Source organism: Denticeps clupeoides, unplaced genomic scaffold (genome assembly GCF_900700375.1).
Source record: "Denticeps clupeoides unplaced genomic scaffold, fDenClu1.1, whole genome shotgun sequence".
Classification (NCBI taxonomy): domain Eukaryota; kingdom Metazoa; phylum Chordata; class Actinopteri; order Clupeiformes; family Denticipitidae; genus Denticeps; species Denticeps clupeoides.
The window spans coordinates 102-52,884 of NW_021629776.1; the positions used below are offsets into that span (position 1 = coordinate 102).

The 52,783-nt window shown below is 42.4% G+C and overlaps 6 protein-coding genes across 11 annotated transcripts; 4 read left to right on the forward strand and 2 right to left on the reverse strand.

The window, feature by feature from the left end:
* Positions 1-6,368: 6,368 nt before the first annotated feature.
* Positions 6,369-12,193, reverse strand: LOC114773830 (mucin-2). Of its 5 annotated transcripts, XR_003744483.1 has the most exons (22): positions 12,125-12,192; positions 11,226-11,288; positions 11,082-11,151; positions 10,938-11,000; positions 10,724-10,798; positions 10,330-10,398; positions 10,156-10,233; positions 9,988-10,047; positions 9,708-9,752; positions 9,545-9,604; positions 9,363-9,458; positions 9,035-9,130; positions 8,755-8,838; positions 8,565-8,636; positions 8,113-8,196; positions 7,913-7,975; positions 7,737-7,823; positions 7,577-7,645; positions 7,380-7,488; positions 7,125-7,227; positions 6,716-6,986; positions 6,369-6,626 (listed from the first exon to the last, which is right to left on the reverse strand). XR_003744483.1 is itself a non-coding variant. In XM_028965993.1 (21 exons), the coding sequence occupies exons 2-21, from the start codon at positions 11,251-11,253 to the stop codon at positions 6,970-6,972; spliced, it is 1,404 nt and encodes a 467-aa protein (XP_028821826.1). In that variant the 5' UTR covers positions 11,254-11,288; positions 12,125-12,193; the 3' UTR covers positions 6,672-6,969. The 5 variants fall into 5 exon arrangements, 4 of the variants coding, with proteins under 4 accessions (XP_028821826.1, XP_028821824.1, XP_028821825.1 ...); XM_028965993.1 differs by lacking the exon at positions 6,369-6,626 and having other exon boundaries at positions 6,672-6,986; positions 7,737-7,799; positions 12,125-12,193; XM_028965991.1 differs by lacking the exon at positions 6,369-6,626 and having other exon boundaries at positions 6,672-6,986.
* A 967-nt stretch (positions 12,194-13,160) lies between these two features.
* On the forward strand, positions 13,161-18,493 carry LOC114773824 (F-box/LRR-repeat protein 3-like). The gene is given in 6 exon segments (XM_028965984.1): positions 13,161-13,436; positions 14,281-14,650; positions 14,736-14,858; positions 15,283-15,454; positions 16,694-17,199; positions 17,201-18,493. Coding segments are annotated over 5 exon segments (1,305 nt in total). The 5' UTR covers positions 13,161-13,436; position 14,281; the 3' UTR covers positions 17,336-18,493.
* A 3,515-nt stretch (positions 18,494-22,008) lies between these two features.
* On the forward strand, positions 22,009-26,707 carry LOC114773827 (CD276 antigen homolog). Of its 2 annotated transcripts, none has more exons than XM_028965988.1 (4): positions 22,009-22,059; positions 22,428-22,468; positions 22,567-22,884; positions 26,656-26,707. In XM_028965988.1, the coding sequence occupies exons 1-4, from the start codon at positions 22,049-22,051 to the stop codon at positions 26,685-26,687; spliced, it is 402 nt and encodes a 133-aa protein (XP_028821821.1). In that variant the 5' UTR covers positions 22,009-22,048; the 3' UTR covers positions 26,688-26,707. The 2 variants fall into 2 exon arrangements, with proteins under 2 accessions (XP_028821821.1, XP_028821820.1); XM_028965987.1 differs by lacking the exon at positions 26,656-26,707 and adding an exon at positions 24,437-25,195.
* A 6,141-nt stretch (positions 26,708-32,848) lies between these two features.
* On the forward strand, positions 32,849-34,867 carry LOC114773825 (uncharacterized). Its single transcript, XM_028965985.1, has 6 exons — positions 32,849-32,915; positions 33,019-33,357; positions 33,568-33,639; positions 33,744-33,821; positions 33,898-33,965; positions 34,199-34,867. The coding sequence occupies exons 1-6, from the start codon at positions 32,876-32,878 to the stop codon at positions 34,283-34,285; spliced, it is 684 nt and encodes a 227-aa protein (XP_028821818.1). The 5' UTR covers positions 32,849-32,875; the 3' UTR covers positions 34,286-34,867.
* Positions 34,868-40,303: 5,436 nt separating this feature from the next.
* Positions 40,304-42,282, forward strand: LOC114773826 (uncharacterized). Its single transcript, XM_028965986.1, has 6 exons — positions 40,304-40,416; positions 40,528-40,866; positions 41,093-41,146; positions 41,251-41,328; positions 41,405-41,472; positions 41,663-42,282. The coding sequence occupies exons 1-6, from the start codon at positions 40,377-40,379 to the stop codon at positions 41,747-41,749; spliced, it is 666 nt and encodes a 221-aa protein (XP_028821819.1). The 5' UTR covers positions 40,304-40,376; the 3' UTR covers positions 41,750-42,282.
* A 2,288-nt stretch (positions 42,283-44,570) lies between these two features.
* On the reverse strand, positions 44,571-49,660 carry LOC114773829 (renin receptor-like). Its single transcript, XM_028965990.1, has 9 exons — positions 49,554-49,660; positions 48,985-49,115; positions 48,765-48,893; positions 48,532-48,627; positions 46,999-47,136; positions 46,242-46,295; positions 45,768-45,917; positions 45,506-45,625; positions 44,571-45,412 (listed from the first exon to the last, which is right to left on the reverse strand). Exons 1-9 carry the CDS (start codon positions 49,606-49,608, stop codon positions 45,218-45,220), a joined length of 1,068 nt encoding a protein of 355 aa, XP_028821823.1. The 5' UTR covers positions 49,609-49,660; the 3' UTR covers positions 44,571-45,217.
* Positions 49,661-52,783: the final 3,123 nt, after the last annotated feature.

The following is a 52,783-nucleotide window of genomic DNA, read 5'->3' on the forward strand; positions in this document are numbered from 1 at the left end:
ACAAAACAGGCAAATACGCACACACACAAAGATAAACACAAGAAAAACCATGAAAAGAAACATGAAAAATAATGCAACTTCTGTCTGTTTGCTTTTTGTATTTAAAGCCACAAGAGTCCTTTCTATATTCTTATGCCAATCAGTATTTGATATTTATGTTCAGGTCTTTTAAAATTGCAGTAACCATTCCTGCATCATTTAATATCAACTACGTTTCTCTGAAAGGCAACTGAATTCAAACAACTATCCCTCTGTTTTAAAGCTTACCCTACTGCACCACCTTGGGTGAAAAATCATCAGGTTGACCTCAGTGACACTATAGATAATATTTGGTCATTGGTGGTCCTTTAGTCAGAAACGGCAGCTGACGACCGTGTAGAAATGAGCCACACATCCTAATTAAAAGCCATTAAAGTGACTAGAAGGATCCAGTACTGTTCCAGTACTGACCTGAGCTGGGCCTGGGACCCTGGTCAGTCTTGGGTCCTTGTTGGTCAAACGTGGTGATGTTGGGTGTAGTGAGTGTGGAGTGGGACTGGAAATGGAAGGCGGAGGAGAACTGAGGAACGGATGGGGTGGAGAGGTTGGAGGTGCTTTCCTCCAGTCTCTGATGCTGGTGAAGGTGTGGGAGTGGGACAGGCCACGCTGGAAGGGTCCCTGTCCGCGTGAGACGGGGCTGGGGAGGGGGGAGCTGGCCATAATCTTCCTCATCATCTTCATCCTCTTCCTCCTCCAAATGTGAGTCTCCTTGTTGGCCGAACTGGAAGGAGAAACTGGCACTGCGGCGGTTAACAGATGCTGAGGTGGTGGCAAATTCCTGCCGAAGACCTTACAAGACAAACAACACACAGAGGGACATATGGTTCAAACAGGACAGTAACTATAATAAGGCTTGTCTCTGGGCTGGGAGTGATTTTGGAATTCTTAGTCCCCCTCTGTCCCCCTGACTTACTCTCCTCCTGCAGTCTGGCCATCACCTGGACATCAGTGAGGTCCTGCAGCTTGTATCCCATCGAGATCGAGTTGTCCTCCAGCTCAGAGGCACTGAGCTCACTGTCTAGAGACGACTGTGGACTGAAGGGGCTCCGTCGCAGACTGCAGCCTTGCACACACACACACACAAACACACACACGCGAACAGAATTTAAATTTTAACAAGAAACTATACACTACAGATCCATATCCAACCAAGAATTATTAATTCTGTATAGTAACATCATATTCAGTCTAACCATACTAAATGCATCACAAAAATATTTGTTAATTAATCCTGTAAATTTCCATGTTAAAGGGGACTTGACAAACATTCACATCATGGCATCAGTCATGAGGAATCAAGTGGATACACATGAAAGCATGGAATCATGTAGCGGAATTTTGTTCTGCATTTTTATACATGTGATGTAAATGTATATAATGAGACAATTATGATTGATAATGTTCACATTCTTCCACCTGATGGAATTTCTGAAGCTGTTTCTGCCTTGTGATTGTTCCTTATAACCCGGAACTGGATAAGTAAGATAAAAAGATGACTTGAATCATCACAGTTACACATACTCTCTAAATGTCTAAATTGAGTTGATAATCCAGCACAGTAATAATTCTGCAGAGATGCTAATGTGCCCTTACAGAGTAACTGCATACACCCAGAGATCATAACATGCAAGATATGATGAGGAGCCACACTGAACACAAGCTGGCTGATTTGGTGAGGTGGAGTGGCATTATGGGAATGGGAAAATGGCGATGGGCGCAGCGAGGCTTACTGCGATTGCCTTGGTGATAGAGAAAGGTGGGGGTTCTCTCAGCTAGAGGAGAGCAGTCCTTCCCCGGTGGGGTCAGGGCCAGAGGGTTGCAAGGGGTGGGAGGGGTGAAACAGAGGATGCTGGATTTGAGAGAGACAGAGATAGATTCAGGACTAGACTGTGGACATCCAGCAAAAAAATATCACAGTTAAAATTATCATAAGTTAAATTATCATAAAAGTCGAACAAATGTATATGAAATATGAATGACTATCAGAGTGATGAAATACATATTGTCCACAGAGGCATATGAGTGTGTGTGGGTCGTAGGTGTGTTTACCTGGCCTCTCAGAGGCATGGACACTAGGCGGGGTGAGAGCAGAGACAGGGACCTGGAGGATGGGGGGGGAGGAGCAGGAGAGGGGAGACTCCAGCTATGCGGCAGTGAGGGAAGGCTGAGGAGGTGGGTGTGGGGAACACGCCCCTCCATCTGTGGGCTGAGGAGGAGACAGAGATGTGGATGCTGGAGAAGGGAGGGCCTATGTGGATTTTCAAAAAAGCTCTGTGCATTTAGACTACTTGATCACATGATCACATGTGGTCATTGGTGGTGAGGTGCTAGTTTTGTGGTTGTGGGATATTTGTCAGAACCACCGGCTGGTGTAAATGAGTGATCCTCCACCTAAATCCATTCAGTCAGAAGCCTTAGATGGACACCGGAATGGCAGTGAGACATTAAAGAGCAGGCTGAGGGTCATGAGAAACCAAAACCCAAAATAGTACCCACACAGGAAACACCAAGGTCTTCAGGGACAAGACATAGAACATGAAGGGCATTGTGGGTAAGGGATTAGATAAGCCGTACCAGGCTTAGTTATCAGTGTCACTGCCAAACTGTAAAATCCCATGACAGTGTGGTAATACTACTCATGCCTGATCAATGTAAAAGGCCCTTTGTCACCACGAGCCAGATCTGGGTACACAGACACAGCCTGTGCATCTCGCCAAGGGCCTTTTCTTCCCAGTTAGGCAAGCAATCAAAACTTCACAGCTAGTACTTCACAGCAAGCAGCCGCGCTCACAGAGCACTGGCATTATGGGCGCACAAAACAGCCAGTGACCAGCAGCCAAGAGATACATCTGTTAGCCAAAACCAAAAAGCACAAAGGCAGATTCAGGTCTTCAAGCAGCTCAATACTGGCCTTTTATAGGAGACACAACAACACACACACACTCACACACACCACACAAATAAACAGCACATATTTTATACATTTAGATATTACCAGAAACCCTAATCCAGGGCGACTTACAACCAGTATTGACAGGGACATTCCCCCTGAAGACACTCAGGGTTAAGTGTCTTGCTCAGGGACACGATGGTAGTAAGTGACCTTGTTACTTTGTGGTCTCCCAATTCATAGGCAAGTGTGTTACCCACTAGGCTACAACCACCGAGTACTACACACCACACATGCACACCTACACATGTAGAATGTATCTTCAGATACTCATATGCCTGCACACAGATACCTACAATCCACAAACAGTCAACACATCTTTAAACACACACACACAAAAGAAAATGCAGCAGAATAGATTCTTAAAGAAAAAGGCCGCATCTGCCTCATGTGTAGGTGTGTGAACACGGCTGCAGGAACACACAGGTTTACTCAGCCTGTCAGTCAGACACTAGAACACTTGAAAATGAAGGGGACGGTTCCTTTCATGTAAACACAGTTTCCATGGTTACGGCACTGGTCTCCCAAGCTGGCGCTCCTGAATATAGCAACAAGCTGCTCCGTGTGCCTTTCAGCAGGGGGTCCCCCTCTTCACAGCAACTCGGGCCCACGGAGCCCACATAACTCAGATGGAAGAAAAAGCGTTTCTCCGGCTCGATTAAGAAGAAGCGACCTTGATGCATCACATTACATGACGTGACGCACGGCCAGCCGGAGTGCGTTGACTCCAAGTTGTAAGCTCTTGAGGTTAATCTTCGTTAACGCAGCGGAAACCTTCTTTCAGGATCCCGGCAGGCGGCCACCCCCGTGGAGTGGCCCTCCCTTCCTGAGCATCGCCAGCACACACCGGGAGAAGCATCATTAAGATCTAACTAATGTACTCATGAAGCAGCAGAAAGTGGGTTATGTGTGCGTGCATGATGCAAGACTGTGCAAGTGTGTGTGTGTGTGTGTGTGTGAGAGAACGTGTGTATTCTTCTGTTTTCAAATACCTTACCATAGAGCCTATGTTTACATTTTTGTGTTTATGAAATTCTTTATGCAGAGGCGTATGTAATGAAAAGGGGTAAACACAGTGTAAATCAGATCATTTAGCAACTATTAATGTGTATGTGTGTGTGTATTAACATGAAAGTGTGCATGTAATAGTTCACTGTACAGTAAGTGTGAGAATTTTTTTAGGTAAAACTGATCCTTAGGATGCTAATAACAATCAGACTGACTGACACAGATTGCTCGGATGCGGCCGAACCAGAGGAGACCGAAGCGCGTGTGATCTCACCCTCGTCATCAGCATCAAATAATTTACCTGGGGGACCAAGTGAGAATCACACATTCACTGATACTTAAAGAGGTGTTAAACTGTGCAAAAGGTTTTTTAATCTTTAATAAGAGATTAAAAGCAGGGAGGAAAGAAATCTGATGCTGAGGTCATGTGACAGGGCTTGCTCTACCTGTGTCTAGCCGCTGGCAGAAAGAACGCCGGGCGACCTCCACATCTGGATGGGGACTGTCCAGCACCTGCCTGCACCACTGCGTCGGTGTCAGCCCACCCTCCCTCCACAGCAATGCCTTCTGGGAGATATACAGCCTGGGGAGAAATGTATGGTAAAATATACACAGATCAGGCATAACATTACGATCCCTGACAGACGAAAAGGATCTCACTACACTGACACCTGGCAGTGGGTGGGAAATAATCGGCAGCAAGCTGGATATGTTGTTGGAAGCAGAAAAATTGGACAAATGTAAGGATTTGAGTGACACAGACAAGAACCAAAATGTCATAACATCTCAAAAAACTGCAGCTTTTGTGGGATGTTCCTGGTCTACAGCGACCAGGAGCTACCAAAATACTGCAAAATGGTACACAAATGGCCTCAAGTTTCTCCAGATCTCAATCCCGTCAAGCAATTCCTAAACACCATGTTGTCTCCTTTCACATTCTACTGTCTTCTCCACAAAAGGTTCCACATCCATACTACCCACCCTACACAGTGAACATGTCCACTTGCGCTCTATATTCATGTCTCATCCTCTTAACCAAATGTGAACAATCTACTTAATATTGCAGTTGAACAGTGAATTTAGCCTATTTTATTATTACTTAATTTATTTCTTCTCACTCCTGCTCTTACTAGGCATAGATATATTTAGTTATATGCTAGGCCACTGAACAAACCACCGTCCCCACACACTGCTCCCCGGGCGTGTATTTGTCCTAATATCTTATTGTGACATGTCCCAAGTGCTGTCTGTTAATGTGTATGGTTGAAATGACAATAAAGCTTTACTCTACTCTACTCAATTGAGGGATGTGCTGGAAAGTCCAGTCCACAGAGACACCACCTCACACCGTACAGGACTTGAACGATCTGATTACAATGTCCCTGGTGGCACAGCGTATCTTCTAGTGGAGGCCATGCATCGACAGGTCAGGGGACCTTCTCAATACCAGGCACGTGGCCTTAATGTCACCACTGATTGTGGCAACGGAGCCCCAGGGCGGAAGCCCACTGCGGTAAAAGCCGCTGTCATTTTAAGGATGCAGCTAATCTCTGACGGCTGCCCCACTTTCCGTGACACGCTGCCCACAGTGGACTTACAGCACTAAGCCCGTGTCCTGAGATGGGAGAGATCCTTATTATTTTTTCCAATGTTAGTTACACTGTCTGTTTCAGCAGCCTGAGTGCTGATGATGCCACGAACACACGATGCCCTGAACGGAGGGAGCGGATGTGGGTCAGATCTTCCGCCTGACCGGCTGCGGGTGGGAATCTGGCTCCTCCGTCCCGTATAAAGCGAGTTTAGTGAAGCATTTGTTGCGTTCTGACAAGCGGGACCCAGCCGCTCTCCCCAACGTGGCCGCCCGAAACGACCGTGACTTTACCGCGACATAAAGCGCACATTTTCCGCGACAGTCCACCTGACAGCCATCGTTTTTATTATAGGCGGGACGGTCCCTGCCCCTTACCAGGTTTCATCCGAACCCCCCGCACCAGGAAACACGGAGTCCAGGTCCAGCAGCTCCACCTCGTCCAGCACCGTGGGATCCGTGCACGCACCGTCGTCGGGGTGGTTGGGCTGGAAATACTGGAAGGGCTCGTCAGGTGCGCCGTGGTGGCCGGAGGAAGGCGGGCAGGAGACGGTCGGGGGCGGGCTGGGGAGGCAGCGGCCCCCGGTACCGCAGAGCGGGGACGCGGAGAAGAGATGCGCGGTGGCGCGCGTCCGCAGCTGCTCGTTCTGCATCTCCAGCTTCCTGACCAGCTCCTGCAGCTTCTTCACCTCCAGCTCCGCGTTGATGGCGCCGCCGCCGCCGCCGCCGCACTTCACGTCCGCGCTCATGATCTGCGGATTCAGCACCGCGGCCTCCATCGCGAAACCCGAAATGCACAAAGCGGGGGAAAAATGGAGGGTTAGCTCCGAAGTCCTCAGACACCCACCCGCTGGCCCTCAATTCCCAGACACTCCCCCTCCTGCCGCTGCTGCTGCCGCTGCTGCTGGGATGCCCATCAGACGGGCTCCACCCTCACAAGTTCACCTTCGCCGCGATCTGCATCTCGTTTCCACGTGTTGCGTGTAGATGTCGGATGTTTCGCCAGAACCGAATTTACATTTCCAGCATTTACCAGATGCCCTTATCCAGAGCGACTTACAATCAGTAGTTACAGGGACAATTCCCCCCTTTACAAATGTTTTATTGACATTCCAACATATTTTGCTCACCCCAAGGAATCAGCCACAGAGTAAAGTAACTGTAAAGTAGAATACAGTAAATTTGAACAGTTTGAAGCACTGGAACTGATGTCAGCATGATCCTCATCCGAATCATTTATGCAGATTTCCGGAATATAAACATATGTAATTATAAAGGCATAAAAAAACTCAACACCCATTTCAGAATATGTGCACTGTATGTATTACTATTGCATGTGCTAAATATGCTGAGGTGGTTTAATACTCCCAGTTTCTCCCCAGGATCAGCGGAACCAGAGTCCTGTAATTCAAAGAAACAAGATATATGAAAATCCTCCGATTTAGCAGACACAAATTTTGTTCTGATGTAAAGAACAGGTTCTAAAGAGAGACGGAATATTTAATTGGCCACATTTGATTAGCTGGCATGAGTTCGTACCCCTGGTGTTTTCGAAGCAGTCCTCACAGTTCACGGTGTCCCTGTGAACCCACAGACTCCCTCCAGCCTCCATGTTGCCAAGGATACGATGACATGTGGCACACTAAAGGAAGAGAATTGTGGGGCAAATTGGTTTAAGAAATAAAACTTTAGCCAGCATTGTCCATGAGCAGAGCGCTGCGCTTCTGTCGGAGTTTAATCCAGCGTTTAATCCAGGGTGATCTCTTTTAGTGGCTGGCGATAATGACAGGTTACCTTAAAGCAGGAAAGGTGACTGTAGATGTCCAGCTCCTTTAGGATCATCCTTGAATTTTCCACTATGGGCTTGCGGCAGAACGAGCACGGAGTTTTTCCAGGCTCTGCCCTGAAAAACAGACAGTGAAAATGATTTATACCATATTTAATTATTTTGATGTTACTACGTGAGCTACACCTTTCTGCAGGATTCTTACTTTGTTGGGGTGGTGTACACTGACTGGGTTCTCGCAGGGCTCAGAACAAGTGTGTCTTCAAAACGGTACCTAGAGATAGTAATACCAATTTAAATACCAATTTATCATTCATTTTGTGGCGTAATCTGCTATTTGTCATTTTCAGAAGAGAACATCTAACCTGTCTGCTGTGGGTGTTAGGGGTGTGGACGGCTTGGCAGTCTTGGTTGGGCTGGTGATGACGCTGTAGGAATAGCCATCCTTTAGACTAAAAAAGCAAATGAGTATCATTCAACTGAGAAATAATGAAAAAAAATACCATGAGTACAGATGCAGAGCTATCTGACTGATACCAACCTGCCGTTTGTGGTCTTCTCAGGAGAGGACTTCAGAGTTTGGGACGGAGCTGGGCTGAGTGTACTGTACAGAGTGAGAAAGAGGTTTAGAGTTTATTATTCTACATTAAAACTCTAGGCACTTGATCAGATTGATTATTCAACATCATCAGATTACTTAAATACTTTTTATTGCTAAAAAAGATTTACAGAGATTCACACCTGGCAGATTTGCTCACTGCAGGAGATGACTTCACGCTGTGGTTGTTTGTGGAAAGAAGAGTCTCAGCAAGGTCGTCCAATGTACTGAAAACAGATTCATCAGAAAATAAAGATCTTCATACAGCATGCGTCTTGGTTGTCTCACTAAAATAATCAAAATAATGACAAATTAATAAGTTTTTTGAAGAATATGTTGTGATAGCCCTGTGCTTTGCACATCTTCTTTTTTTAATGAATGCAATGAAAAAGTAGATTATTCATCTGTCTCCTTTTTTATTTCTATTTCACTGATTGTATGGATTATATTTGCTACACTCTGAGCATCTCCAAACAGAAAATGCTGGTACTGCTAGTCCTGTGATGATGTAAGGGGAATAAGGAAAACAATGGGAGCACAGTGACGTCGTGAATTTTCCCTCGGTCATGACACTGGATGTAGCTGAATGTCTTACTTGTCAGCTGGATTTTTTGAAGGGGATGAACATGCAGGCTGGGACACAGCAGGAGTCGATGTCTCTGTGAAACTGTACATAAAATAAAAAAAATAACTCATGTAACTGCACTGCAGCAGACATTAAAAACCCATCTGTTATTCTGGATAGAGGGGAGACTATTGGTCGCAAACAGGCCTGATTAGAATACCTGGGCTTATCCATCGGTGGCTGGGATTTTATCACAGTTGAGACAGGGGGTTTGTCCACACTGTTTAGAGTCGTAACACTGCTCCTAGGTTAACAATCAAAGATAATCTACATAAATCTACAGTCTTTAAATATCTATGCACTGAAATCTTAAACTGTGTGTTTTAGTTGAAGTTGAAGGTCTAGTCAAAATTTCTATAGTCTATAGAATCTATTTTATATTTCAGCACATTCAGACACTCAAATTTTAAAATCAAATCCTAAATCAACTGTGGATTTACTTGAGTGTGGGAGCTGTAGGGGAGGGCAGAAGTTGGGATTCAGACACTTTGGTGGCTGAAGTCTTTTCAGCCCTGCTGGTGGTAGTGACACCATTCCTATTGTCACCAAAAAAATAAAATAAAAAAAAACAAGCGCTTTTTGAGTACCATGTATGGACACTGTTCCATTCAGTCAAGAAAATGTACAAAATATCAAGTATTACACCATCAGGCTGGAGTTACTTACAAAAAAACATCTACATAATGTAATTAATGGACACATACGTTTTACTGTCTACACATCTACAGTACCTGTCCCAGATGAACTGCCATCTAGTGATCTAAATACCTGGAAGGGGTCACAGTTGGAGGTGGCTGCTGCTGCACCTCTGTTTTCTGGGTGGATGGAGCTTTCTCCACACTGTTCAAGCGACTGAAACCATTCCTAAGTTCACAACATAGGACCAAGCGTAATAAGAATTTTGTGGGAATTGCTTTGTGTCAAGTTGTAAGCGATGTTAATGTACTTACACAGAGGTAGAAGTGGGTACAGCAGGTGTTGATTCAGGGGCCTTAAGCTTTGTTTCCTCCCTTCATATAAATGGAAAAATAATCCATTATTTAAAAAAAAAAAGAAATGCAGTATTCCATTCCAACATCGACATGTGTAAAGATATTTGCTCCAAATACTTACTTGGAGGCTGTTGCATCAACAGACAGGACTGTTTTGTGCTCATCACTTACAAAAAGAAAAGACAAGTCATCTGCAGAGACAATGACTGATTGTAGTTTTATTTATATGTGACATTGAAGACATAAGCAAAAGATGATTGATTGATGGATGATTGATTCAAATTGTGAATATTTAAAATGTGCAATAGTTTCCATTATATTACGTCTTCAAGCAGAATTTTAGGTGCAATGAACAGAATAATTTTTTTTTATGTTTTAATGTTGATCTGTGACTGACTTACTTGCTGGTGACATCTTTCGGGAATGTTTTAGCCTGTGGTGATGTAACTCTGGGAAAACTCCTGTAAATTAAAACAAGCATCTTTTGACAATTTCATAGCGTAAAAGGATTAAAGTCTAATATTATATTTTATATATGCAGTTTGTATAATCAGAATCAGGACACTCACACTTTGTTGGTGGATTTTGCATCTGAGAAAACACGTTCAGTGAAGGTGCTCTTTGTGGGACTCAAGGCTGTGGCACTTCTAATAAAACAGTACAAGTTACTAAATTCGTAGAGTCATGGAACACAACAACACACAAACAATGAAGGCATGATATCTGTGCTCCAAGAACCTTACTTGGCAGGGACTGCAGGTTTGTATGTGCCAGATTTGACTGTTTCATCTTTTGTGGTGGCATTAGTGACACTGATGAAAGAGAAACCGTGTTAACACATTTTTTCAGACAGGCCAACATGACTGGATTGGATTACATTCATTATTATCTGGGTTTTATTGCCAGCAGCAGCTGCTTTCAAAGGTGCTCTGTAACGTCGGAAAGCAACTTAATTTAGTACCAACAATATATAAGTAAGTGTATGTATATGGCTATTTTGTTCTCGCGTCATGCCGTATGTCAGCAGAATAAGGGAGATCCTGGAAATAAAGATCTTCAGTGATATATTTGGAAGCTTTTGTTCCATATCACAGTTGATTATAGCTTACACAGATGACGCAGAGCCATGAAACTCACCCCATTGTAGACTTGCTGACTGGAGAGTTTGAGCCAGCTTTACTGGTCTGGCTGGCATCTTCTGCTTTGGTCTGGCTGTGGACGGTAATGGGAACAGGCTCAGCACAAACAACAGTGTACAAGATACACATTTTCATACCAACCGAGACAATGTCAGGGTAAATATCATTTGCGAATTCTGTAAAGTGATGGCAAAAATATTGGGTGATTTTACCTGCTGATTCCCTCCCATGGCTTAAGAGGGTTCAGGACAACTTTGCCGTAATTCGGATCTATCCTGAAATGCCAAATAAAGAATTAATAACACAGGCTTTGGTCACAATAAGTATTTATTATATCTGTTGAGTATACTACTGACTCTTCCTGGTCTGCATTTCTCTTTATCCAGCTGTCATCCTTCAGCTTGGTCCTCCTCTTCAGGACGTCTGCTACAGTCAAAGAGATTGAGGCATTACTACTGCACAGTCAAAGCATTGTCTTCATAATGTTAAATCATATTTACCTGTTTTCGTAGAGGGTGTGTAGGCCATTGTAAAGTCAGCTCAGTATAAAACAGATGAAACCTCTATAAAATGTCAATAGACAAAACATTAAACATGGCTCCCTAAATTAATGAAGCCGAATTTTTGACAGGTACTACTGCTACCATCAGACACTGACATTTATAGTACATTAGTGTCAAGACTCAGCCCCAGGGTATGTCTCAATTGGTTTTCAAATGTTTCTAAGGTGTGTGTGTGTCTGTGTTACGTGTTGTGGAAAGTTCTGCAAGTGCAGTGCCATGCATATTTTCGTGCAAATTTTTGCCTTTCTTTAAAATCTCTGGGTGTGACCTTATGCCACCTATCCTGACTAATCACAGGAAACGCCTCTTATACCGGTAAATCTGTATTGCCTCACTGATACAATTCATTGGAATTTATTTATTTATTTATTCTTACCTACATTTTTATGTCTGACTAGATTTAGTGTACATTTATTCTTAAATATCTACATTATATAAATGAAGAAAAATCCTAAAATCTCCTGATGAAGAAAAAAACTAAAAAATTCTATTGTATTCTATTCTATTATTTTAGTTTTTTTAGAGCAAAAAATTTGGACACAGTAAAATCTGTGACTACTACAGTCTGTGTAATGGACCACAACTGAAAGACAAGAAGCTGCCCAAATATTCCTAGTCTCCAACCTGTATAGACTTGTTTAGATGCAATATCCGATCCTCAGTCACTTTAATTCAGTGTTAACTTTTCATATTTAAAACAAAGATGATTATGACTCAGAAGAAAAACATTACATAAAACATTATAAATAGTAAAAAAATGTATTTAAGCTGTTGCATTAATGTTCAGTGAGATAAAACTCAAATCAGCATGTGAAAAGACCTAGAAGTGAACCTACCGTGTGATGTAAAGTGTGTCGCTCTGACAAGTGTGCACAGTTTCTTCTCCTCTTCTCTCACTCCCACCACACCCCAGAGGTGTGTCCCAAAAAACGGCATACCTGCTCACGCCTTAAACCAGAAAGGTGAGTTTCTTAGGGTCCTAATTATTATGGGGTTTAAACAATGGCGAAAACACACGATGGTGCATGAAGTTCCATGCCATCACATTGATGGAATGCCAGTATGTGTTACTGGGCCATGAAAGGAGACCTGTGTTCTGTAGTGCTGCCAGCAAGCTTAAAGCATAACACCTAAACACTTGGTTATGAATTCAGTGAAACATGAATTGTTATTTTTTAACACAAGAATCAGTCTGCAATCTTATTCACATAGCCATTATGAGCAAGACTTCAGAAATGTGTTCCTCATGGCTTACAAACCAAAGGTGAAAGTTCAAGTTCAAGTGCAAGAGAGCTTTTGTGTCATTTCAGCTGTTAATGTTAATCAGTACAGAGTGAAATGAAACAACAACACTTCTCTGGAACCTGGTCCTAACATTTGAACAAGTTACATACTGTGCATAAAGTGCAAGTGTTTGACAAAAAGGGATAAATCTATTTTTATGAGAGCATTCATCACGTCAAACAGTGGGTCTTCCCAGTCCAGTTCCTCCAGCCTTTAACGGCAGGTTGAGAGTACACACTTCACACTTCATCCAGAACTGCTGAATACAGCATAACTGTGATTTATTCTCTGTGCTTCTTTACAGTCCTCTCTTCTATGAATTATCATCACAAATTCTGTTTGTTGTTTTGTGGTATGAAATTGGACTCCCTCCAATATGAAGTTTTATAAATAATTAATTTTGGGATCACCGGCAGCGATATATTTAACCCCTGTGTAAAATGTTATAACTGTTAATAGACAGTGATGTGAATTTTTCCCCTATGATTTTTGTCATTGTCGTCATTGTTATGATGATCACAGCGACTCCGCCCCCTGGCGGCCCGGCTGGGAAGCGCGCGTCATTTTACGACTCCAGTTACCCACAATGCCTCGCCGGGGAAACACAACACATCGCCATTTTCAGCTGCTTGTGCGCACCGAGTTGGGCTGGCCTGCGCAACAACTGGGTCACGGGTCCTGCTTGAAAACACGCCGCGCCACCCGTGTCTTATCGCGCTCCTCGGATCTGTTCGACCCCCCGGCCAGCCTCGGAACGGTTGGGAGCCAATGAGTGAGATCGGCCGTCCAGATCGGAAGAACTTCTGTGGCGCGGGCCCGGGCTGACCGCCTTTTCCACTGCGCCAGCAACACAGCACCGCACAGGTATGCGGGGCAGAGAGACGCCGCACGCAGGCTGCGCCGTGCACGGCGAGGCGGGCGGAGTAACGCGCGCTTCCGGCGGCTCGTGTTTACACGGACCACGGGCCCGACCGGCGTGGAAATTCTCGGCGTGAGTCCCGCACGGATCCAGGCCGGGAGCGGCAGGCCGGGCCTTTCGGGGGGAAAATGCTGTTAAAAATCCCGGCTCAGAGTTTTATTTTCCCCTCTGCGTCACGTGCGTAATGCCCTCTTACTGCCGAGCGCAACTCATTTTAGACAGTGCATCTATTTATTTATTTAGTGTGTTTTCATATCTAGATATTTACATGTATTGATATTTCTAGATCTTTTTCGTCAGATATTCTGACCCCTGAACGTAGTCCCCGGCCACGCCCCTTTCCCCTAATCTGTAGGCCGATGGCTGAATGCTGTGCCAGACATGAACGTATAATGTCATGTGTTCAAAATTCTTTTCAAGTACACTTTTAAGAATATTTAAAGCAGCTTTGATGTCGTTTGTGCCTTCCAGATTGTGAGTTTATCAGTGAATTTTTGCATATTGGCGTTAGTATAAAATGTTTGTTTTTGGCAAGGCTGGGTGGGGCATAATATGAACATGAACACTGAGTGCAAAATTAGGTTAGTTTTTGTATGTATAGGCAAGATGGATTTTTAAATGTAAAATATTTTGTATGTCTATAACCAGTGCAAGCCTGGTCTCTCCAGGACTGATCATTGTCAAGTAAACTCCTTAATTTCTACCCTGCTTGCATCTCTCACACAGTACGACTAAGACTATTGGATGTGGAGTGAGTTGTAAATGTGTTATTTCCTCTCAACTGTTTAGAATGAAGCGAAATCAGAGAGGTGAGGAAGAGGAGGGTGGAGGAAGTAGCCCCGGGTCACGCGAGCCCCGGAAGAAGAAGCAGCTGCGCCAGCAGGACTTGGAGGACCAGGACGAGTCTTCCAGCCAGTGGGGCCGTCTGCCGCAGGAGATGCTCCTCCAGGTCTTCCAGTACCTCCCGCTGCTGGACCGGGCGTACGCCTCGCAGGTGTGCCGAGGCTGGAACCACGCCTTCCACATGCCCGAGCTGTGGAGGTGCTTCGAGTTTGAGCTCAACCAGCCGGCCAGTTCCTACCTGAAAGCCACCCACCCCGACCTCATCAAGCAGATTATAAAGAGACACTCCAACCACCTTCAGTATGTCAGTTTCAAGGTGAGTCGGGTGGGGTGTACGGGTGTGCATGATTCATGAAGACTCTAATGTCTATAACACATGATCCCGTGTTTACATGGTGCAGGTGGACAGCAGCACAGAGTCTGCTGAAGCAGCCTGCGATATCCTCTCACAGCTTGTCAACTGCTCCCTGAAAACCCTGGGGCTCATCTCAACAGCCAGGCCTAGCTTCATGGAGCTGCCCAAGGTAAGAAACATACACAAAGAAACATACACACCAAACTGTCAAATTGTGCAAGATGTGCTACAATACACAGACCTGACGTGCCGAGAGAAGGCTGAGCTCATAACTGTAGCTTGCTCAGCCGTTTTGTTCTCAAGTAGCCACTGTCCTTGTAGCTGCCTGAGAACTTTGGGTCTGTAGCCACAACCTTGGTAGAAATATCCCACCCAAAACAATAATGTTTCACTAAAAAAGTGTCACACCGCCACTGGTACTGATATATTGGGAACATTTAAATTTGATCTTGCATTTCATTTCAGATGCTAGTATGCATGCCTGAGGAACAAGAACCAGTTGCTACTAGTGCTCAGAATGACACTTTAATGTTTAATGCCCAGTTCATGTGGTCCAGACACTCAGTGCCCTCTGTATTACTCTCCCCTCTCAGTCTCACTTCATCTCCGCGCTCACTGTTGTCTTCGTGAACTCCAAGTCCCTGTCGTCCCTGAAGATCGACGACACGCCCGTGGATGACCCGTCACTCAAGGTGCTGGTGGCCAACAACAGTGACACGTTAAAGCTGCTGAAGATGAGCAGTTGTCCTCATGTCTCTCCTGCAGGTAAAGACTCAGGAATCTGTAATAGACCATAGACTGGCAATGCTGTAACGTCATTTTGATTGATAGGATTCAGCACACACAACATTGAAGAATAAGCAGCAAACCAATGGCAGCATGGTAGAGTCTAGCACTTCCTCTTATGTGTTACTGTTTAAACTGCACTTACCAGTATGAGTAAACCATATTAGCTGTTCCAAATGTGCAAGGGTTAAAACCAGTTGAGATAAAAATGAAGTGCAGTTCAAACTTAGGATGTGCCATTGTGTGGAGTGGGACGTGGCTGAGCTCGCCCTGACCGACCACGCCAAATTCATAAAAAGTCATAATCTACAATGCATGAAACATGGATGTTGCGGTGAGGGAATACAGAGTGGCCTCCATATCAAGTGTTTCAGTGGTTTTTGCCTCAGGGTTTGGAAGTTCATATACTGACATGTACCTTAATCCCATTTTCTCTGTACTGATTCAGAAAATTATTTAATGATGTTAATTAGAAACATGCTAGAAGATTAAGATAATAAAAAAACTTTATTAATCTCAAGGGAAGTTCCTTTGCCTCTTACATGATCAGTGCAACAAAGAGCAGTGGTTAAGAATTTTTTAATAATTACAAAAATTGAGGAACCAATTGCAGAAAGCATATAGTTTAACTTATAAACACTCTATGAAGGTATGTAAATTTGTGCCCTTTATCCAAAAAAATGACTGTACAAAAATGACAGTGATTTATTAATAATAAAAACAGGATGAGTAAGATCAATAAAATATGGATAAGGCTATAATAAGTAAAGTAGGGTTTTAGTTCATTTTGTACCACATGTATCACATTTATTGATACTACAGTATCCTGCAATATGGATGCTTTACATTTATCGCTCTTATCCAGAGCGTCTTACAACCAGTAGTTACATGGACAGTCCCCCTGGAGACACTCAGGGTTAAGTGTCTCACTCAGGGACATAATGGTAGTAAGTGGGGTTTAAACCTGGGACTGTCTTACCCACTAGGCTACAAGCATTACATAGCTCATTTAGTTGCCCAATATATAATAGTAACTATGTAGAAAAATTCTGAACTCTTTTCTCACACTTGCTTTAGGCTTAAAAACTGCCCCGAGCCAAACTAGTTTATTCCATTTCTGTGCAAGTTGTTGAACGATTCCCGTTTATAAATTTGACAGTGGAGTTGATTTCAGGGGAGGTTTTGCCTGATTTAAAAAAGCTTGCTCACTGTCTCCAGGCATCCTGTGTGTAGCGGACCAGTGCCACGGGCTGCGTGAACTCGCCCTGAACTACCACCTGCTGAGTGATGAGCTCCTATTGGCCCTGTCCTCTGAGAAGCACGTGCACCTGGAGCACCTGCGCATTGATGTGGTGAGCGAGAACCCCGGCCAGCACTTCCACACCATCAAGAAGAGCAGCTGGGACGCCATGATGCGGCACTCGCCCAAGTTCAACTTGGTCATGTACTTCTTCCTGTACGAGGACGAGTTCGGCCCCTTCTTCCGCGAGGAGATTCCTGTCACACACCTGTACTTTGGACGCTCCGTCAGCAAGGAGGTCTTGGGCCGGGTTGGCATGAATTGCCCCCGACTGGTCGAGCTGGTGGTTTGCGCCAACGGCCTGCGCCCTCTGGATGAAGAGCTGATCCGCATTGCAGAGCGCTGCCAGCACCTGACGGCCATCGGCCTGGGGGAGTGTGAGGTTTCCTGCAGCGCCTTCGTGGAGTTCGTCAAGATGTGCGGCCCGCCGTCTGTCCCAGCTCTCCATCATGGAAGAGGTCCTGGTTCCTGACAACAAGTATGGACTGGATGAGCTCCACTGGGAGGTGTCCAAACATCTGGGCCGCGTCTGGTTCCCCGACATGATGCCCACCTGGTAGACAAGAGATCTCAGTTCAGAGCCACCACCTTCCACCATGCCTACCCACCAGATACAGGTTTTATGGTTCTGCCCAGCGTGTTCAAGAAGAATGACACTACTGTGTATGTTGTTGTATACAATACATGTTAATGATAATTATTAGTTTGCAACTTCTGTCTGTGTGTATCTTGGCACATTTTGTGCTGTTAAGTGTGGATTTACCAGAGCCGGCTCTAACTGTATCTACACAAGAACTCGGACTGAGAACCACAGCCCCACTAAACCCACAACAGCAGCTTGTTGATTTTGATTATTGCCTTAGAATTGCAATGTATGGCAGATCAGGTTTTCTTTTGCAAAATGAACTGTGGCTTTTTAATGAACTTTGATAAAAGTGTTTTGTGTAATACTGAGATGTAAAATTTTGAAATATAATGATTGGGCAGTGTATTCCACTAAGCAGGATTTTAGTTCAGGCAATAAAAAGCCAGACATTAACAAGAGATGATGATGTTAAAAAGGATGCTTGGCTTTAAGTTCTCTGTATAATCAAGAGATTTTATGTGGCCTACCAACCTATAGACTTTTTTTTTCTCCTCTCCCTAATCTGGTTGACCTCTGACATGAGGCATTTTAATGGCCACATTATAATGTAGTATATTTTTAAAAAAACAGCAACGGAACACTATGTTCTTTGAAATGTATAATTAAGCTTGGTGACCTGTTATAGGACTAGTTGTAATGAAAACCACTGGGTCCACCAGAGCCCAGAGCGTGCACTCTTCAGAAGGAAGCACCCTGATATTTTTATACTGTATATAAATGTATATTATTTGCTTTGCAGATAAGAAAAGATGCAGATCTGTGTCTTGGTTTGGAGAATCTCCCCATGGCTTGTGTATTTTTTATACAAAGATATAGGTGGAAAGTTAATCCGGGTGGCATTTTTTTGCTGTGTCCTTTTATCATATTTGTTTTAGTCCCACATATAATTTATTTGATGTAAAACAGCTTTTGTATAAATTTGGTGGATTTCATGTATATAAAGTCAGTGAATCATTCTGTAGCCAATCACTTGATTCCACCCATCTGCTATATGGCTTGTACTGTCAACAGTAATTTTGTGACATTTGTTTTGCTGGAAAAGTTTATATTAAATTTGAGGTTTTCGTTTTGAGTTGCTTAAAAGCGTTCTCTGATTTACTGTTAGAAGAACATCTATAAATTCTCACTGCTGAATTTATATGCTGTTCATAGCAATACAGCAGCATAATAGCAAATAATTAATACAAAAATCAACCAGTAATAAATTATTGTTGCTATGCAACATATCAGTTAGATCGCTAATTTGTATATTAAGTGTTAGTTGTGGCTGTGAGAATATCAAGTATTTTGCTCAGCCAATTAAATTTTAGAAACGCAGGATTTATAATAGCTTTTAACGCTACAGTTTTTTTTCCATTTCACATTTATTTCCACAATTTTCAAGTGCAAATGTTACTTGTACAGTTGTTAAATTAATAAAAAGTAACCATTAAATGTTTTTCCAGCTAAGCTGTCGTTTCTTCATGATTGAGCCAGTTTGTTCAGTTTTTCCACTTCAGAAGTGCCATGTTGCTCTTGCTTCACGCCTTTGTGTTACAGTATTAAAATGTGATGATGTGGTGCTGCATGCTGCACCAGTTTTTAAAATACAGTAGTGATCTTCTGTTTACCCACAGGAAACAAAATAAAATCTCCATCTGCTGCTGTAAAAGTAGCTCTTGTGAAGCTGGCCACAGCAGATCTCAATCTGACGCAAATTTAAAGCAAATGTGCTCAGATATGAGACGGGTGATTTTCTCAAGTGAAATGTATTATGTCATTGAAACCAAGCAAATTCATGCAAAACAGAGACAAACAAGCAAAACAGTGGTCATGTTTGCTAGAGCCCATCCCAGGATACAAGTTTTGTCATTTAAATATCGATGCCTTGTCTGTAAGGACACTATTTTCAAGATGGGCCTAAACACAGTGCTATACAGTAAGCATAGCAGGTCAAATGTGTTCTCAGGATTTACATAATACACATTTTAACATATATGTTAAAATATACGTTAACATATATGTTAATATATGTTAACATATATGTTAAAATGACTTTTATGCTCGCTTTGAAAGAGACAACAAGCAACCTGCTGTCAAGATCCCCTCATCTACCGACCACTCGCCCATCATACTCACCTCCTCAGATGTTTGCACTGCACTGAGTCGGATAAACGCGCGCAGGGCTGCTGGACCAGACGGCATCCCGGGGCGCGTACTTAGAGCATGTGCAGAGCAGCTCGCTGGCGTATTCACGGACATTTTTAACATGTCTCTCGCCCAAGCAGCTGTTCCAACATGCCTCAAATCCACCTCCATTGTACCAGTGCCGAAACATTCTAGTCCAACATGCCTGAATGACTACCGCCCTGTAGCACTCACACCCATAATCATGAAGTGCTTCGAGCGGTTAGTCCTGGCACATCTGAGGGACTTCCTCCCACCAACTCTGGACCCACACCAGTTTGCGTACCGTAGCAATAGGAGCACAGAGGATGCAGTCTCCATAGCGCTGCACTCTGTACTCACACACCTGGACAAGCAAAACACATATGCACGGATGCTGTTTGTTGATTTCAGCTCAGCATTTAACACTGTCATCCCCTCTAAGCTAATCTCTAAACTTAGAGCCCTGGACATCAACACCTCACTTTGCAACTGGATTATGGACTTTCTGACCAGCAGACCACAGCATGTAAGGTCAGGCCACATCCGCTCCACTACTGTCACGCTCAACACTGGTGTACCACAGGGCTGTGTGCTGAGCCCCTTCCTCTACTCCCTCTTCACCCATGACTGCCGACCTATGTATGGATCAAACTCCGTTATTAAGTTTGCAGATGACACCACGGTGATAGGTCTCATCGACAACAACGATGAGACTGCCTACAGGGAGGAGGTCCAGCATCTGGCCACTTGGTGCACAGAAAATAACCTTCTTTTAAACACCACCAAGACCAAGGAGCTCATTGTGGACTTCAGGAGGGAGAGAAGAGGCTCGCATGATCCCATCCACATCAATGGGATGACTGTGCAGCCTGTTACATCCTTCAAGTTCCTGGGGACCCACATCTCAGAGGACCTGTCCTGGAGCATTAACACCTCCAGCCTGGTCAAGAAGGCTCACCAGCGCCTCTTCTTCTTGAGAACATTAAAAAAGAACCAGCTACCCACTACCATCCTGTTGAACTTTTACCGCTCTACAATAGAGAGCATCCTTACCAGCTGTCTCACAGTGTGGTATGGAAGCTGCACTGTTGCTGAGCGTAAGGCGATGCAGCGGGTGGTGAAAACTGCCCAGCGCATCACAGGGACTCCACTTCCATCCATTGAGGAAATCCAGAGGAAGCACTGTCTGCGTCGAGCTCACAGTATTCTTAAGGACTCCTCCCACCCGGCCCACGAACTGTTCTCTCTCCTGCCATCAGGCAGACGGTTCAGGCTACCACGGACAAGAACCAGCAGACTTAGGAACAGCTTTTTTCCCAGAGCTGTTTCCTTGCTGAACTCCTCTGCCCCCCCCATTCACTCTTGATAATCACTGCACTGCACATATCACTTTGTACTGCACATATCACTTTGTACTGCACATATCACCTTATGTATAGCACATATCACTTTATGTATATATATATAACTTAACTTATTTGAACTGTATCCTGCACTTGCTGCTTATTGCACTTCTGGTTAGACCTAAACTACATTTCGTTGCCCTGTACTTGTACATGTGTAATGACAATAAAGTTGAATCTAATCTAATCTAATCTAATATATTAAAACAGAAAGAACTGATAAACAAAGTTTAACCAAAGTCTGACCATCTTAGGACTTCAGTGTTAAACATGAACCTGATCCCTTGTTGTGGTTGTGTGGGTTTTGAACCTGGGTCTTCTGGTTCATAGGTGAGTGTATTACCCACTAGGCCACTACCACCCAGATTTTAAAGGCTGCTGATGTTTTAAGATTTAATTTATTACATGCAGTGCTACTCTGTCATAAAGTCATTCTGAACCTGGCTGTGTATGATGATACGTATCATCATACACAGGTCATGATACGATTATATCATGACATATACTGTACATACTGCGAAAGTTCAACGAAAATGTAAAAACAGATCTGAAATACAACATGCCGTGATTGTTTCTGTGATGTTTTGCATTTTCGGTAATTGAATGTACCAAGTTGTACAGCGCCATCTACAGGACTGGAGGTTGTAGTTACACGCCGAATCTCATATCTGCTGACTTCACAAAACAAAAAAACCACTTGACAGGACTACGCGGTGGACTAAATTTGTACAATATATAGATATTTGATATCCATGCATCCATCCATTTAATAGCGTGTATATATATGCAGCAACGTTAGCAACTACACACTTGTCATTTCTCACACTCCTGCCCCGTCATCATGACGTCTTTTTTCTGCGACTTCCGGGTCCGGTCCAAAAATATATACGCTAATGCAACAATAAAATTAAATGCAAGAAGTAACAGTAGTTAACATAAGGTGTACACCCCCAACAGACAATTAGGAGATAAAATTGTAAGTTCTGTAAGCTAAAAAATGTTAGCGCTAAAAGCTACGACATACGTATATATCACGCGACGGAAGAATTGTCTTCCACAAAACCTGGAAACCGAAAATGAAAAACAGGTTCGTTTTTAATTTTAAAAAATATGCATAGGATCTCACAAAAGTATAAATGGGTAAATTAATTGTCTCCGTAAAACATCGATGCAACTAAGTGTGCGACAAGGAAGCTTCCATCTCTCGTTTTATAAATAATGTCACCCACGGGAAGCTTGAAATCGGCCCTTTTAGTTTCACTTATTGTAACTTCAATAATAACTAAAAATAACTCCATGCAGCGACCCCCACTAATTCAAACTGTGCTAATGAGAGTTTTTTTTAGTTAAAATGGAATGAATTGTGAGTCTGTTTGGATAGTGAAGTTTTATTACGTTTTTTTAAAGTTATTATTAAGTTTTATGTTGTATATTAATTCGATACCCCCTCTCTAGGTTCCACCTGCTTTGTTTCATCATAATAGTGATAGAACCTGGTAAGTTAATTTGCTAAATTAACTGTGGTCTGTGGTTCTATGTAACCAATGGTCTATATCCATTATATTTCTGATTATTGTCTGTTTATTTATCACAGTGAATACAGTCTTGGTGGATGGTTTTGTAGGAGAGACAGCCATCTTACCATGTAATGACACGGTTAGTGACCAAACTGAAGTGTTTTGGCGCTACAAAGGAAAAACACGTGTCTTTAGAATTGCAGCAGGAGGTGGTGTTGCCAGTGGTGACTCACAAGACATGCAGTTCGCAAACAGGATAACTTATTTCCCAGAGGAATATTCTAAAGGAAATTTCTCAATCCTGTTGAGCAATCTGACGAGAAACGACAGTGGGAAGTACACATGCTTCGTTGTTCCTAGTAATGTTGTCAAGGATGTAGACCTCAATGTTACAGGTTTGTACATTTACATTTACATTTACAGCATTTATCAGACGCCCTTATCCAGAGCGACTTACAATCAGTAGTTAGAGGGACAGTCTCCCTGGAGCAACTTAGGGTTAAGTGTCTTGCTCAGGGACACAATGGTAGTAAGTGGGATTCGAACCCGGGTGTTCTGGTTCATAGGCGAGTGTGTTACCCACTAGGCTGCTACCACCCATGTAGAAATGCATGCATGAATTTGAGCTAGAATTTACACAATTCTTTATTAATGTTGACTGGTATAGTAATATTGACAATATTTATTATAAATAATCTTTTAGACTTGGTACAAACTAAAACCCAATACAGTAGAAACATGGTTTGCAATTGACATTTAATTGCTTGAGGGGAAGCCTTCTATCCCTCTATTAAATAGTATCTAAATATTATTTAAATTCCATGAACTCGTACTGTCCATTTGAAAATCCATAAACTCCTGTTAAAAATGAGTAATTTCACGTAAAACACAATTCTGTACAATTCCAGTAAAATTTCTGCAGCTCATTCAGTGTTGCGCTCAGCAACATCCCTGGCAAGTTTTTAGCTCAAGGGAGGCTGGTGGGGCAGTGGTGGCCTTGCGGTTAAGGAAGCGGCCCCATAATCAGAAGGTTGCTGGTTCGAATCCCGATCCGCCAAGGTGCCACTGAGAAAAGCACCGTCCCCACACACTTCTCCCCGTGCGCCTGTCATGGCTACCCACTGCTCACCAAGGGTGATTGGTTAAATGCAGAGGACACATTTCACTGTCTGTGCTGTGCTGCTGTTTATTACAATGACAATCACTTCACTTCATGTGAAGCTCATTTTTACAGTTTACAAAAAACTATTATTTTAAATGAAAGAGAAATCCTAATAAGTAATATAATAGAAACATTTTAATATATGTGTGAGAGAGGTGTGCAAACTGTTATTACTATGCAAAATTAACTGTAAAGTTATTTTTATTGAAACAGCAAATGTGTAGAGCACATGTGGATTTTATATATTCTATATTGTCTTCATCAATTTTGTAGGACATCCAATTCATGGCAAGGTTAATGTGCTACAATATGTGCCATATTATCTCCACTTTTTGAGGGGATTAATTAATGTCTTTGTTGAGTTCGATACAGTATCTCCCAAAAGTGAATACACTCTCACATTTGTGTAAATACATGTATTTTATTATATCTTACCTTGGGACAACACTGAAGATATGACACTTTGATACGATGTAAAGTAGTCAGTTTACAGCTTGTATAACAGTGTAAAAAGTAACTAAATTAAGAACCATTAATGTCTCCTCAAATTGAAAATGTCCAAATTTTGTCAAACGAATCATTTTGTGCTACAAGAGTTTAGGAGTGAATGTGGAGCAGTTGTGTTAAACTTGGTATAATCGTTCTTAAACTTTCTTGCTGGTCACTGGACGTTCACCATGGCACCCAGTGGCAAAGAACTCTCTGATAATCTGTAAAAAATAAAGATGCAGGATGGTGGCCAAGACAATACAAGGGTTTAACTGGACAGGTTCTTCTCCATACAGGCCTCGGTGTGGTCAATCACATGGCATGGCTGTAGTCCCAGAAGGAAGCATCTTCTAAAGATGATGCGCAAGAAAGCCCACAAACAGGTGGCTGAAGACAGACTAAGGACAGATTACTGGAACCATGTCAAAGTACCGAATCTTCATTGTTGTCTCAAGGAAAGATATAATTAAATATTTACAAAAAATGTGAGCGCTGTACTCACTTCTGTGAGATCTTGTATATCCAGGGCTGTGATTTTTTTACCGTTCTTCTGACTGAGACCTTTCAATAATGTGATCCCTTTGATACTTTGGTGGGCACACTGTTCTCTGTTTTAGAATTTTTTTAGTACAGGTGATGCATTATATTACAGGTGGGAAAAGTGATTCTTATTTTTACACCACAACCTGGCATTTTAACAGGGATGTGTACACTTTTTCTAATGTCACTGTAGAAACATGATAAGATAAAATGTCTTCACACAGATTTCAGTTTAATACATAAATTATGCATTACTGTTTTTATTATTGATTGCCATTTACCATTCTGTGGCAGCTCAGAAGTGCTATTGTGGGAATGTTTTTCTTTATTTACAGATAAAATCATTAGATCATGCAAAATTATTGTTATTATAAATGAATGGGTTTTGTCAGGCACCAGCATCCATTGAACTGGAATTTGGTTAATTTCTGTGAATGTATACATATGCTTTGAGGGTCTTCGATAACGAGAGTCCATAACTGTGTCCAAGGAACATCTTCTTTGGAAGATGTGGTCTGAGATGGGACTTTGAAGGCTGTTGTGGTGATTGATTTTAATCATATAATTATTTATTTGATTTCTTGTCAATGGTTCTTTCAGTGTCACTTGCAAACAGAGGAGACAAGGCAGGAAATGGGAACACCAAACCGAATCCCGCTACTGCTGCGCACTTACTGATATTAGTGCTTGGACCACTAGTCCTCTTCATTTGAAAGCTGCATTTTTAATTTCAATAACCATCATTAACAAAGCTGCAACCAAAGTGTATTGAAACAAACAAGGAAAAGTGTTTTTACATTTCAGTTGATTTCAGCACAATTATATTGCATTTCTCCCATTCTTTAAAAAAAATGGCAGGAAATTGTACATTTGTGCGTTCATATCTCTAAATGATTCTAAATTATATTTACATTTGTATGTTTTGCTTTGGGCCCTGTTAATTGTATAGATAATGAATCAATTCAAATTCCATTCCATTTATTTGATTTCCCTTGCTGTTTATCGTGTACAATCGTTTTTGTTCTAGGACTGTTACTTTGTGTAGTTTGTTTTTTCTTTTAGCTTCTTTGACTAAAATATTACTATTTGATGATCTAAAATATTTAAATGTGACTAACATGGAAAATGGTAAAAGAGTGGCAAACACTTTTTTCACGCCAATGTTAAAGTACAAAAATGTAAAAGTGCATCCGGAAAGTATTCACAGCGCATTACTTTCACATGTTGCTATGTTACAGGCTCATCTTCAGAATGACGATTTGAGGTTTTGGCAAATGTATTCAAAATAAAAAAAAACCCGAGAAATTACAGGGCTCAAAATTGAGCTTATGTGCCCCGTTTCCCCTGATCATTACGGAGCTAGTTTAGTTTAAAAAAAAAAGGCAGCAGCTCTCGGAAAGCTGCGACTTGTCGCGCTGCACCGCCCTAAACGTACAGATATAAAATGGTCGGGTGACGGTGCCGCTGCGTTCATGTATCCAGGGTTTGTCCGGACACCAGGCGGTCTGTGTTGACGTGAGCGGGCGGGGAAACTTTCATTTACATTCGGCAGAAGCGCAGTTACCACAACACAACACAACAGGATTTGCGCCCAAGAGACCTCGACAACGCACACAAGTAGCGCAGTGTTGTCACCATTAAATCGTACTCTCGAACATCAGTTGATGTGATTGGCTTAACACCTTGGAGGCATTTGATTGGCTACCTGGCATTTGTGAAACGAGCTCAGTCAAGTTTCAAAAACATTAAAATAAATATAAGGGTATTCACAATTATATACGGTGGTTTGCAAATGCAGAATCACATAATTTCAGTAGAGAAATGCATTTGTGAACGGTGTTACATTTATTTGTATGTCATGAAATATATTGGAGAGTGGAGTGATATTTATTCGTGAATTTTGAAACTAAACTATCTCCATAGATCATCCTTGAGATGTTTCTGCAGCTTAATTTCTACATTAATGTTTCTACAGCAAACGGTGCTGCACCAGGGCCAGGAAGATAGTGAAGGACCTCACCCACCCCAACAATGGACTCTTCTCTCTGCTGCGATCAGGGAAGCGCTTTCGCTCCCTGAAGTCCAACACAGAGAGAATGAGGAGGAGCTTCTTCCCGCAGGCTGTCCGAGCTCTCAACATCAACAGTACATAGAACTCCAGCACTTTCACCTCCAATCACTCCGGACTCTTTTGCACAAAACCACTTTGCACATAATCACTTTGCCCTTACTGCTCTTTCTTTTATGGCTTTCTTCTTTCTTAAACATTGTAAAAAAAAAAAAAAAAAAAAAAACTGTAACTCATTTGCACACCTTCACCCTACCAGTTACACATATTTTATGTTAAAGACGTAAAAGTGTAATACTTGGTTATGTTTGCAATATTTGCATATTGGTTCACTGTTTACTTGCAACATTTGCAATACTGTGGTCTGTAGCAGTTGCAGAAAGCATTTCACTGCACATCATACCGTGTATGACTGTGTATGTGACAAATAAAATTTGAATTTGAATTTAATTGGAGTAATATGTGGAAAAAACAGCTGATTGGACATGATTTGGAAAGACACACATCCTCTATATAAGGTCCCCCAGTTGACAGTTCATGTCAGAGCACAAACCAAGCATGAAGTCAAAGGAATTGTCACGAAGTTAAGATCTGAGGAAGGTTGCAGAAAAAATTCTGCTGCTTTGAAAGTCCCAATGAGCACAGTGGCCTCCATCTTGCATATGTGGAAGAAGTTCAAAACCACCAGGCTCTTTGTAGCACACTTGGCTAAATCAATAACCAGTGCGGGAGAGGGTTGGGTTCGTTTACTCCTTTATTGCACAACTGCAATCCCACACGAAACTCAAAATGAACAGCGCGAACTCGGCATGTACGCTACTCCGGCTGCCTCTGCTCTAATTCAGCGGCTGTGTAGCGCACTCGCTCTACTGTTCCTTGGGTGCCGCCCTAGTGGCGGGTGTTCGGTATGACATTTGCAGAATACAGGAAATATACATACAGTTTTGTGCCCAAACTGTGCCCAAACATGCAGGATACTAGAAAATACAAAAAAAATACAATGGAGGCCCAGATTGATCCCAAAGAGTCCAGATCCCTTCATCTTCCTAGAGCTGGTCGGCCACCTAAACCGAACGATCAGGGGAGAAGGGATTTACTCAGGCAGGTGACCAAGAACATGATGGTCACTCTGTTAGAGCTTCAGAGGTCCTCTGTGGACAGAGGAGAAAGACAACAATCTCTGCAGCAATCCACCAATTAGGCTTGTATTGTAGAGAAGCCAGACGGAAGCCTTCGTAAAAGGCACCTGAAGTACTCTCAGACTTTTGGTACAAACCAGCCACTGCTCATCACCAGGCCAATACCATCTCTACAGTGAAGCATGGTGGTGGCAGCATCATGCTGTGGGATAGTTTATCAGCTGCAGGAACTGGGACACTAGTCAGGATAGAAAGAAAAGATGACTGCAGCAATGTAATACATTTGCCATTATTTCAAGTAACCATTTTCATGTTGTCATTGTGTGTAGAATTCTGAGAAAAAAAGAATTTAATCAATTTTTAAATAAGGCTATAACATCTTAAAAAGAGGGAAAAGTGATGCACTGTGAATACTTTCCGGATGCACTGTATGTATCCAAGAGATTAAAAAATGTGGTCTCAATGTACATTTTTTTGGCCACAATGATGTGGAGAAGTATTACAGTCAGGTCCATAAATATTGGGACATCGACACAATGTTAACATTTTTGCCTCTATACACCACCACAATGGATATCAAATGAAATGAACAAGATGTGCTTTAACTGCAGACTATCAGCTTTTTTTTTTTTAGGGTATTTACATCCAAAGGTGAACGGTATAGGATTTACAACAGCTTGCATATGTGACTCCCACTTGTTAAGGGACCAAAAGTAATGGGACAGAATAAGAACCATACATCAAACCTATACATTTAAATACTTGGTTGCAAATCCTTTGCAGTCAATTACAGCCTGAAGTCTGGAACACATAGACATCACCAGACGTTGGGTTTCATCCCTGGTGATGCTCTGCCAAGTCTCTACTGCAACAGTCTTCAGTTCCTGCTTGTTCCTGGGGCATTTTCCCTTCAGTTTTGTCTTCAGCAAGTGAAATGCATGCTCAATCGGATTCAGGTCAGGTGATTGACTTGGCCATTGCAAAACAGTCCACTTCTTTCCCTTCAAAAACTCTTTGGTTGCTTTTGCAGTATGCTTTGGGTCATTGTCCATCTGCACTGTGAAGCGCCGTCCAATGAGTTCTGAGGCATTTGGCTGAATGTGAGCAGATAATATTGCCCGAAACACTTCAGAATTCATCGTGCTGCTTTTGTCAGCAGTCACATCATCAATAAATACAAGAGAACCAGTTTCACTGGCAGCCATACATGCCCACGCCATGACATTTCCAGCACCGTGCTTCACTGATGAGGTGGTATGCTTAGGAGCAGTTCCTTTCCGTCTCCATACTCTTCTCTTCCCATCACTCTGGTACAAGTTGATCTTGGTCTCATCTGTCCATAGGATGTTGTTCCAGAACTGTGAAGGCTTTTTTAGATGATGTTTGGCTCTAATCTAGCCTTCCTGTTTTGGGGGCTCACCAATGGATTGTGGTGAACCCTCTGTATTCACACTGGTGGAGTCTTCTCTTGATTGCTGACTTTGACACAGATACACCTACCTCCTGGAGAGTGTTCTTGATCCGGCCAACTGTTGTGAAGGGTGTTTTCTTCAACAGGAAAAGGATTCTTCGGTCATCCACAACAGTTGTTTTCCGTGGTCTTCCGAGTCTTTTAGTGTTGCTGAGCTCACCGGTGCGTTCCTTCTTTTTGAGAATGTTCCAAACTGTTGTTTTGGCCACGCCTAATGTTTTTACTACTATGTTTTCTTTTTTCAGCCTAATGATGGCTTGCTTCACTGATAGTGACAGCTCTTCGGATCTCATCTTGACAGTTGACAGCAGCAGATTCCAAATGCAAATAGCACACTTGAAATGAACTCTGGACCTTTTATCTTCTCATTGTAATTGGGATAATAAGGGGATAAAACACACCTGGCCATGGAACAGCTGAGAAGCCAATTGTCCCATTACTTTTCGTCCCTTAACAAGTGGGAGGCACTGTTACATCCCTGGACGTATGCTCCCACGTGTTCTGTGTGTCTGGCTGTGTTTTTGAGTCCTGTCTCTTTTAGGTTGACTTCGTGGGAGGAGTTGAGGCCTACCAGCTCCATCTGCCATTGGTCACCTCCACCTATTTAAAGAGACTTCGGATTGTGTTTGGGAGGTCCCCAGGGTCTGCTAGGCTCTTACTCTTTCGGGAGATCTGCGTGGATCTCTGTCGGGGATCTCATTCGTGTGTCTTGTTGCTTTGTGTGATAGAACCCTTTATTGTTAGCCTGTTAGCTGTAAGCCTGTTATGTGCCCTTTTTGTTAACTTGTGCGTGTTTTGAGCTATCTCTGCTGTTATACCTTCCCTTCCTTTAGGCTGTTTTAATGTTGGTTATCTGTGTTGAGTCTGCTGTTTTATTGTACCTGTTAGCTCACTGTGAATAAAAGCACTGTTAGTACGCTTTGTTTGTGTGTAATAGTGGACCTCCTCCTCTCCACACCCTTGTTGTGTTTCTAAGACCTCTAGACCTAGGAACGTGACAGGCACATATGCAAACTGTTGTAATTCCTACATCGTTCACCTGATTTGGATGTAAATACCCTCAAATAAAAGCTGATAGTCTGCAGTTAAAGCACATTTCATTTGATATCCATTCATTTCATTTGATATCCATTGTGGTGGTGTATAGAGCCAAAAATTTTAACATTGTGTCGATGTCCCAATATTTATGGACCTGACTGTATTTGACACTACACAGAGAAATACAAATGCAATCAACTAAATTTTTTGTTTATCTTTGACATGCCAAATGAATACCATGGCCTTATCCTCCTTCTACACTACTAAGTTAGGGATATGGCTATTTACATGAGTGCTTTACCTATTTTAATGAAATAAGTAAAAGTTGATATTATTAATAATGTATGAGAAGAAACATTATTTTCATTAGTTAATATTTAACTAAATATTAGCAATAACAGGGATAACCCCAAATAACATTAATTGACAATGTCAGTAGCGGGTTTTTCCACCAGTTGTTGCAATGACAGCTTGACAGCGACGTCTCATGCTCCTCACTAGCCTCATGATGTTGTTCTGAGGCAATGCGTTTCACTCTTCCATAAGTGCTACACGCGGTCCACACGGTCACGTGGGGTCACGATCATTCAGTCTCTGCTTCAACTTGTCCCAGACGTGCTCTATGGGGTTCAGGTCTGGGGACGTTGATGGCCTTACCATATGAGGCACTGTGACAATCATGAGGCACTGTGACAGTCATACCATGATGTGGTGGAGGATTATCATCCATGAACAGAAAGTTGGGGGTGTGCTGGCGGAATTGGGGAATGATGGGTTCTATGATGCCTCTGAGGAAAGAATGTGCAGTGACTGAGCCATGTCATCTCCCATCTCCTCCACACAGCTCTCACCCACCTGGACACTCGCAAGGGAAATTACGTTAAAATGCTTTTCATTGACTACAGTTCAGCATTTCCACACTCACCACCAAGCTGGAGCACCTGGGACTCAGCTCATCTCTCTGTCATTGGATCTCCAACTTCCTAACTGGCAGACCACAGGCAGTAAGGATGGGCGGACATGTTTCAGCCACCATCATTCTCAGCACTGGAGCCCCCAGGGCTGTGTTTTGAGCCCCTGCTATACTCTGTACACCCATGACAGTGCAGCCACTATAAACTCTACCACCACCATCAAGTTTGCTGAGGACACTGTCGTGGTGGGCCTGATCTCTGACAACGACGAGATGGTCTACCTGCAGGAGGTTGGAAAACTGGAGAATTGGTGCCAGAGGAACAATCTCCACCTGAACATCAGCAAGACAAAGGAGTTAATAGTGGACTTTAATACCAAGCAGGAGAGGACCTACCAGACCCTTGTCATCAACAGGAGCCCAGTGGAGAGAGTGGACAGCTTCCGATACCTGTCATGGTCCCGTCACATCACAACTGTGGTGAAAAAGGCCCAGCAGCATCTCTACCACCTCAGACACCTGAGAGACTTTAGACTGCCCTCCAAGGTACTGAGGAACTTCTACTTCTGCACCATAGAGAGCATCCTGACCAGAACAGCACCGGGAACAGCACCATGCAGGACAGGCGAGCCCTACAGAGAGGGGTTTGATCAGCTGAGCGCATTATCTGTACCAAGCTCCCTGACCTTCAATCGATCTACAGCAAGCGATGCTGGACCAGGGCCAGGAAGATAGTGAAGGACCTCAGTCACCCCAACAATGGACTGTTTTCTCTGCTGCGATCAGGGAAGCGCATACGCTCCCTGAAGTCCAACACAGAGAGAATGAGGACAGAACACTAATACACTCCAGCACTTTCAAACCACTTCTGGACTCTATCCCCCCAGACATTTGCACAACTTCACTTTACACATTTGCACATTTGCACACCTTCACCTTATGTTTAAAAACATAAATTTGTAATTTTGTTTATGTTTGCAATAATAACCAATAATTGAAATCATTAGTCAAAGTCAAAGTCAGCTTTATTGTCAATTCTGCCATATGTACAGGACATGCAGAGAATTGAAATTGCGTTACTCTCAGACCCATGGTGCTTACAAGTAACATTAAATACAAAGGTATAAAATACAAATAAGGGCACATGGTGGAGAGTGCAAACCATGTAAACAATGTGAACAATGTAGTGCAACAGAGCTGTAGTGCACTACATCATTAAAATTGCATGAAAAAAATCTGAAAGAAATATTGATGTATGAGGATTTTAATGTAGATATTGTGCTTGTACATTATTGTGCTTGTACAAAGAGTGCAAGAGGGTGCAAAATGTATACCCAGAGTATAGATGACATCTAAGAGTAAAAAACACTGGATTTAAAGAAAATGGCAAAAAATAAGATTTCCTAGAGACGTTCAATGCTCAAGCTCTAACACAGCCAAAAAAAAAGTCTTGTGCGTTTTTTTTGTCACACTTCCTTTTGACCTCCCTCACACATTTAGTGACGTTCTTGCAAGCAGTGAGTGCAAATTAGCAGAGGATTACTCATTACAACACGGGTTGCAACGATGCCACTCCAGAGAATAAGTAGAGAAATTGCTCTCTTATGTAAGAATGTATTTACATAAATTTTTACATTTATTGGAAATAATAATATTGCTTTGGTTTTTTTTAAGAATTTTGTGACATTTTCCCCCACTATGGTTCACAGGTCTGCTCATAACCTCTGCTGCATCAGAGCTTTTGAGGGAGCTGTCAGTTGATTTGGGTCAGAATGTGACTCTTGACTGCACTCTGAAAAATACAGACACTGACAAATACTGGTGTGTGCAGCTCCAGTCACAGTCTCCAGTGATAATAATGCACAGTTTTTATAGTGATTCTACAACGGTCCATTATTACAATGATTTTTTTAAGAAGAAATATTCCCTACAAATACCTCATAGATTATTCATACAGAACATCAGTAGAGATGAACTGGGAATTTATTACTGCTTAGAAATAGATTCTCATTTAAAACTCAGCGGCGGTACGAGGCTCAGCATCACAGGTAAAGGGTGTTTTGCTGTTTGCACACTTACTTTTAAAATACATACAAGCCCAAATACAAAATATATATATAAAAGTCTAAACTCTAAAAATATATTCATAATCTATGATATTTTGAAATGCACTGGGGAAATTATAGCTTTAACTTGATAGTATACAGCATGTTGGCTGGTTTCCTTCATTTAAATTCTGTTCTTACCTGCTTTTTTAGATATAATTGCTTTTACAGATAGTAACATTGTGTTCCAAGATCAAACAAAGAAACCAGACAATTCCAGACAAGGTGTGAGACAACTTTAAATGGTCCTTTTACAGTATTTATGGTTAAAGTCTATTTACCACTTTACTCATTCTGTTTAGTTGCTTAGTTATCATTTTGTTTTTCAGATGAACACCAGAATGGGATGTTGATATTTTTTATCTTTTCCTGTCTTTTGAACTGCATTTTCATTGTTTTATTTTTTGGTGAGTATTTTCTGTATTAAGTGTACATAAGCTGTGCTGGTCTGCAGTGTGCTTGAAGGCAACATTTTTACTTCAGTGTTTCTCAAGCATCTCACCTTCAAGAATCATGTGCCGGCACCTCGAGAGCGACCTGATGAAGTTCAGGTAATTATTTCTGTTATTTCAGACAAAACACCATGTCCTCTGTAACTCTGCTTCATTTAGCTGCATCTGACATATGAACCAATGATTTATAAATGGAACTCGAAACGGAACCTCAGAATAAAGCAAATTTTAATTTTAGAATTTTTTTTGCCTAAAATTCAGTATGTAAATAGTCTGGTGTGTAATATTTTTTTGGCCAGATACTAGAATTTCAGCTCTGTGTTTTTCTGCAGTACTCTGATATCAAACTGTCTGCCCAGCGCCGAGATCCCAGAAACACATGCACTGTGTATGCAGTCATTCAGAAGCATCAGAAGTAGAGCTTCCACTCGTACCCACAACCTACTACACGCTGTCCATGTTGTCCATATTCCTCATTTGTTGTGTTAGCCGTGGTTTTCACACCTTTAACAAAGCTACTTTTGTCACTCCTGCTACTGGTATCCTGAGCTGCAGTACAGTTTATATAAAGAACGGAAGTGGTTTGGGGTTAGACTGGTGTTTTCTGAAACTTTCTGTACAAAACATTTGCACATGCTGCCTGGAAATGGCACACTGTGATTTCTGGCGACTGCTTTACTTTTTAAATCCATAGTTTTAACCATGTGCTTTGATAAAGAGAACTGTGGTGGGGTTTTCTTGGGAATTGTTCATGTTTTTTATCTGCTGCCATCATGTCCGAGATTAAAAAAGGGAGAAGCAGAGAATGGTCTAGATGTGCAGGGGTCACGGCAGCCATTTTATGAGAAGAGTCTTCCATGTTGTGTAGATATTTGGGTCATATAACGCCATAATGATTTTGTTAATAGAAATATATACATCTAAAACTTCAACTGTGTTCTATTCATTTATGAGAAATGTTGTGGAAAATGAATGTATCAAAATAAAAATATGTATTTTTAGTTGGTTTTATATGTTGTGTTTAGTAATGGATCAGGAATTTGTTGTTATTCTGTATTTTGTATATAATTCTTTGACTAAAATATTGTCAACAGGAGAAAACATTCATTTGCTGTCACATCATCCAACAGTGTGCATTTGTAGGTTTAGTCTCACCACACCTTAAAGATCGACTGTGGTTGACAAGTCACTTCCACTGGCTTCATGCACTTACCTGCTTTCTCAGTGTCATTTGTGAACAGGAGGAAGTAGTGAGGATTCAGCAGCATACTACACATTTAACATTAGTTTTAATATTACTGCTTTCTGCAGGGTACAGGTACTGGTTGGTGGCTTTAGGTGACTTTAGCCAAATTTTACCTTTTGAGAGAACTGGTCACTGGATACAACCTCCTGTCACAAGTGGCATAATTTATTTTATTTTTTCAAACTATTGAAATAAAGGTTTATACATGAGTATTTTAAGCAGGTTCAGAGATAGAAAGTACTGTTGTGATTATAGTGAAAAGAATGATATGGCATTATTATAGATACATTTTATACCTTCACCTGCATGGTTTCAGTCTGCCTCTAAATCAGTTCTTTTCATGACATGCCTGCTCTTAAAATCCACGTACAATGTTTTTGTTCATATGATTACACACATTGACAACGAGAGTGTGTCTATTCCCCAGGCTAAAATATGGCCATATTAAAAATATTAATGGTCTTGTTTCACTTACCTTTGCTCAGATGTCAATTTGCGAGCTTTGCGTCTGTCTTGTATCCATCACAACTTCATTATGCAAACATGTCAGCAGTAGAACTGGTTCTACCAACTACCAACGCCTACATTCATAAAGGGCCAATAACTAACATAAACTAATCAAATTCAAATTGTATTTGTCACATACACAGTCAGGCATGGTATGATATGTAGTGAAATGCTTTAGCGACTGCTATAGACCCCTGTTTTGCAAATATTGCAAGTATACAATGAGCCAATATGCAAATATTGCAAACATAACCAAATATTACACTTTAAAGTTTTTAGCATAAAACATAAAATTATTGTACCAGGTAGGGTGAAGGTATGAAGGGGGGAGGGGGGAGGAGATCCTCCACATTCTCTCTGTGTTGGACTTCCAGAAGCGCTTCCCTGATTGCAGCAGAGAGAACAGTCCATTGTTTGGTTGGCTGAGGTCCTTCACTATCTTCCTGATTAGGTATTTTTTAAGTTGTTGAGAGGGATTCAGTTATTAAATTGGCATTAAAGTGTTAAAATTCTGAAAATGATTGATCATTTTGGAAAGGGCTCAAGTTCGCTTAAGCAATTTATGAAAAACAAATTTGCTAGAAATTAGAGATGTATGAAGATTTTATGGCAGATTTTGATGCATGTACATTTTTTTGGCCACAATGATGTTGAGAAGTATTATTTGACACTACACAGAAAAATATAAATGCAATCAACTTAATTTTTAGTTTATCTTTGTCATGTCAAATGACTACCATGGCCTTATCCTCCTTCTATACTACTCACAATTAGTTAGGGATATGGTTATTTACATGAGTGCTTTTCCTATTTGCGCTGAATTTTAATAAAATACGTTAAGGTTCCCTTTGATATTACTAATAATGTATGAGAAGAAACACCATTTGCATTAGTTTAATTCATTTATTACTCCAAAAATATCAGGGATAGCCCCAAATAACAAATAATTGACAATGTCAATAGTGGGTGTTTCCACCATTTGCCGCAGCTTGACAGCGACCTCTCATGCTCCTCACTAGCCTCATGATGATGTTCTGAGGCAATGCGTTCCACTCTGCCACAAGTGCTACACGCAGTTCTGCCAGGTCATGTGGGGGTGGGGTACGATCATTCATGAGGTACGATCATTCAGTCTCTGCTCAACAGTTTCTCCTTCAAAGGTTGGGGGACATTGATGGTCATACCAAATGAGGCACTCCAACTTCCTTAAGTCGATCTGTGACAATTCTGGCAAGATGTGGTGGAGCATTATCATCCATAAATAGAAATTTGGGTGTGTGCTGGCAAAATTGGGGGATGATGATGGGTTCTATGATGTCTCTGAGGTAAGAACGTGCAGGGAGTGAGCCATGTACAATAACCAAATCGGTTTTGCGCTGATGCCTGCCCAGACTGTCGCACCTCCTCCACCAAAGCAAACCCACTTGACCTTAGCATATCACTCAACTCACCTTCTCAAGCAACGCTGACGTGACACTTATCAGCGAACAGGATGGTAGACCACTGCTGCATTGTCCAGGTCACATGGTCTTGTGCCCACTGCAAACGTTCACTGCAGCGTCTTGGTGTCAGTGGAGTCTCCTGCAACGGTCGTCTGGCATTCAAGCCAAAGCGGTGCAGTGGGTTGCGAATGGTTTGTCTGGAAAGCCTAGTAACCCTGCATCTCATAAACGGGCCTGCAGCTGTGTGGCAGTTGCATAATGATGTCTGAGTACATAGGTCCTGAGGTACTGGTCATCATTATGGTCTGCCACTCGTGGGGCTCCACTGCTGGGTCTGTCATGAACTCTGCCAGAAGTTCTGTGTCTTGATGCACGTCTGCTGATGACACTTTGAGACACACCAAGTTCACGAGCAACATCTGACTGCCTGCCACCAACCCAAAGAACACCTTCAGCACACCTTCACCCTACTTGTTACACATATTTTATGTTTAAAAACATAATTTTGTATATTTGTTTATGTTTGCAATATTTGCTTCACTTGCAACATTTGCAATATTGAGGTCAATAGCAGCCGCACAAGCATTTCATTGCATATCATACAGTGTATGACTGTGTACGTGACAAGTAAAATTTGAAAAATTTGAATATAAGGCACACATGTACACAATGAGACCATTACACAAAATGAGGTTTGTCTATCACCCCAATACAATTGTCTTCCTATCCCAAAAATGTCTGAAGTGAAACAAGTGTATGACATCCTGTAAGTCTCTCACAATGTCCCTAACTTATTGTGAGTGGTGTATTTATTATATAGATTTATACAAAAAAATTAATAACCAATAATTGAAATCACTAAAATGGCAAGAAAAAAATCTGAAAGAAATATTGATGTATGAGGATTTTAATGCAGATATTGTGCGTGTACATTTTTGTACACAAAGAGTGCAAGAGGAGCAAAAAAAAAGAGCAAAATGCATACCCAGAGTATAGATGACATCTAAGAATGTCAGGATTGATGGCACCTGGGGACTCACCTGTGCCCAATTCAGACAGCACTTAAAAGGCCCCATGCAGCCACCCATCAGTGGCTGTGACATTCTTCGTGAACCCTTATAACTGTTCTATAGTGTGGAGTTTTGAGTTCTGGCAATCACCACACATCTGCGGGCTAGTTTGTGTTTTTCACCTTTTGTTTTCGGCCATCATGCCTATTTTTGTTTTCTGTTTAATAAATAATTTTTTACATTTTGTCCCGCCTCTGCGCTTCCTTCCCCCATCAGCTCTCTGATGTGACAATGTCCCCTACCTAAAGCGCAGAGAGAAAAGGCAGAGGAAGAAGAAAGCAGCCAGTCGTGGTGAGTGCGGGCGCCAGCGGGACGTGCCAGGACCGGGATAGGACCCCCACGTACTGGGAGAGCGATTTCTTCCCGGCAATACGGGGGTCAAACCGTGGCAACCAGTGCCAAGGTTTGACGTCGACCCCTGGATCCGCAAAACCCGGAAGTGGCAATGGAAGCGTTCCTCCTGGTGGGGAGAAGGGCCGGCTCCAGCCGGAATGGCCGGAGCACTGCCCGTGGGAGCTGATCGCGTCCTGGCCCCAGGATGTCAGCAGGGTGGATGACCCACAGGACTGCTGGTAGGAGGACGCGTGCGACTACGAGAGCGATGATGACGTGAATTGGTGGGTGGGTGGTGCCAGGATGGCTCCGCCCATCGCGCCTGTCCACGATCGTTGCAAGGTCCGTGGAGATCCACGTCACTTCCGATGGTGTGAGGACCATGAGGAGGAAGACGGCGATCCGGGGGTAAGCTGTTGGAAGAGGGCGACGGGAAGTCGCCAGCCAGCAACAGCCACCAACTCCAGCAACAGGAATCTGCCTCTCCAACTCTGGTCGCGGATGTTCCCCAGAAGAACCCATGGTGCTTGGACCCTTCTCCGGAGTAGCAGGTACATGCCAGTCCTTTCTAACATATTGTGGTGTGTACTTTGCTGCTCTTCCCTCCCTCTCAGATACGGACAAGATCACCACCATCCTCACGCTTCTGACTTGGTGAGCATGGGGCTGAGGCGCAGCCCTTTGGCAGCAGGGCGAGACAGACAAGATGGGTTATCGGGACTTCCTGGAGAGACAGAGGGTGGAGTTCGATCGGCCAGAGACTGAGCTAGTGATCGAACTCTGCCCCACCACCACACCAGGCATGTGTCGGGATCCTGTGCAAGAAGACCCAGCACTGGTGGGTGGCAAGAGGGTCGCGACTCCCGTGATCCTGGCTGTGCCCCCTGAGGAGGTCCCAGCGACGGAGCTGGGTCCTCAAGTAGCCGGTAAGGAGGGCAGGCCAGGCATAGGCATGCGTCCGCCTCCAGAGGGGCGGAGCGCCACAGAGCCCCCTGGAAGGCATGAGGATCCAGCTGGGACAGTCAGGAAGAGGGCCTGCTTGTCCCAATGGACGCTAGCCAAATGGACTGGTGAAGCCCCCACGCTGGCCCCAGTCTGGGGTGCGGTGAAAGTATGCCAGAGAGTTCGGGACCGCCTTCCTGCATGGTGCAGGGGCAGAAGCTGGTCTCACCGCCAGCAGGGACATGCAGCGAGAGGGGCTGCATGTGCTCAGAAGGCACCAGCCATAGTGTCCGGGACCGCCTCCCTGCGCAGGGCAGGGAATGATGCAGGACGTCGGAGTGTAGGTGCAGAAACAGGGCCCGTGCGTACCCGGAAGAGTCGGCCCTGATTTGTCTGTGCAGGTTGGAGGGACCGAGGCCATCATGCGGGACCATGTCTGGGAGCCAGCCAGAGGGTCCACCAGTGATAAGACACAGCAGGGCAGGAGCTCTGTGGTTGCCGCCGCCCGCCCCGTCTCCTCCTCTGATGGTACTGCTGGGGCTCTGTCAGGATTGACGGCACCTGGGGACTCACCTGTGCCCAATCAGGACAGTACTTAAAAGGCACTATGCAGCCGCCCATCAGCGGCAGTTTTCTGTTTAATAAATCATTGTTTGCATTATGTCCCACCTCTGCACTTCCTTGCCCCATCAGCTCGCCAACGTGACAAAGATTTATTCATGGATTTTTATTTGTTAGCTAAAAATAAGATTTCCTAGAGAAATTCATGCCACACATGCCAACACATTCAAATAAAAAGAATCGACAGAAATGCCTGAAGGGGGCACAGAAACAAGTCCTCAGTCTTGTACGTTTTTTTTTGTTTTTTTGTCAAACTTCCTTTTGACCTCCTTCACACATTTAGTGAAGTTCTTGCAAGCAGTGAGTGCAAATTAGCAGAGGATTACTCATTACAACACGTGCTGCAACGATGCCACTCCAGAGAATAAGTAGAGAAATTGCTCTCTTATGTAAGAATGTATTTACATTAATTTTTTACATTTACTGGAAATAATAATATTGTTTGTTTGTTTTTTTTTTATTTTGAATTTTGTGACATTTTCCCCCACTTTGGTTCACAGGTCTGCTCATAACCTCTGCTGCATCAGAGCTTTTGAGGGAGCTGTCAGTTGATTTGGGTCAGAATGTGACTCTTGACTGCACTCTGAAAAATACAGACACTGACAAATACTGGTGTGTGCAGCTCCAGTCACAGTCTCCAGTGATAATAATGCGCTCTTTTGCAAGTGAATCTACAAATGTCTATTATTACAATGATTTTTTTAAGCAGAAATATTCCCTACAAATACCTTATAGGTTATTCATACAGAACATCACTAGAGATGAACTGGGAATTTATTACTGCTTAGAAATAGATCCTCTTCTAAAACTCAGCAGCGGTACGAGGCTCAGCATCACAGGTAAAGGGTGTTTTGCTGTTTGCACACTTACTTTTAAAATACATGCAAGTACAAATAAAAATATACATATAAAAGTATAAACTCTAAAAATATATTCATAATCTATGATATTTTGAAATGCACTGGGGAAATTATAGCTTTAACTTGATAGTATACAGCATGTTGGCTGGTTTCCTTCATTTAAATTCTGTTTTTACATGCTTTTTAGATATAATTGCTTTTACAGATAGTAACATTGTGTTCCAAGATCAAACAGAGAAACCAGACAATTCCAGACAAGGTGTGAGACAACTTTAAATGGTCCTTTTACAGTATTTATGGTTAAAGTCTATTTACCACTTTACTCATTCTGTTTAGTTGCTTAGTTATCATTTTGTTTTTCAGATGAACACCAGAATGGGATGTTGATATTTTTTATCTTTTCCTGTCTTTTGAACTGCATTTTCATTGTTTTATTTTTTGGTGAGTATTTTCTGTATTAAGTTTACATAAGATGTGCTGGTCTGCAGTGTGCTTGAAGGCAACATTTTTACTTCAGTGTTTCTCAAGCATCTCACCTTCAAGAATCATGTGCCGGCACCTCGAGAGCGACCTGATGAAGTTCAGGTAATTATTTCTGTTATTTCAGACACAACACCATGTAACTCTGCTTCATTTAGCTGCATCTGACATATAAACCAATAATTTATAAATGGAACTGGAAACGGAACTAGCCTAAAATTCAGTATGTAAATAGTCTGGTGTGTAATATTTTTTTGGTCAGATGCTAGAGTTTCAGCTCTGTGTTTTTCTGCAGTATTCTGAAATCAACCTGTCTGCCCAGCGCCGAGATCCCAGAAACACATGCACTGTGTATGCAGTCATTCAGAAGCATCAGAAGTAGAGCTTCCACTCGTACCCACAACCTACTACACGCTGTCCATGTTGTCCATATTCCTCATTTGTTGTGTTAGCCGTGGTTTTCACACCTTTAACAAAGCTACTTGTGTCACTCCTGCTACTGGTATCCTGAGCTGCAGTACAGTTTATATAAAGAACGGAAGTGGTTTGGGGTTAGGCTGGTGTTTTTTGAAACTTGCCGAACAAAAAATTTGCACATGCTGCCTGGAAATGGCCCTGATCGTGCCCTCTGTGATTTCCGGCGACTGCTTTACATCTTTTTCACTTTTTAAATCTGTAGTTTTAACCAAATGCTTTGATAAAGAGAGCTTGTCTTAAAAACATGGGAATTGTTCATGTTTTTTATCTGCTGCCATCATGTCCGAAATTAGAAAAGGGAGAAGCAGAGAATGGTCTAGATGTGCAGGAGTCACGGCAGCCATTTTATGAGAAGAGTCTTCCATGTTGTGTAGATATTTGGGTCATATAACGCCATAATGATTTTGTTAATAGAAATATATATATATAAAACTTCGACTGTGTTCTATACATTTATGAGAAACGTTGTGCTAAATGAATGTATCAAAATTAAATATATGTATTTTTAGTTGGTTTTGTTTAGTAATAGATTTTGTTGTTATTTTTTGTATTTTGTATATATAAGATATTGTCAAAAGGAGGAAACGTTCATTTGCTGTCACATCATCCAACAGTGTGCATTTGTAGGTTTAGTCTCACCACACCTTAAAGATCGACTGTGGTTGACAAGTCACTTCCACTGGCTTCATGCACTTACCTGCTTTCTCAGTGTCATTTGTGAACAGGAGGAAGTAGTGAGGATTCAGCAGCATACTACACATTTAACATTAGTTTTAATATTACTGCTTTCTGCAGGGTACAGGTACTGGTTGGTGGCTTTAGGTGACTTTGGCCAAATTTTACCTTTTTAGGGAGAAATGCTGAGACAGATACAACCTCCTGTCACAAGTGGCATCATTTATTTTATTTTTATTTTTCAAACTATTCAAACAAATGTTTATACACGAGTATTTTAAGCAGGTCCGAAGATAGAAAGTACTGTTGTGATTATATTATGTGGAGCAAAAAATGCTCCACATAATATGATATTATTACAGATTAATTTTATACCTTCACCTGCATGGTTTCAGTCTGCCTCTAAATCAGTTCTTTTCATGACATGCCTGCTCTTAAAGTCCATGTTCATATGATTACACACATTGACAATGAGAGTGTGTCTATTCCCCAGGCTAAAATATGGCCATATTAAAAATATTAATGGTCTTGTTTCACTTACCTTTGATCAGATGTCCATTTGCGAGCTTTACGTCTGTCTTCTGTCCATTGCTGCTTCATTATGCAAACATGTCAGCAGTAGAACTGGTTCTACCAACTACCAACGCCTACATTCATAAAGGGCCAGAGTGATTACTTGAAATACTCCAGCTAATGGCCAGTAGAAGAGTACTGTTCTGTGCTGGATGGACTTTGCCGCAGTCAGTTCAGTTCCTGCCTGCTAATTATTTACTTGACAGCACATTAAGTTAAAAGTGGGACTGGATCTTGAGGATAAACACCATGAAATGCAGCAGGAAAGACCTGTCATCTACACCAGTGGTTACCAACCTGGGGAACGCAGGTGTGATCCCCCAGTGAACCCCAGTGATCGCAGGTGGGTATGTGTGCTATATAGACTGGAGCTGCAAACACCAACTTCTGGTCTACAGTCTCTATCCTTTTCATATGAATCGCTGCTTGTAAATGGTGGTAGTAGCCTAGTGGGTAAGACACTCGCCTGTGAACCAGAAGACCCAGGTTCAAATCCCACTTACTACCATTGTGTCCCTGAGCAAGACACTTAACCTTAAGTTGCTCCAGGGGGACTGTCCCTGTAAATACTGATTGTAAGTCGCTCTGGATAAGGGCGTCTGATAAATACTGTAAATGTAATGTAAATGTAAATATGATTCGTTGATTGGTAAAAGTGTTTTGCATGTCGTATAATTGATTCATTAAACTTGTTCTTTATTAAATGTTCATTTGATTTGCAATTCTGAAGTAGATCACGGTGATCAGGTGATGTGTTTAAATTATTGCAAGAGAGATACAAAAATGGATGCAGACGAGGTGAAATGGAGGCAAGCAGCTGCCAATTATATTTTAAACCCATTTATTTTCTTTGTAGCACACACAAAGATAGACGGCCTTTTAAAAAAACAGTACAATACAAGAACTCACGGGGTCACGGCTGTATGGAAATGGTGCAGTAAAACACTGACTGTGTGCCTCATATTTATTTAAATGCACCACATTGAATAACAGTCGGGCTGGGCTGAATTCTGTTGGGCTTGGGCTGGCTCAGGCCTAGCTTTTTAGGGACGATTATAGGTCTTATATAGACTCTACATATCATGTAGTGTAAAACAAGGAGAACAAAACTGACAACTGCTGTTGTAATTAATCATTTTATGTGTATGTAGGAAGGAATTGGGGTTGAGGGGTCCTGGCTTGTGTTGGAACAGGCAAGGTTGGCACTTCATTTCCTGTGCTCAGGTGCATGAGTTAGATCAAGTCTCGATAGCGCATCCTATGACATAAGTTTGCCTCAGAGATCAGCATACGCTTTATACTGGGTCTCATACTGAGTTGTGTGTAGGTTAGAGGGTATAGCATAGCTGCTGTGGAGTTTTTTGTTTCCACTCACTACCCTACATATTATTGACCAATGGATTTTATGTTCAGTGTGGTTAAAGAGTGAGAGTTCACAGCAATACAGGAAAAAAAAAGCAATGCACGTAAACATGAAATCGCTTCACCAGGCAAGGCCATTTATAGAACATTCCACTTTATTGTCACATGCCACTTTCACCCACATGATTATAGCCAATGACAGTGAATAAAATTGTTTTCATCTTGACATAAATATACTTCAGCGACATATTCAGTAGGATCAGTTTTACTCACTTTCAGTGCCTCAGTACAAGTTTGAGCTAAATAAATAGGATAATCAGATCCCCGCATTCTACTAAAATAAAAAAAAAACTGCACTGGAATGATCTTTAAAACACCATGGTGAAAGACAACAGAAGAATATCTATAAACATCAACACCCAGATCCTTTTTGTTTGGGGGAAATATGATAGCAATCAGTTAACACATTTTTCACACAGTTCAGTCAAATGTGACAAAATCAATAGTCTGTACACGCTTTAACCCCAGGAAATATACAGCACACATCTACCAGCACATTTCAACAATAAATTAATATCACCGTATAAACAGTAGCATCTGAGATGTAGAGAGTAGGGCTTAATGCAGTGAGCGTTTTATTCTAAAACACATAAATGAAACAACTGTTTACCGGTAATAACAAGCTCACTAACTCCCACAATGACTGAACAAACACACACAAGACAGGTCTGCAGTGGTGAGATGAGGAGGGTGGCTGGAGACTTCAGTCCAGTCGGATCTTCTGATTGGTCATCCGGTAGATGATGCTGTCGTAGCCAGGATCCATGTTCCACAGGTTGTAAGCGATGGCGATGACCGCCAAGACCAGGACAATCATGAGCCACAGAATGATGTTGAAGATGACTGCATATTGAAAGTTGTACTGATAGGCCAGGTTGTAGGGACGCTGCGAGTTACTCTGAAAAATAACATGAAAAGAAGAATAAATAAACAAATACTTCTACCCAAACATGTCAGTCAACAAGCATGATGGAACCAAGTAAGGACCCACAATCTGATTAGTTGCCAGAATGGAGCGAGATCGTCGGGTGAGTGGGGTTTCAAAGTTTTGCACCGTGACCACCTCAACCACAGCGTTGTTGCTGTAGACGCCGAAAAAATCAGCAGCAAACTGAAAAAGAAGCAGACGTTTAGCGAGCAGACTGCATCACTGCATCACAACCACAATGACCAACTGCGCTACATGTTATGTACATTTTAGGAAGGTTCAACTCATTTACACATTCAGTAAAAAGCAGACACGATGACCTTACCTTCTGTAAAATGCTGGCCAGGATGCTGGTGGCGTCCTGGAACTGAGGGGAGTCCTTGCCGTAGCGCCGGCTGATTTCCTCCAGCCCAGACAGCTCTAGGGAGTAAAGGTCAGGGGCGTGGTCCTTCGCCAGGTGCCTGTGTCTCTGAAGCTGCAACACAGAGAACAGCACTGACTTCCCCTGCACCAGGAACTTGTGAATCCTGCAAGCTCCATGCTGGAGATCTCAGTGAAGATTTGGGGAGCCGATGAATGAAAATGCAATTTCCTTAGGATTTCCCAGTATAAATTGCACCATATGTAATAATTAAGTGCATTAAACTGTGTAACATTTGACAAAATGTCTAAGAATCAATACACTTCATGAAATACAGGCAACTTCTCAAATTCAGAGTTATCTGGCAGATCAAAGCAGCAAATGTGTATCACAATAAAACCTGATAATGTAAACTAGCCAAGAAGGTGTGATTCTCACCAGTGCAGAGATGTCATGGAGCACCTGAATCTCAGACAGGAAAAGCAGGTCTGCCTACAGTGCGTAATGGACAGGGGTCAGAATAATCATTAATATTGTTATGCATGTAAAAAATAAAATAAAAATCACACTTTTAACTGCACTATAAACTCTGAACGTAACTGAACCTCTCAATATATTAAATAGCAATAATAAAAAAAAAAAAAACTCAATGCAAGGCTTCTGTACTGACCTTTTAAAACCTTAAAGAGATCAGCAACTATACATGCATATACACTAACACTTCCCATCCAAACTAATACTTGAGAGGTGCTGCAAAGACGAACAAGCAAAACTGGCCAAGGATACGTGCACAAAGTTTGTTCAAAAAGACTTGAGGCAGTAATTGCTTATAAAGGTACTCTTTCTGGATGCACTGCAGCTGCACCAGCTGTATGTACATTTTTTGCTATACCATCATTAAGAAGTCAAATGGGTTATGATAGGATGTTTTCATTCCTTCAATCATTAGAAGACGGCAAGTCTGACCATTTATGCAGTATGAGAACTCATTTTTACCTAAATGTAATTTTAAAAGGAAAAAAACATAGCATAAAAATAACCCACATTTAGTGTTACATTATAGTCCTCTGAAGTGACCTGCAAGTTGATTATCATGAATGTGGCGCCCCCAGAGGGTTGACGGGAGAAATAACAGTTGACTTCAACTGTATTTTGTTTGTCGTCTGTTAAATAAGTGAGAGGCAGTACTACAGACCTCATTATTCCTGCTGAGGGAGTTGACAGGCAGGGAGTTGAGGATAGAGCCTTCCTGGGACAGACGCCCACGGATCTGCTGCAGGGTCACAGGAAGGTCTTCAAATACCGTGTTAGCCATTCCCATCATATACAGCCTCTGCATAGGAAAACAAATACATGCACCACATGTAATAATCAAAGCCATACATTAGAAGACTAAAAAGTTTGAGGACCTGTTGATATTTGGTTTGTAGCCTCAACACTGACGGTGGTAAGGAGTACACACAATGGATTACGGACCAAAGAATATCAGCATAAACATTAACAACGCAACTGTGTACAGATATGTGTGTACACCCGCTGCTGGCCTACAAATCCAAAGAAAAGCACCTATATAAGTTGCTCTTATATGGGTTCTTTAATATAGTCTGCCAAATGCTGTAAATGTAAAATGTAAATTTACAAGAATATTTCCCATTGACAGTCAAGCACTTCCTGTTACTGTTCAGTACAGCTCATCCACCAGTTGTTAACCACATGCATCAGTATTTCCAACACATTATGATAAGAACAACAATGCAACACTAGGAAAGGACCATCTTAAAATCAGCTCAGATTACACCTTACACTAAACAACTGAGATGACAGGACAGCGTCGCAACTCCTGCAAAGCTCATTTGTAGTCTTGGATATTCAGGGAAATATGTCTATGACTTAAAATGTTTGGAAATCCTATGGTGTAAGGCCAACATTACAAAACTCTCCACTCCTGTTTTATAGCTATCAAAAATATTTAAATGATTATTATGCAGTTAACAGAATCATGAAATAAAAATTTGCCTTCTTAAAACATTGGGGTCTTGTTCTGAAAGAGCAGGATTGGGCCAATGAAATTTTTAAACAAATTAAAATCTTAACATGAACTAGGGTTAGATGGTTAACAGTTTGGAACACCACCCATAAGATTATGATCAGACAACTGTGATATGACAAATAGTATGTGTGGAAGAACAAATGCAGCAGATGAGCAGGCCAGCAAGTACGATACACTTGCAAATGAAACATTTTATCAGAGACCTGGAAGCTGTGTGCGTCTTCATTAACAGAAATAATTCACCTGATTCTTCTTTATTTACATGATCCTGTCCCTCTGCAGAATGGCTGATAACTGCTTATGCCACGATCAATCAGTACATTTGTTAAACCTTCAGGAAACCAAGAGTGTCAAATGCTGCAATCACAGTAAAGCTCCCTGTCAAACTTGTTGCCTTGTTTGTTATTTTTCAAATTAAAAATATTTGTCACGTACAGTCATACACGGTATGATATGCAGTGAAATGCTTATAGACCTCAATATTGCAAATATTTTTAACGTGTTATTCAATACTACTGTGTCTTCAATTTTATTCCATGATGTAAAAAAATAAATGAATATGTGAATCCAAACCATTGACTGCTCCTGTATTTTATTGCACTTTAATATAGGAGAAGTGTACAATCTAACATTGTCAAAGAATGTTAGATTTCTGTCAATCAGGCTTAAATGTCTCACCTCCTCACTTGGGGCCAACTGCAACACCACGGGTGTGCTGTCTGCAAACAGTGTGTGCACTGTGCTGGCAACGCTGTCGAGCGTAAAGGGCACGGGCTGAGGAGAGAAAACAGGAGAGGAAACAGAGAATGAGACATCGTCACATGACCATGAAAATGAGAAGTCCCTCTTGAGTAACAAGTGAGACATGTGATCTCCTGTTAGTAAAAAGGGGCGTCAGAAATATGTCTTACGTTGTCTAGAGGGTAAGAGGTTATGTTGTTGGGCAGACTGAGACTGTCCACTCCTCGAACCACTACCAGCACGTTAGCCCTTGGTCGCTGGAAAAGAGGACCTGCCTGAAGGCCAGGCCAATCCAGATCCTACAGAATGTAAAAGACAGACATGCTTTTACAGTTTTGTGAATGACACACTAAACTTATTTTAAATTATTACAACAAACAGGGAACGTACCTCATGTACAGAGAACCCCATGGTAAGTGCCACCAAAGATGGGACCTTCTCCCCAGAGATGGGCCACTGTCCATCTAGAAAAGTGACATACGAGGGGCTGCGCAGAACTGTCAGGCGGTCTCCCAAAACACCTAAATGAAACCGAGAACATGTGATTAGCATCATACTTACCTCACATTTACATTTCATACAATTGTAGGTTTAAGTCGTGTGCATCGGAAAAGGCTGTTTATGGTTTTATCCCAGTCATACGAATGGACGAGCCGCAGTCACATTACGTATTTACTGGGCAGTCATCATCTTATCCTGTAATTAAGCCCTTCATTCACTTCTACGGATATTATATTAGTGATCAAGAAAATTAAAATTGCTCATCGTGAATAAATAACCGAGGGTTTACTAATCGTACATCTGTGCGGGTGATGCTAGCTGCTAACGATAATGGAGTGCTACAAGCTAAGCTAGTTAGCGCGAGGCAGACGACCACCGGACATCTGCTGCGTCTGCAAACAACAAACAGGAAACAATAAAGAGGACACCAAGCAAACGACGAGGCGCCGCAAACTCACCGCAAAATATACTTGTGCACGCAACAAGCAGCGAGTAGATCGACGGCCGCTTCATCCTTGGTATATCTCTGAAGGACTGCACTTCCTTACGCCAGTCACCTGACACGCTGCAGAAAGGACATCACGTGATGCGCACGGACAAAGCCCCACTTCTGCCGAGACATCCGACTCTGCCTTCAGTGCCATAGAGATCCAATAAGTAAAGCGACAAAAACATTTTTCTACCTAAAACGAAACGAATTTGGTACTAAATTGAAGTGTTTCCTATAGTATTAATCATATAGTTCTTAATTCTTTATGCCATTGAATATTTAACTCGACGTTGTCAAACTCACGAATCGACCGTCTTGTCTTTTTGATTTCCGCCCCTAAATGCGTCATCATGCGTTGAGGCTTTGGGATTTGCTGCCCCCTGCCGTTCGGACTTTGCAAGGCCAACTTCATTTAGTGAAAAAAACTTTCACTGGCAGGCGTCCCCTGCACCCGAAGCAGTGCTTCTCAAACAGGGGTGTGCATAGCGATGCCCATGGAACAGGCAGCAGGGTTGTTTTGCACCGAAGTGCAGTGAACGAACCGGCGGAGGAGGAGACAGACGAAGGTAACGAGACAAACGCACGTAAGATGAAGGAATCTCATGGTGACTGTGGTGGGAGATGAGGAAAGAGTGCCTTAAAACCAGTAATATAGGGCGCCATACATCCAGTGGCCGCCACAAACAGTGTTTCTTAAATCTAGTTGGTATCACCGTGCCTTAATATGAAAAGAAGAAGCCCACTTTTATTTACCTGCATAGCAAAGCCTATTAAATAGTAGCAGTATTAATAATAATACGGTTTAATATCCCAATTTTGTATTGTTGACCACAGTGTACCCTTTACCTAGAAGGCTTTGTCCGCTTGTTCTTCACACAGCCAGATTCATGGTAGGTCAGGTGACTGCATACACAGGTGAGTGCTTTCACTCCAGGAATTTCATTATGGCTAATAATGTCATGCTGTTCCCTATACACAACAGTGAACCTCGAATCTTGAACTTGGTTCCAAGCATTGGCTTTATTTCAAACTCTTTTACAATTAATTTGCTCTTTTTCTTGAAGTGCAGAAGAATGTCTGAACATTGCCTAGATGGCTCTGAAGCAGATAAGATGTCTTAAAAGAGAGATGATGAGATATTTAAATTACTGACAATAGGAATAATATTTTAATCACAGTGTAAACTGTACACATGACCGGACAGAAAAAAAACACAAAATGTACGAGCCTTTAACTAATGCAGCTAATGCCTTCTGGTAAATATGCTGCATTCGTAAGAAGACTTACACTTCAAGATCCAGGAAACACACCACATCTTTAAACACTCACAACATTGGACTAAACCTGTAAATTCTACTATACTACTAACAATATCGTTTTTGCACTGTATGCATATTGATTGTCTTGTATAAGATTTGTATATCTGTAAATGTAATAAATAATGGTGCACAATGTATAAATGTGATTCTGATTTGTGTTTAAGGCTGTGTTTGGATAGTAATTGGCTGAAATGCTGTGTCTTGCTCTTACACAATGTGATTTATGACCTTTCTGACTCTGAGCCAGAGCTCTACATTGACATAAATTGATGGGCCTGAGCTTGGTTTTGTGGAAATGTAAAAGTTATCCAATAACTTAAATCCAGTATTAAATCAGTAGGGTATCTACAGGCACGTGCAGTAATCATGTGGGTTTTGCAGAGCTATTAGTTTGGATTAGCCAGGCCTTTCGATAAAAACGATTAAATGAATTGATTTCCACAGCTGCCTGGACCGCCGACTGCACCCCATCACAGCCTTTACTGCCACGCAGCCTGAACTTAGCAAGACTTTCTACTGTGATCCAGCGCTGCTTTCAGTAATAATATCCCCCTGTGGCCATGCAAACCTGGCACATGACAGATTTCTCTGTGAAAAAACAGCGCAACCTACTTCATCTGCAGTGCAACCACGTAGGTTGATTTTAATCCGTCAGTGTTGCCAGGTCTGCTGCCATTAGAGCCTAAACCAACCCGAATAAAAAAATGAAATATATGTCACTCCAGATATTAAAAGGTTCACACAACTCTCTCTCTCTGTGTAGAGGGGAGGGGGTAAATGGGTATCATGTGGCAGTCTCTCTCACAATATGTATGTGTTGTCTGTTGTTATAACCTACTATAGCAAACTCTTAATTCATCCTTTTTTGCCCTTCGTAATATATAGTTTAATCCTGACTTAATGGAATTACTACCATCTCCTTGCGTCCAATCATATATATTTATAATTATACAGCTATAACTCATGCAAATGTCGCACTTCCATCCCGCCGTTTTAAAGGAAGGAAATCCGCGGATCTGGCAACCCCCACAGTGTCGGCTGCGCTCTCCGCGGCGCCGCTTGGTGGCGCTGTGGTCACGCCGCCCGAACTTCGCGCCGCGCCGCCCGCCTCGCGGAGGCCGGAGGTCGTTAATGGCCACATTAGGAATTTACGTACCTGCCTTCAGCCCCTGATCACTTTTTTTTTTTATTATTTTGCGCTTCCAGAGTTTAATCCAATGAAATGTTTACTGTCGCGCTTTATCAGAGCCGTGCGACCAGAAGCGGAACCAGACGTCGTGCGGCCTGCGCCAAGTCCTCCCGGTTCTGCACGTTCCCACACGTGACGGTTCACGAAACCGGGAAACCGCGAAGTTCTGGAAAGAACGTGTTCAAGCCGCTCTCTTCACCGCCTTTATTTCACCGCCGCCGCGGCTGGTCGTCTCCTGCGGCCGGATTCGGTTCGAGGGAGCGGGGCGGAGCGGCCCGGTAGCGGGTGGGTGTGGGCGGACCGCGTGGAATAAACCGACGAAAGGTGGAAAGCTGAACCGACTCGTGTCGAGTAACACGTGGCCGGGTCTGAAGGTCCGATCCCGCTCCGGAACGCACGGAGAGACACCGCGCCGTCCGCGTCTTTGTTGTCGCGATGAATGGCGCTCGTCACGTCCCCGCGGGCCTCGCGCGAGCCGCTCGATCCCGTGACCCGGGGTCGCGGCGGGGGGGTCGCGGGCTGCCGCTGTCCGTCACGCAGCCGCTCTCCAGGCTCTCGGCAATCCTATTAGGGGATCGCGGCGCGTGGGTGTGTGGGCCCGGCGTTCGCGGCAACGAAATGGAAAATAATGTTCGGCCCACGCAGGATATTAAAACATATGAATCCTATAATAAAAAAAGCAAATAAACA

Coding starts and splice junctions, on each gene's coding strand:
- LOC114773829 (XM_028965990.1), bottom strand. CDS start 49,608: ATGAAGCGGCCGTCGATCTACTCGCTGCTTGTTGCGTGCACAAGTATA. Junction 48,628..48,764: donor CCTCTTACCCTCTAGACAAC/GTAAGACATATT, acceptor TTCTCTCCTCAG/CCCGTGCCCTTTACGCTCGA. Junction 45,918..46,241: donor TCCATGACATCTCTGCACTG/GTGAGAATCACA, acceptor TCTGTGTTGCAG/CTTCAGAGACACAGGCACCT.
- LOC114773830 (XM_028965991.1), bottom strand. CDS start 11,253: ATGGCCTACACACCCTCTACGAAAACAG. Junction 11,001..11,081: donor AGAAATGCAGACCAGGAAGA/GTCAGTAGTATA, acceptor TTGGCATTTCAG/GATAGATCCGAATTACGGCA. Junction 8,839..9,034: donor CCTACAGCTCCCACACTCAA/GTAAATCCACAG, acceptor TTGTTAACCTAG/GAGCAGTGTTACGACTCTAA.
- LOC114773826 (XM_028965986.1), top strand. CDS start 40,377: ATGCCACTCCAGAGAATAAGTAGAGAAATTGCTCTCTTAT. Junction 40,867..41,092: donor TACGAGGCTCAGCATCACAG/GTAAAGGGTGTT, acceptor TTGCTTTTACAG/ATAGTAACATTGTGTTCCAA. Junction 41,329..41,404: donor TTTCATTGTTTTATTTTTTG/GTGAGTATTTTC, acceptor TTTTTACTTCAG/TGTTTCTCAAGCATCTCACC.
- LOC114773827 (XM_028965987.1), top strand. Junction 22,469..22,566: donor CATAATAGTGATAGAACCTG/GTAAGTTAATTT, acceptor TATTTATCACAG/TGAATACAGTCTTGGTGGAT. Junction 22,885..24,436: donor TGTAGACCTCAATGTTACAG/GTTTGTACATTT, acceptor TTCTCCATACAG/GCCTCGGTGTGGTCAATCAC.
- LOC114773825 (XM_028965985.1), top strand. CDS start 32,876: ATGCCACTCCAGAGAATAAGTAGAGAAATTGCTCTCTTAT. Junction 32,916..33,018: donor TAGAGAAATTGCTCTCTTAT/GTAAGAATGTAT, acceptor TATGGTTCACAG/GTCTGCTCATAACCTCTGCT. Junction 33,966..34,198: donor AGCGACCTGATGAAGTTCAG/GTAATTATTTCT, acceptor GTTTTTCTGCAG/TACTCTGATATCAAACTGTC.